Source organism: the organism of the source record quoted next, unplaced genomic scaffold, assembly GCF_019419815.1.
Source record: "Pyrus x bretschneideri cultivar Hongxiangsu unplaced genomic scaffold, Pyrus_bretschneideri_v1 Contig71, whole genome shotgun sequence".
Lineage (NCBI taxonomy): Eukaryota > Viridiplantae > Streptophyta > Magnoliopsida > Rosales > Rosaceae > Pyrus > Pyrus x bretschneideri.
Genome location: NW_025999811.1, coordinates 88,196 through 156,939, shown reverse-complemented (window position 1 = coordinate 156,939; position 68,744 = coordinate 88,196). Strand labels below are relative to the sequence as shown.

The window sequence follows — 68,744 nt, the reverse complement described above, 5'->3', positions numbered from 1 at the left end:
GCTTTCGGTGGCACTGATCTACCATTCATTTATATATATATATATATATATATATATATATATATATATATATATATATTTCAGATGGTGCCAGAAGCACCACCATTGTTTTTTCCTTTCTTTTTATTATATATATATATTTTTTTTTCACATGGTTCCAGAAACACAATCATTGTTTTTATTATACATATATATATTTTTTTCTTTTTTTATTATTCTTTTGAAAGATGCTTCCAGCATCATCATTGCTGCTTTTTTTTTTTATTATTCTTTTGAAATATGCTTCCCGGCATAATCATTGCTACTTTTTTTTTTTTTTTTTTTTTTTTTTTTTTTTTTTTTTTTTTTTTTTTTCTTTATAAGGCCATCTGCAAGGCTGAGTTCGTGGGTGAAAACCCAGGCGAGTCCGAGAGAAGACGGAGGAGATCTTTGGGTGTGAGTTGACAAACTTTGATTTTGTCAATTACATTCAAAGGCAGCAGCAGAGGCAAGCAGACGGATGAGATCTTTGGGTGTGAGTTGACAAACTTTGATTTTGTTGATCACATTCAAAGGCAGCAGCCATGGCGGAGGTGCAGAAGCAGCCAGAGGCAGAGTGTAAGGCGTCGAGTTTGAAGACCGGCTAGTCGTTTGACAGCGGTCAATGAAGCTCTTCGTTGATTTTGATCAAGGTGGCCAGAATGACGAGCTCGAGGTCCTTGCAGGCGAGGAGCTGCATGGATGGAGAGGAAGAAGCGCCTTGTCGTGTTCCGTCACTTTCTCTTAACCTCTCTTACTGACTTCATGTTCTTTTGTTGCAGAAAAAGAGGAGCAGAGCTTCTTGCAGTGTCCGCACCAAGGAGCATAAAACTCAAGCAACACATTTTTCTCAGACTTGATGTAGTCCTGGATGCTGTCAGCAACGACTACTTTGACAGGCTCATTGTTTTGCTCAGGAATAGGCTCAGACTTCTTGTATGGTGATACTTTCCCATCCTTGTACTCCTTAACCCATGATGTTATGTGATCTGGCTGCAAATTTGGTTTCAAAAACTTTTGGCCACCGGGAGTCTGGATGATGATGAGAGGCACCTGGTCTTCTTTGAGTCCAAAATACTGGAAGGCGCCCTGACTAGCCTCAAGATCTCCAATGAGAAAGCTTATGCCTTCTTTCTTATATTTCTCAGCAACTTCACGATACGTTGATTTAAAAGCATCAGAAGACTCGTCACTGAAGTTTAGAAACAACATAGCCTTCTCATTTGGACTGTTGAAGAATTTGATAACAAAAGGGTGATTGGTTGGGTCATTTTTACTCAAAATCGATGCAGCTTTTTTCATACTCGGGAGCGAGCTTCTTGCAGTGGCCACACCACGGCGCGTAGAACTCGACGACGATGAAGTCGTGCTTGCCGACAGTGTCAGCGAAGTTGGAGCTTGGTGTGGAGCGAGTTCAACTGTCCAGGGAACCGAAGACAACATGTGACACCGCTCATGGTAGCAGAGATGAGGTGATTAAGATCACCAAAAAGTAGGGTTGGATAGCTTGAGGGTGCGGAAGCAGATATCATACAGAGCCTCATTGTCCAAAACCATACACTCATCAGCATTTTTGACAAGCTAATGGACGGAAAGGGTGGCATTGTATGGCTCGGAGCTAGTGAAGGAGGGAGAGTCGCCTGGGGACATTGACAATGCTTGTTCAACGAACCCGGTCATCGAAGGGAGGGAACCCGACCCAAATACCTGCTGCTCGACCGCTTCGAATGAGTGACCCGGATCCGGGTCCACGAACTCGGCGTTGTCAGATGGAACCCCGCATGCCACCACTGCCCTTTGGATTGGAGGACGAAGACAGCGCCGGCGTTGCTTTCGCGGCGGGCTCCGAGGAGGTTGGCCTGGTGGACGCGGGCATCGCAGCGGGAGCAAAGGAAGGCGGAGGAGTCGATGGGTTGCAGAGGAATTTGATGATGGTGACCTTGGTGAGGTCAGGCGAGGGAGGAGCAGAAGGAGACTGGCGATGGCCCTGTGGTATTAACTGTCCCTGAGCTATTGGCAGGACCCGAAGAGGACACTGGCAGCTTTCTCTTTCGCCCAAGTTGATTCTTTGAAGCCTGAAAGCGGATGCTGCGAATATGGCTGCTGCTGTTGATTGTTGCTTTGCATCTGCTGTTGCTGTAACTTCATCAGCATGTCAGCATCTCCACGAGGTAAGACCGAGCAACCAACTTGCACTGGTGATCCAACATTAGGTACATCGACAGAACTTAATTGACCATCCTTCCCAATAACCAAATTTCGATTGTTGAGAAGCATTTTCATCCGTCTATTGTCCAAGTCATTGGAAGATGGGGAAGCCAAATTTTGTTGTGCTAGCATAAGTTGCTGCTGTCGCAGAAGTTGATTATAGGGTTGTGGGGACTGCATCAAAGAATTTTGCTGCTGAAGAATCCCAGATCGAAGCCGATCAAGTCCCGTTAAAGGCCATCCCTTCAGAGTCAAATTGTTATTGCCTTGATTTGATCCGTGAGCACCAATCAATGATCCTTCTGAAGCAACGGCTCTGGGGTTCATCACCTCACTTTGTCTTCTAGCGTTCGCTCCTCCACCGCCGACACACTGTTCTCCGGCACCGGCTCAATCGCCGCGGTCGGCAGCCCGTGAGATCGAAGCGAACACCGTATGATCCGATCGATTCTCGAAAGATCCAAACTCTCGATTTCATTGACGAGAAGCTGGCGTTCGTCGGGGGAGAGCTCGTCCCAGAGGGCAAAGGCTTTGGAGAGTTTGTGGGGGTTTCTGGGTAGCTTCGTGGGATGTAAAGAGAGAGACTGATGCAGAGCTAAGGTCGAGCACCTGGAGGAGCAGAGAGAGTGGCGGACGTGGCGGGCGACGAGGAAGTTGGCCTGGTGGACGCGGGCATCGCAGCGGGAGCAGAGCGAGGCCTCGTCGGCAGTGCAGAACACCGAGGCGTCGTCCTTGTTACACACATCACACTGGATGTTCATCAGTTTTGAACTTCCAAAACAGAAAGAGAAGCTAAATCTAAGGGAAATAGGTAAAGAGGAAAAGGAGGCAGTGGGGAACGGCAAGGACAAAGGAGAGGAAGGAGAAGGGAATCTTTGCCAGCGCGGAGTTTGTCGTCGGCTTGCAGCAGAGAGAGACAGAAAGCAGAGAGAAGAGAGAGAAGAGGGCACAGTGTGTTTGTGTTTATGTGAGAGAGAGGAAGTTGATTTGAGTGATGGGTGTCCTGGAGCCGATGGGCTTTGAGAGCTGGGCCCGGATTTGTAGCTGGGCTCGCTGGCTTTGGAAAGAGGAGTAGAAGGTTTTGGAGCCGGCCTCCCTTTTTTTTTTATATTTTTTTTTATTTTTTATTTTTTTTTTTTGATAGAGAATATAAATATATTTTGTTTTTTTTTTATTTTTAATACATAGTAACATATGTATATATATATATATTTTTTTTTTTTGATAGAGAATATATATATATATATATATATATTCTCTAATACATAGTAACATATGTATTTTTTTATTTTTTATTTATTTTTTTATTTTTTTTTTTTGAAACCAACAACATGTAATTTTTTTTGTACAAAGAACGTAATAATATTGACTTTCTTTAATGAAACATTTATTTATTTATTTTGATGTGACTGTACTTGAAGTCTTGAAGTTTCAAGTTGCCTACGTACTCTTCCAAAGAAGAGATCAAGTCATAACGTAGTTCAAATGAGTGATGGTTTTGATGATGATTTTGCCGTACACAGTTTATGCTCTTGCGGGCCAGGAGCGTTTGGTGCTGTTTGCAGTTTCAGCTCGTACAGGCAAGGAGCGTTTGGTGCCGTTTGCAGTTTCAACTCGTGCAGGCAAGGAGCGTTTTGTTGTCGCCTTTTATGCTCGTGCGGACAAGGAGCTTTGGTTGTCGCCTTTTAGGCTCGTGCGAACGAGGAGCTTTGGTTGTTGTTGTGGATTTGTCAAGCGATCTGGGAGAGGCGTCCCTCGCAATCTTCATAGGAAGGAGCCTTGACCGAGTAATTGAAGAAGTCTTCTGGGAAGAGGTCGCACATTGTGATGGCAACGGGCGATCTTTGTGTCATAACTTCATCATCCTCAATACTTTCATGTAGCTTTGAAGGTTGACGGTAGCTGCTTTGCCCCCTTTCCGATTGGCGAACTTGTGGAGGAGGCCTATGTTTCTTGTGCATTTTCTTTGGAGTGACATAAGTCCATCCTTCAACTTCACTTGACTTGACTGACATGGTTTTGGAGCATGCCCCCAGCGGTTGAGGTGAAGATTTTGAGTTCAAAGAGCCAGAAGTGACGGTGGTATAGTTTGACTTCACCACATCATTAAGATCTAGCTCGATGATCCCTTTCTGAGCCAACTTCATGATGAGATCTTTTAGCACAAAGCACTTTTCCGTCGGATGACTAATGAAGCGGTGGAATTTACAGTACCTTGGATTGTCAGTACGGTTCATATCTTCTGGCCGTTTGCACTCAGGGAGGTTGATCACCTTTTTGTCAAGCAAGTCTTTCAACATGGCAACCACGTCAGAGTCGGGGAATGGATAAGTTTTCTCCTCAAGCTCCTTCAAAGTGCGTCTACGTGTCTCTTGATCACGAAAAGCTTCGGTTTGAATCGCCTTGCTTCGTGTAGGGATTTTGACTGGAGTTGTGTTGACCGTCATTGCTTCCTTGGTGGGTTTCCACGTAGCTTTATCCACCTTTGGCCCCAAAACTTTGTCATTCTTGTAGTCGGCGATCTGTTCTTTCTTCCCATGACGGGTGATGCTTAACTCCATATCATGGGCGCGGGTGGCTAACTCCTCGAATGTTCGTGGTTTGATGCCTTGAAGGATGTAGTGTAGTCCCCACTGCATGCCTTGAACGCACATCTCAATGGCAGAGGTTTCAGAAAGCCGATCTTTGCAATCCAGACTTAAAGAACGCCATCTATTTATGTAGTCAACGACAGGTTCATCTTTCCACTGTTTCGTGCTGGTCAGCTCTAACATGCTTACAGTACGACGAGTGCTGTAGAAACGGTTGAGGAATTCCCTTTCTAGCTGGTCCCAACTGTTGATAGACTCAGGTTCGAGGTCAGTGTACCAGTCAAAAGCATTACTTTTCAGCGAACGCACGAACTGTTTGACGAGGTAGTCTCCCTCTGTCCCAGCATTGTTGCAAGTTTCAATGAAATGGGCGACATGTTGCTTCGGGTTGCCTTTTCCATCGAACTGCATGAATTTTGGGGGCTGATAACCCCTTGGCATCTTCAAAGCATCAATCTTCTTGGAGTAAGGCTTTGAGTACAGTATGGAGTCATGCGAGCTTCCTTCGTACTGTGTCTTGATAGTGCTTGCGATCATCTCCTGTAGCTGCTGGATAGAGAGAGATCCCATGGACGCCGTTGCTTGGTCTAGCTTCGGCTTCTCTTCGACTTTCTCCGCTGATGGCTCCTCTTCTTCGTCGCCTTCTTTCTTTAATAGGCCAACAATTGGGTCGACTTTCACGTCGAGCTGCGCATCTAGTTGGTTGACGAGTGCGGCAATCTGCAAGTCCTTCTCTTCCACAGTCCGTGTGAGCTTTGCAATTGCTTCATTCATCTGAGCTAGCTGCTCCTCGATTGAAGTTGCTCCAGTGGTCATGACTTGCATGGTTGTACTGCCGCTTGAATCAGCGTCGGAGAGTAGGGACTCTGAGTATTTCCTTGGGCTCTCCCCTTTTGATGCCCTTAGCGAGGCTAGGGTGATCACAGGCTCGTACCTCAGGTGCTCTTGTTCCTTTGACAGAGTTAATGCAGGGGCGGAAGCCGCGGCAAAAAGATCTCTTGCCTTACTTCGGGTTATGATGCCCGAAATATCACCACTTGCGGCGATGATGTTCTTGTTCTTTGCTTTGATTGCAGGAACAGCTTGATCCTTTCTTGATGCCATTTGCGTTTTTGATGATTTGAGGATAGAGATGAGAGGTAGAGATTGTCCCACCGGGCGTGCCAAATTTGTAAACACGAGAAATTCCTGAAACAAGCGACAAGAATACGTGTACAAAATAATATTTTGTATTAATGATTTTGGGGTTACAATCTCTTTGTAATTTGGTCCTCTGATTCTATCTTCGTAGGGTGTGGGTTGTTGATCCAAAGGGTCGTCGGGGCTTGATCTAAGGATGCACAGCTGATGAATGGATCTTCAAGGGGCGTTGGGCTTGATCTTGAAGGTTGATGGATGAACGGATCTTCAAGGGCTTTTGGGCTTAATCTTGAAGGATGAACGGATGTGTGGATTTGTTGAGGTTGTTGATCCAAATGGGCCGTTGGGGCTTGATCTTAGGATGAACGGATCTTCAAGGGCTTCTGGGCTTAATCTTGAAGGATGAACGGATGTGTGGATTTGTTGAGGTTGTTAATCCAAAGGGGCCGTTGGGGCTTGATCTTAGGATGAACGGATGATGAGCGATGAACACTTTCTTCAAGGGCCGTCGGGGCTTGATCTTGAGTTGGTGGAAGTTCTTCAAGGGCCGTCGGGGCTTGATCTTGAATTGAACGGATGATGAACGATGAACACTTTCCTCAAGGGCCGTCGAGGCTTGATCTTGAGTTGGTGGAAGTTCTTCAAGGGCCGTCGGGGCTTGATCTTGAAGGTGGATTTGACGAAGAACGAAGATTGCTTTCTTGATCCTTCGGGGTTTGCTTGAGAGCTTTAGAGTTTCAAGGCTTCTTTCTTTCTTCCTTCCTTCTTTTCTTCTTTCCCTTCTTCCTTCTCCTTCCTCCTAAAATGAATGCCTTGGCCTTCTATTTATAGAATTCCAAAACTTGATTTTTTGATTTAAATAATCAGATGAAATAAATCATTTCTGCCAGGTATTGACACGTGTCATATTTGATGACTTTTCCAATTTATTTTGATTTTTTGTTGAGTCACACACTACATGTAAAATTTATGTGATATGTGAGCGTTGAAATTTTAATTTTTTGGTCAACATTTATTTCACCGAAATTTTGATGTCTACAAACTTCATGACATGCTGATGAACCTCGAGACTTGATATAATGTTTTTTGTATTGGTGAATATGTTTTGCAGACAGTTGCCCTGGTTGGAGAAAGTGGGAGTGGAAAATCGACAGTAGTAGCATTGTTGCAACGATTTTATGATCCAGATTCAGCTCATATCACACTTGATGGAACTGAACTTGGAAAATTCCACTTGAAATGGTTGAGGCAGCAGATGGGGCTTGTGGGGCAAGAACCTATTTTATTTAACGACACAATCCGTGCCAACATTGCATATGGAAAGGATGGTGATGCAAGTGAGGCAGAAATCATAGCTGCGTCGGAGTTGGCCAATGCACACAAGTTCATTAGTAGCTTGAATCAGGTTAGAACATATAATAAATTCTTTTTGGGATAGTTTAAAACAAGATTGTTTCAGAACTAATCCAAATGCGTTGTGCAGGGGTATGACACCGTAGTAGGAGAACGAGGAATACAATTATCTGGCAGGCAGAAGCAACGCGTAGCCATTGCGCTTGCGATAAGCAAGAGCCCCAAGATATTACTGTTGGACGAAGCTACAAGTGCACTTGATGCTGAATCTGAGAGTGGTTCAAGACGCATTAGACAGGATGATGGTAAACAGGACCACAGTAGTGGTTGCTCATCGACTATCGACAATCAAGAATGCCGATGAGATTGCGGTGGTTAAAAACGGATTGATAGTAGAAAAAGGGAAGCATGATAGGTCGATCAAAATTACAGATGGATTTTATGCATCCTTGGTTGCTCTGCACATGAGAAATTCAATTGCATGAGCTTCTTTCTTGTTACCCTTTTCTCACCAAACACTAAAGGGAAAAATGGCATTGTCACGCCACCTATCCGAGTGGCATTGTCACGCCACCAAACACTAAGGAGATAAATGCATAATGATTATATTTTCTCGTTCTAATCCTTAATGTAGTCAATGTTACAAGAAAGTAGTTTTAGGTCATAGAAGATGGCTTTTGTTCTGTTGGTGAGCTTGTTTGAAAAGAAAAGAATACCACAACTTTCTTAGTATTGTTTCAATTCCAAGTATGTTTTTTCATTTCAAATTCTCACGATATATTTCGAGAGGAATTTCTAATTAGTTGGACGAATTCAACCCAAGTAAACGTTGTTGTCGATGCCTACCAAATAGTGGCCTTATTTTTTGCATTTGGTTTTGTAATTTTCATAAGATCGTGGTGCTTATATTATTGCATGATAATAGGCAACATACGGTTCTCAATGAGAGTTGTGGTGTAAGATTCTGTTTGTTCTAAAACAATAAAGGAATGCAAGCGATTTTTTGTAAGTTAGTATCAGGCCCATGCAATTGAGTAGTTTTCAATTAACGATGCAATGTCATATGGTGTTATTAATTCACTTGAGTGGTCTCTTTGTGAAAAAATTGAGTAAGGATTCAAGTAACGAAGCAATGTTTCTATAACTTTGTCAGAGTCTTGCGTCAAACAAAGGATTAGACATGTCCTGAGAGGCACAAAACACAATCTAGCCAAAAAACCAATGCTCACCATCTAAACCAGCTTGGCAACAAGACTTCTTCGGCAAATGCAAAGGCAAGGGAATCTGACTCAAAACACTTAATTTGTCTAAACAAGAGCGCCCCCTTTGTAGAGAGAAGATAAACCCTTAAAATTCCAGAGTCCAGTTCCCCACACAAAAGCCAAATCATATTCGTTCAAGAAACCAATCATTTCCAATGATAAAACCTAAGCCCTCCTTCCTCCAATTAACTTCAGATTCGACCTTCATGATACACATGAGAGTGGTTCACAAACACCGGTTATTTGAAACAGGCAGGCATAGAGACAGATGTGCAAATGCAGCTTGTGAATAAAAGATCGTGTTTTGATGATTTTTATAGACCATGTCAGGGAGGGATCATGTCCTACTTCAAACTTTTATATCTTCTTTTTCTCCTATGCGGCAATACATATTAATAAATTTATTACGAAACAGATTATCCTAAATCCTGCTTTGCCTTACTGAGTCTATTGGAGATCAAAAGAGATTAAAAGGAAGAAAAAAAAGTTTAATCAACATTAACTGCTCCTTAAAGACATAGAACAAAACTATCAGTCTTCTTCACTGTCATCACTATAGGAAACAAGACCTGTCTTGGCAGCAACACTGGACTTATCAATACCACCATTAAGCGTCTTAATTACCTCTAAAGTTTTTTCTGTATCTACATGTGGCCTTTTCAATGTGTTTCTAGGTTCTTCACTACCTCCCTGATCAATTTTGGCTTTCTTTGCTTGTGGCTGCACCTTAATAATCATACCTAATTGACGAGGAGGTGGATTCTTCTTCTCAGCTGATTTCTGTTCCTGCAACCAAATGATTTTATTCAGAAACGTAACTAACATTTCCAACTACTGGAGGAGGCCATCTCTCCTCTGGCACTGTCATATTCCTCATATTTATGTACCAACCTGGCCTATAGGAACCGAAGGTGCTTCCTTAAGCTCTTGCACAATGCTAGACTTTGCCGCCACCGCAGCCTGATAAGAACAACTGGTGTAAAAAATTTGTCACACAAGAATAATGAAATGGCCAGGAAATCATGTTTGGCCTATTTCTATTCATCTTTATCATAATTTTTCATACCCATCAAAAAAAAGGATCGGACAAATTTATTTTACCATACCCATCAATAACGGATAAGATGTATACAAAAAGAGAAACAATAGTGAACCTACATTCAATTGATTTTACTTCTAATCAGTCGAACTAAAAAACCATATGACCCTTTACTCTTTTTGTCAAACCAGTAGAGCAGGTGGGTAATAAAGCATCATTCAAAATTGAGCTTTGAACGTTTTTAAATTTGAAGCATACCTATTTAAGAAACTCTAAAATCCCCTGTTATATCTTTCAGTGTACCCGTTGCATATCCCATCATATCCAAACCAAAATTCAACATAAAGAAGAATTCAAACTGGTACTTCAACTTTCATATTGGATACGTATCTCACCATAAGAGAGCCATATCTTATCAGATACTAACCCTATCCTAAAAGCAGAGCACCTGTGCTCATAACATAGAGGTAAGTATATAGAGAGGTCTAACCTAGGGTTTCATTTGGCTAAACATTTCCAAAGATCTAGATAGAAAAATGTAGTATATCTTAAAAGCACTTAAAGCTAAAAATAAAATGGATTCCTTTTCATGATCAAATGCATCCATGAAATGACCTCAAACGTTAGAATTTCAAGCATTAAGAGGTCAACTGCGAGAAATTATAGATGTATGTCTATTACTAAATTCAATACAAAGGTTAAAGACAATATGAGAAGCTTTGAAACTGCCAAATTCTAGCATACAGGAAATCAAAATAAAGTAAACTCTCAAACTTTTATTTTTTGTGAAATGAAGTCAACATAGTGCCTTTCTGATGTAAGTCTTTATTTGTTTTGGGACTTGAGGCCCTGGTTGTTCACCCAAAAAAGAAGAGAAAGAAGTAAACCTCAAATACGACGCCTTGACTGTAAAAAGTAGGATTACAATTCCAATGTCATTGAAAACATACCTGGAAACTCAGAAGCTGTTGAGCTTCCTCATCTGCAATTTTTTGCTCATATTCCTTCCTTGACTGAAAAGGAATGTCAAGAAAATAACACATGTGATAATATTAGTATCTCAGCTGTGTTGATTGTTTAACTACTTCATCCAGCAGCAGTGACAAATGTCTTGAAATTAAGAAGAAAAAATTTAAGACTGCTGTGAATAAAATCCTACTTAGCTACTCTACAAACCTAAAAAAGCCCTATTAGAAATTGAAAATCCACAGATACTTGATGTGCAACAAGTAAATGCTTCAAATGAAGTGCGAGTAACACCGATAACATGAATGAATAATAAAACATAGAGTCTTGTCTTACAGTCTCTAAATTTTCAAGGAACTCAGTCTCTTCATCGTCCAAAGCTTTGGGCGGTCCTGCAAAGAGAAAATGAGTGATTGAGTGAGTGAGAGAGAGCACGAGCACCGAGCACATAGCAGTACCAACATTCTTTGACTAATTTTATTTTCATCAAACAAAATGCAATGTTGATCAAATTAAAGGTTTAAATCTCTATATTCATACAATGATTGAAAGAAACGAAAGTTTGAGGTTTGAGGAGCACTCACTGTGCTTGAAACGTTCATTGAACTCTGCATCCTTCTTGTCTTTGTTTTCTTTCAAAATCTGCAATGAATTGAATGTAAACACAAACAATTGATAAAATTCGAATGAAATTGAGAGAATGGAAGAAGGAGAAGAAGAATAAGAAGAAGGTAAACGTACCTCGAAAAGGGGTCTGTCTCTCTGGGCAGTGCCATCCTCAACTCGTTCGCCCCTTGCTCTCTTGGCTTCATCCAACTGCAAGACATCATCAAAACGCAGCGTTAATGCACCAAAATTGCATTAGGATGGTTGATTGAAAGGATAATTAGGGCTTTTAGGGTTTTCAGAGAGATAACAACACCTGTTCCTCGGAGACGAAGCTCATAAGCCGGGGTGGGCGTGTGAAATCGTCCTCCGCCATCTCTCCGACTCCGAATACTAACAGTCACAGTCCTTCCTTCTACCTATTGGCTTTTGCTCTCACACTGGTCCTTCGGGTCTGTTGCTTCCACGGGCTACGCGCCTATAATTTAACAAAGAACCAACAATTTTATTGTAGATATTATTACATTTCACACATTGAGATTTGGATGACTTTCAAAACGAGCCATGAAAGTTTTAATTTGAATTTGTATCAATTTACATTTTTGGCCGGATTAATTGTTAATCTTCATTATAGATGATTATATTGTAATTCATGGCTAAATCCAGGGCCTTGATTCTTTCTGATCATATTGTGTGAGTTTAAAGAATAAGCCTACTATTATAGACCGATGACAAACCTATGTAGCTAGACTCGCCTAATACTTTATCTTCTTGATCTTAAAAAAATAAAAAATAAAAAAAAGGTTCCTTTTCACGCATTCAGAATATATGTGTGTTGATTTTTATGACATTGTTGCAATAGTGGGTACGAGTTTAATAGTAGTACATGAACATCATATTTTTTAAGAAATCAAACTCAATTCATGTGTATATTACACTCAATTATTGAATTTAGCCCTTTTAGACTCTAATTTTTGGATTTACTGTATGAGCTTGATTCCTTTATACTGTGAAAATCTACGTGATTTGATGAAGAAACACATGGAATGTGATTGTTAATGCCTAAAAATGGATCATTAATAAGTAACAGACCGACCTCTGGAGCCCAACCAGGAGGAGGTGTATGGGCTGAGACCTTCTTCTTATTCTTTTATTTTACTTTGGAGTTACCGAAGAAGGGGTGCTAAGGCCTATCTCTGTGTTATGTAACTAGGTTTTCTTGTTGACCTTCTTTGACCAACCAAATGGTGATTTTGGCACAAATATAGTTATAGAATCACGTCGAAAAAAATCACTTATACAACCAAGTTTTAATTTTAACCATGTCACATCCAATAAATGTTGGTCACATATTAAAAAAATATACTGCCTATTGAATAAACAATTAGCTCATGTTAGATTGAGTCCATAATGTGTACATTTCCACGTAAAAGAACACTGTTGGCAATATATCTATAGGAAAACTAATGAAAAGGGTTTGAAAACTTTGAGGGGGCGTTTGTTTGCCCTCACTAAGTTGGACTGGACTGGACTGGACTAACTATTAGTCCAATACTGTGTTTGTTCCATGCTGGGACTAACATTAATGAGACTAAAGAGGACTAGCATGGACAAAACCCTTCACTAAGAGGTCTTAGCGAGACCCCCCAATAATCATGGGACTAGCTAAGACTATCCTCTCTTTCTTGTCCTCGTCATGCTCAACGACCACTCCCGACAGACTCCTCGTCATCTCCGGTCACCTAGATCAATTATTAGCTTTCCCACTCTCTTTCAGATCCATTTCACAACCAACTTTCATACAAAATATACCAAATTGAAGCTGGGAGTGACAAGATTACGATTTTACCTAAATCGAGGCCAAAATGTGGTCGAATGTGGTCGGAAAATGGCCTGGAAGTCTCGGCCTATTTGGGCTTCTTCAAATCCATGACATATTTGAGTATTCAAAGCTAAGATCTCGGTCCATGGATGGTGATGAATTTTTTGGCGATGCTAACTTCATCCAATTTAACGAGGGTTGGCCGGCAAAACACATCAGGAAACCTGCAACTCGTCGGGAAAATTGGAGTTGTGAGATTCCGTTCGAACAACGCATAGCTAGAGAGGGAGGGAGAACAGAGAAATAGAGATTGGAATCAATAAGGAGTTTGACCAGGAATGAGAAAGAGACATGAATTGAGAGGTATAAGGGGAAAAAAAGGGAAGGGGTGGGACGATGAGAGGAGGAAAAGAGTGGGACGGAAATGGTAGGAAAAGATGGAGAAAAATATAAGATCATAATAAAATATTAATAATTTATATATTAAATAATATAATATTAGAATTTGTTATTATCCAACTTCTTAGTCCAATACTGCACCAAACGCTTCACTAAGTTAGTCCAGTTTAGTCTAGTCTAAGCCAGTCCAGCTTAGTCCAGTCTAAGCCAGTCCAGCTTAGTCCAGCTTAGTCCTTGAAGCTAATCCAGTCCGAGATAATCCGGCGCAACAAACGCTCCCTAAGTTTTAATGATAAGGGCAAAATAAAGGATAAAGTAAATAGTACCAAATTTGACTTTTTAGTGTAAAAATATAATTTTTCGTTAAAATAAATAGTACTGTAAGCTTTTCGTTAAAACTCTTTGTATCACAGCACGTTTCCAATCAAAACAAGAAACAGTGCCAACCGTGCTCGGCAGTGACAAAAAGCGTACGGTGAAAATCTTTACCGCACATTTGCCCAAAGTGTACAATTTCACAGTTTTCCATTTGCCTAACCAAACGCGCCTAAAACGTAATAAAACGTAAGTTTATGAAGAAAACAAAACCGATATAATCTAGTAACTACCTACCTATTGTATAGGAAGAAAAATGCTTTATACCTACAAAGCAAATATAATCTACCTGCAAAACAAAAATAAACTACCTATTGTATAGGAAGAAAAATGTTAGGAACCTACATGGCGGAACATAGAAATATAAATATGATATAATATACCTCCATTAAAGGAACGAATTTGGAGGGAAGAACACAAAAATATCACCCATGAAAAGAAGAAACAAAAAGAGGAGGATTGATAGAGGGAATTGTTTGGAAGAAGGAAAAAAGGTGGGATGAAACGAACTAGGGTTGAGGTGATTATATGGCTATAACTAATCCTACAATTAAGGGATTAGTTAAACGACAAATAATCTCATAATTAAGAAATTTTGTGTATTTATAACAATTCGTAAGTCTAAGGGGTAAATATGGTACAAACCACAAATAAGCATATGTGGAATCTTAATTATTGGACCTATTTCAATGAAGTGGACTATAAATTATAAAAAGAACAAGGGAAAAAAAAAGAAAGAAAACACAAGGCAAAAAGGCCAAGAACGACAGAAGAGAAGAAAAACCGAGAAAGCTCCATCAAGTCAAGAGAGGGTCTTTGATTTTTCTGCTTTTCGAAATAATAAAAAAAGAAATATGACCTCAGATTCTATGTCACATAAAATCCTCCTAAATCGAGTCTTCGGCAATTCCCTCTCAGCCTCAGGTACGCAAAATTTCCAATTTTCTTTTTAATTTCTTATCGATATGATTCCAGCTGAATTCGGATTCTTAATGTAATAGAAACCCTAGATCCTTTTCTTGATCGCATTTCCGTTCATAGTACAATTGAATTAATTCAAAATTGTGAATTTCATGTTTTCCGTGTCTTAGATTAGATTGAGTTGTGTATACAAGTACAAGAGCGAATTTCGAAGCAGCGGGAAGAAGCTTCAATTGTGAAATGTTGGGGACCCAGTAGGGTTTTGCCCTTGATTCCATTCCATTCGGTTCGATTCATTTTTTTTTCTCTTAATTTTGGACTCTGGGTTTTTGGGAGGTTTTTGTTCATCAAAGGCCTCCTATTAGCTCACTCTTTCTTCGAAATCTTTTGGGTTTCAATAAGATCCATGTGTGAACCTACTTATAACACTGTTTCTTATCATCCCTCAGTTCAATTTATATGAATAACTAGTTCAATTTGCCTTCCAATTCGAAGCCCTTGCTTTCTACAACTGGGTTTCAACATAATTTATTTCTACTGTGCCATAATAAATTTTAATTCTCGATCCCGGGTTCTTGAGCTTCTTTTGTTTTCTATAGAGGGATTTTGAAACTTTCGATGTCAAATCCACCGCAGCCTCCCATTGGCTACTCTGTCAGTATCACTCCCTCACGCCCACACACACCATCTCCTGACCCTGAGAAAATTTCTATTCCTCCACCACCTTTAATTACTCCTAGATTCCCTCCACCAAAGTTTCAACACGATCAAACTCCTCCTCCGTTGATCAAAACCCCAAATGTACCATCACCAGCTAATGGGTTGAAAACTGGCAGCCCTATTCCTCACTTGAGTACACCCCCTGGACCTCCTGTTTTTACTTCCCCTGTGAGGCCTGCTGCTGTGCCTTTTCGTGCTTCACCTGCAACTCCTCAGCCAGTTGCTTTCTCCCCGGGTACATCTTTGCCAACATCTTCGCCTCCCAATTTTTCAAATGGCTCGCAGCACCAACTTTCTAATGATACAGAGGATGATGCTGTGCCTGTTGGAGAATCACCATATGTCCTATTCTCAGCACATAAGGTATCTATCTTGCTCTCTTGGTTTTCAACCATTACGGTTTTACTATTTATTTGTAAGTATATATGTAAACTTTGGGTTTTTAAACTTTTTTAGAACTTACAAGCTGCCTCTAGATTTCTCTAACCACACACTTTAAGTAAGGACATGCTAGATTTCGTTTTTTGTGGAAACATATACATATATCTGGATATCCTTTAGCTCATTATGCAATCATTTATGCTTGAAAGAAAGTATCTTTCCCTAGATAGTTAAAACTTTCACTGAACCTCTCGCCTATGCATGTTATTATATAGGTGTTGAAACAAAAGAAACAAGCAAATGTACCCAGTTTGGGTTTTGGGGCCTTGGTTTCACCTGGAAGGGAAATTTCTCCAGGTCCCCAGATAATACAACGTGATCCTCATCGCTGCCACAGTTGTGGAGCTTATGCAAATATTTATTGCAACATCTTGTTGGGCTCAGGTCAGTGGCAATGTGTAATTTGCCGAGAACTGAATGGAAGTGAGGGCGAATACATAGCTCACAGCAAGGAAGATCTTTGTAATTTTCCAGAGTTGTCATCTCCTATGGTTGATTATGTTCAAACTGGGAACAATAGACCCGGCTTTGTTCCTGTTTCTGACTCAAGAATGTCTGCACCTATAGTTCTTGTCATAGATGAGTGTTTAGACGAACCACATCTGTGGGACTTACAGAGCTCCTTGCATGCATTTGTTGATTCACTTCCCCCGACAATGAGAATTGGAATAATACTGTACGGTCGCACAGTATCAGTTTATGATTTTTCAGAGGAATCAATTGCATCTGCTGATGTGCTTCCAGGAGATAAATCGCCAAGTCAGGATGCCTTGAAGGCATTGATATATGGAAGTGGTTTATACTTGTCTCCAATGCATGCTTCATTACCGGTAGCACATGCCATATTCTCATCCTTGAGGCCATACAAACTGAAAATTCCAGAAACTTCTAGAGATCGGTGCCTGGGTACGGCTGTTGAGGTTGCTCTTGCTATAGTTCAAGGGCCATCAGGAGAAATGTCTCGTGGGGTAATTAAAAGGGCTGGAGGTAATAGCAGAATCATTGTTTGTGCTGGTGGGCCTAATACATATGGTCCTGGATCTGTTCCTCATTCTTTCAGTCACCCAAATTATCCTCATATGGAAAAGACTGCATTGAAATGGATGGAGCATCTGGGTCAAGAGGCACACCGACAAAATACAGTGGTTGACATTTTATGTGCTGGGCAATGCCCTGTAAGAGTTCCTGTTTTGCAGCCTCTTGCAAAAGCTTCTGGAGGCATTTTTGTTCTCCATGACGACTTTGGGGAAGCCTTTGGTGTGAACTTACAAAGGGCATCTACCAGGGCTGCAGGCTCCCGTGGGTTCTTGGCAATACGTTGTTCCGATGATATTCTCATAACTCAAGTTGTGGGTCCTGGTGAAGAGGCACATATTGACACTCATGAAACCTTCAAAAACGACACTTCCCTTTATATACAAATGCTTAGTGTTGAAGAGACACAGAGCTTCTCACTCTCCTTGGAAAATAAGAGGGACATTAGGACTGAGTATGTGTATTTCCAGTTTACAATTCAGTATTTAAATGTGTATCAAGCTGATATATCAAGAGTAATTACTGTTAGATTGCCAACAGTTGATAGTGTTTCAGCATATCTTACAAGTGTTCAAGATGAAGTTGCAGCAGTTCTTATTGCAAAGCGGACTCTCCTGCGAGCTAAAAAATATTCTGATGCAATTGATATGCGAGCAACAATAGATGAAAGAATTAAAGACATTGCTCTGAAATTTGGGTCTCAAGTACCAAAGTCAAAGTTTTATCGGTTTCCAAAGGAGATCTCTTTATTGCCAGAGCTCCTGTTTCAGCTAAGAAGAGGCCCACTGTTGGGAAGCATTGTTGGCCATGAAGATGAGAGGTCTGTGTTACGAAACTTGTTTCTGAATGCGTCCTTTGATCTCTCACTTCGAATGGTAGCACCTCGTTGTTTAATGCATCGGGAAGGGGGAACATTTGAGGAACTACCAGCTTATGACCTTGCTATGCAGTCAGATGCAGCAGTTGTTCTTGACCATGGCACAGATGTCTTCATTTGGTTGGTATGTGCTTTGGTTCATACAGTTTTCAATTTTTATTTATTTATTCTAAATGTTGCATGCCATTTATCTGCCCAGAAGGGCCATAACCTTGTCATTTCTGACATTGATTGGACTTAAATTGAAAAGCATTTAAGTCTTGCTATTAATGCCCCCAAAAGAAATCAGAAATACTATTCCTGTCTCTGATATATGAAGTTTTATATGTGTAAGTGCATGGAGTCACTTGAAGTGACCGTTGTAGTATCACTATTCATAGTTTTTGTAGTATCACTATCCATAGTTCTGGAATTTTCTCTCGTAAATCATTTTTTCTCTCATTAGAAAATCTTGAAGTGTAAGATGATACGGAGGCTAGGATACCTTTTAAGGTACAGAATTTTACTTGGTTTCTTCCCCCTGTAAAAGATAGTACTTGTGATATGCTCTAGGGAAGAGGACCTATGCATGTTTATCTCTAGTTCTCTATACTGTCATTCTTTATGTAAAGGTAATGATGATAATATCCACCATGTTTTCTTTGCATTGCTCTTTCACTGAGTCATTGCAATGGCTAAAAGTGATGGGGGTTTGGTCTAGAAACTGCCACTCGTTTTTGGTCAAGGATTTTTTGGGAGAGCTGATAAGAAGATGATTACCCTTGTGGTGATCTGTAATAGAGAGAAATAACATAATCTTCCAAGATTAGAGGAAGTGTCACCCTTCAAACCAGTTTCCCCACCTCCCTTTTATTAAAAAAATTAATTAAAAGTTTGTCCACATATAAAATCACTTGAAAGGGCGATTTAAACTAAAAACCTCAATATCAATGGCGATGATGTGTATGATTGTAAGATTCCATGATTTTGTAACGGTTATCCATATTGGTGAAGCGGTTATTGTGATGATTCTAGCAGATTTCATCAGTTGATGAAGTGGATGATACTCTTTAGAAGGATGCTTTGAAGAGTAATATAGTGATTTACCACGTGTTGATAAGGGTGTGACTATTGTGACAACCTTAAAACTCATTTGCCTGGGCTTAAGCATGGGTTAATGGAAGCCTATAGAAATCTAGGGAAACTCCAGATCTTTCAAGCATTTGACATTAGTTTTAGAGTTAGGCTTAATAGAGGAAGGTGGATGGAAATGATAATATAGGAATACAGAGGGGGTGGGTTGAGTGAATTAGGATGTCTCAGAAACAAAACTGACGGGGGTGAGTATTGGGGGTGGTGGTAAAAAGTTTCGACGTCGTTATAAACATCAACACCAAAGCATTTTAGGGATGTTCCTCATTTCTATTAATTATTTATTGGGTGGGAGTTAGATTTTGAAGTTCCATAGCAAATCCTATTGCACAAAAGTAATTTGTAATCCTTGCTTAAAATTAAAAGGAAGAAATAATAACTGTATAAAATAGATGTATAGGCTGGTTGTGCTGAGCACTCTTGCGCAGTCTACAAATTCATATGATAACATCCACAAGCAGGAAATGGAGTATTACTTAGAGCAGTCTTTGGTCTTAAACTCGGAGATTGGTTTCTCTTTGTTGCTCAAGTCTTTCTCTGTTCAGAAATATCATAGATTTTTTTTCATATATTATTGTTTCCATATCTTTTAGTTGAACAGCTTCCTTTTGAATGGTGTATTCAGGGTGCTGAACTCGCTGCTGATGAAGGAAAAAGTGCAGCTGCTTTAGCGGCTTGCAGAACATTAGCTGAAGAGCTCACTGAACTGCGGTTTCCAGCTCCTCGGATCCTGTCGTTCAAGGTTATTTCTTTGTATATTCTTTCTTATTTCTTTGTATATTCTTGCTCGTGGTAATCTCTAGGAATGAAGCTGAACCTAATGGTCTGGTTGTTAAACAGGAAGGAAGTTCTCAGGCTCGATATTTCGTATCGCGGCTCATACCTGCACACAAGGATCCTCCTTATGAGCAGGTGAGAGTGAAGACAATAAACAATGGCGAATGTGGCTAATTGTCTTTGTAATCTAAAGGGTTTCCTATTCACATCGGATTTACTTTGGTACGAATGACATATTGAACTGTTGCATATACTGCAGGAAGCAAGATTCCCACAGCTACGAACTTTGACAACTGAAAAGCGGACAAAGCTGAAAAGCAGTTTTATTAGTTTTGACGAGCCTACTTTTTGCGAGTGGGTACGAAGCTTGAAAGTGGTGCCTCCAGAACCAAGCTAGAGGATGTTTGCTTTCTTAAACAAACTTGTTGGCTAATGTCGCTCCAAAAAGGCAGAGAAAATTGTGTCAAAAGGGATTCTTCTTTTCTTTCTTTTTTCACTGTTAACAGGAAATTATATTTATTTTTCTTGTTTTTGGTCAACAGAGGAAATTGTAGTTAAAGACATGAGCTCCCATCCCATGATCAATATCATTCTCTTCCTCTAGGCTATAGTTGCTGCTTTTGCTTTTGTTTTAACTAGGACGATAGTGTTGCTTTATTACGCCTATATAAGTTGGCTAGGGCTTCTTCACCTATGTTTTAATCTTCTTTTTGTAATTTAGATTAGGTCGGTATACGGTTGGAATCAAATCTGCATGTTTACCTGCAAGGAATCTCCCGATTCAAAGCCGACATCAAACGTATAAACATTCTCGTGTTCTTCATTAAAGTCGTCGTGAGTCACCAAAGCATGCCACGCATGTGCCTATTTTTTCACATCCAAAGCTAAAAGACCATCTCACGCTACTTGCGGTTCCAAATTGAAGAAGATCAAGCCTTGACAATTTTGACCAAATCACATTCCGGTCCAAAATCAAGTGTTCGTCACCTTTAGTTCAATCTTGTATCAATACAAATATTATTTTGTACATGTATTTTGTTTTATAGGTTACAAATACAATTGTGTTTATTGTCCAATTTTCTGTCTATTTTTTTATGAAGCAATCACATGACTTAGTAAAAAGTGACATATTGAGACGTAAAGATGAGATCGACGTAACTTATAAGGGCTTAAATATCCCTCCACAAGAGAGTTATGTGAATGCTTCGTCAAGAAAATGAACAAAGAGTGTAAGAATGTAAGTTGTCTATGAATTGCAACATTTGATAAATTACAAAATTAGAAGAATTCAAATATAAAGAGTAATAACTTAGTTCTTTAATTTCGTGGTAAATCTTAGTTCTATAATTTCGTGGTAAATCAGTGCAAAAAAGAGAAGAGAAAATTGAAGTAGGAGTAAATTACAAGGAACACAAGTGAAACTCTTTTAGTCTTAAGGAGTGTATTTCTGTAAACAAATAATAAGAAAGCCACAGATACACCCTTTGTTTCCATTCTCATGGTCATTTTCTGTTATTTCTTGGGGGTAATTATACAGTTACGCTCACCTTATCCAACTGGTTTCAGACTCGAGAGCAAGCCAACCTCTGGATCCGGGGCTTTTGTAAATAACATACAAACCGTTTGAATCCCTCCTTGAATTCACAACCTCAAGGAATAATGGCGGTGGCGCCTCTTCCTCTGGTGAAACATCATCAACTGTCACCTCTGTGCTCCAAGTTTTCCCACCCCCTCAACCTCAAAAACCGGCAGCTGTGTTCCTCCTTTTTCGGCGGAAGAACCTTCCAAATGCCCGAAACATCGAGAATGGTGTGCCGAAGAAGACGAAGAATGCAAGCAGTGGCTTCGTTGGGAGGTTTATTAGGTGGGATTTTCAAAGGAAGCGACACTGGTGAGTCCACCAGGCAGCAGTATGCTCCCACCGTTTCTGTCATCAATGGCTTGGAAGCTCAGATGTCTGCGCTCTCCGATTCGGAGCTGAGGGAGAAGACGCGCCTCTTTCAAGAACGCGCCAAGCAGGGAGAGTCTTTGGATTCCCTTTTACCTGTCAGTATTATTTTCTTCATTAAATTCTAATTTAGGTTTTCTCTAACGTAGGAATTAAAACATGGGTTTTGTATTCTGGATTGTTCTTATTGCTCAGGCCGAGGATGCTACTCAGTTCTTGGTTTCCATTTTATAGTTTCTGTTGTATATTTACTTTGCTTATATTTATAACCAAAGAAGCATTCCCATTCCAGGAAGCATTTGCCGTCGTAAGGGAGGCTTCGAAGAGGGTTTTAGGCCTTCGTCCCTTTGATGTCCAACTCATAGGTAGTTATCCTCCACTCCCTCACATACTATCCATCTGAATCTTGCTCAAATCGTCCTGTCAAAATAAATGAACGAACATTTAATTTGGCTTCTGGTACATATGCATGACATTTCATTTGTTATACTATTGTTATGTTGGTATTGTCTGAACTGGAAGGACGCCTTTGTTTACTTCTGCTGGGTGCTTAAATATGCATATTATGCCTTTACTTATCGGATGTTACTTTTTGATCATGTAGGTGGCATGGTTCTTCATAAGGGGGAAATAGCTGAAATGAGAACTGGAGAAGGAAAAACCCTTGTTGCTATCTTACCAGCATATTTAAATGCATTAATTGGCAAAGGAGTTCATGTTGTTACTGTCAACGATTATCTGGCACGGCGGGATTGTGAGTGGGTTGGCCAGGTTCCTCGTTTCCTTGGATTGAAGGTTGGCCTAATCCAACGTATGTCTCCTTCTTATATGTACCCTGTGTTACACTTCCTTCAATCTCCATTTCTGTTGGTTTGTATTTTGGATCAAGACTAACTCCTAGGAACTCGGGAGATTGGTAGATTGAGTGCTTCTGCTTCTGCAAGTACTAAGTGCTTCATGCCTCACTTTTCCCGCAATTTGAAAGTCTATTTACTACCAGTCTTCATTTTAATGTTGTTGCACTTAAAATTAAAATTAGATAATGGAAAATCTTTTTAGAGCTTAGTTCATGGCCATTTATTGTTTATTTGCAAGTCTACTGAAACGTTTATTAGTGAGGAAGTTAATTTAAAGTGTTGCTGGATATTTTTTCTACATATTGCTTGCTTGCTAATTAAGATTGGACAGTTACCTAACAACTGGATGTTTCCTTGAGCAGAGAATATGACAAGTGAGCAAAGAAGGGAGAATTACTTATGCGACATCACATATGTTACCAACAGTGAGCTTGGTTTTGATTACTTGAGAGATAATCTGGCCACGGAAAGTAATTCTTGCCTTATTTTCTATTTCCATAGTATTTCATTTAGCTGAGTACATTTTCCATCCATTCAAGAGATTGTTTAACTATATTATTCAAACTGAATGTATTTCTTGGCATGTGCAGAGTGTTGAGGAGCTTGTCTTGAGGAATTTCAATTACTGTGTAATTGACGAGGTTGATTCCATCCTTATAGATGAAGCAAGGACACCTCTCATTATTTCTGGACCTGCAGAAAAACCTAGCGATCGGTATTATAAAGCTGCAAAGATAGCTGCAGTATTTGAGCGTGAAATACATTACACTGTAAGACTTCTGTGTATTTTAATGCAGAAGTTTCTCTATCTGGAGGGTTTAATAAATTCCAGGAGCCATGAATGATGAATTAGATCTTGTAGTATTCTTACTGAGGTTTTTGTTGCAGGTGGATGAAAAGATGAAAACAGTTCTGCTCACAGAACAGGGTTATGAAGATTCGGAAGAGATTCTGGGTGTAAAAGATCTATATGATCCCCGAGAACAGTGGGCATCTTATGTTCTGAATGCAATAAAAGCGAAAGAACTCTTTCTTAGAGATGTAAACTATATCATCCGTGGAAAAGAGGTTCTTATTGTTGATGAGTTTACAGGTCGAGTTATGCAGGTGATTATATTTGTTAATAGTTATATAATTTACGAGTGTGTTAGTTCTAGAATTAGTTGAGGGCCTTATTGTTTGTGTTGTGCAGTGTAGTTTGTTTTCTCATGTATTTTGTGGTCATGGAATAATTAGGTACCTAGGTGGTATCATACATTTACTAATGCAATAGTTTGTAATATTTATGTTAAATCAATCCCATCGAACACAACATTTTCATGTAGAGTTATCTCACCAACCTTGCAATATTAACCATCTAGCGGTGATGCCATAGCCTATAACTGATTGATTTCCAATCTTGTGTAAGAAATGTAGTCATGTTGGTAATCTGTTGAAAGTGTTCTCCTATCACAGAATTAGATATATGAGAAATATGGGTGCAAAAGTCAGGGTTATATTTCTTAATCTCTCAAGGTACAGGTTATAGTGGCTGATTATTTGTCATTTAGGGGAGGCGCTGGAGTGATGGACTTCACCAAGCAGTTGAAGCAAAAGAAGGTCTGCCCATTCAAAATGAAACAGTGACACTTGCTTCAATTAGCTACCAAAATTTCTTTCTCCAGGTTGGAGCATTCTCTCTCTCATCTCAATATCTGTCAAATTTATGGGAATTTATCTTCTTAAACTTATTTATTTATTTACCTATTACAGTTCCCAAAACTTTGTGGGATGACTGGCACTGCAGCAACTGAAAGCACAGAATTTGAAAGTATATACAAGCTTAAAGTTACAATTGTTCCAACAAACAAGCCTATGATTAGAAAGGTATTCTATACTATTTTATCTTGCCATTATAAAATACTACTAAACCATACAAATTGTACTGCTAATAATTACTCTTATTTCTATCTTTTATAGATGCTTTTATAAGTGGTTCAGTAAATAGATTTGGATGTCCTGTATACAAAATATAGGTAGTTTGCACAAGAGTGTGATGGTTTTATTTTACTATAATTAGTACAATCAAGTTTCTTATCATCTCTTTAATCTCTTTCACAGGATGAATCTGATGTAGTTTTCAGGGCAACTAAAGGAAAATGGCGGGCTGTTGTAGTAGAGATTTCTAGGATGAACAAGACAGGTCGTCCTGTACTTGTTGGTACAACCAGTGTTGAGCAGAGTGACTCATTGTCTGAGCAATTGCAAGAAGTTGGAATTCCCCATGAGGTACGGTCTCCTCTGTCAATATTTAAGATCATTACTTGGGGATTTTGTACTATTACATTATTTGAAGACCAACTGGGTGCGAAATTAATCTTCACTTTATTTTGTTAATTTTAAATTTGGATGATGTTATTTAGAAACTGTAGAATACTATGTGCTTTTTGAGAGGAAATTTATTATCTTTATCTTTTCTGGAAGGTTCTCAATGCAAAGCCAGAGAATGTGGAGAGGGAAGCAGAAATTGTAGCACAAAGTGGTCGTCTGGGGGCAGTAACTATTGCGACCAATATGGCAGGTCGAGGAACTGACATTATCCTTGGTGGGAATGCTGAATTTATGGCAAGGCTGAAGCTACGTGAGATGCTAATGCCAAGGTATAGTCTGAGCTTCGAGCTTGTTTTCCTAGTCGTTAACATTTTCGAAACTTGGACTTAATGTTTATCAGACACCAATACCATATAGAAGATTGTTAGGAATTATGGTCTACTACGATACTACATAGGGAACCTTAAGATGGATCGAATATTCTATAGGGTTTGAATATGTTATCTCAGAATCTTATTGCTCATACTTACCTAGAACAAATCACAATTCTCCCTACTACTTCTACCTTAGCACTACCTCATTTACAATGGTTTATTTATTTATTTAATTAATTTGAAATATGTATTTACATCGATTTAGTTGTATTTGTATCATTTTTATTTACTTTTAAGCTTACAATGTGAATGATAAAATAACCTCCCATTTTTGTTCAACAAAAATACCTAGAAAATCAAATCGAATGTCTTGAAATTTGATTGCCGGGTTCAATTCATAAAGTTGTTTTACAGTAACCAAGCAAAGCTTACTTTTTGAAGTCAAATGAGTTGAGTTGAGCTCTTAGTAAGTAACAGCAAACAATTACTAGGATTTCACCTCTTAATAATTCAATAAACAAACATTATCTTGATATTGATCATTTTTCCCCTTACTGGAGTTGGACGGATTTTTTACTACACTGATAATGACTAAAACATGAACTTATGCAATCCGAGATTTAACTAACTAGAATGATACATATGAGTTTTTAAATCAACTTTCCATTCCTAGATGCAAGTCTTGAGTTGTCTTCAATGTGAATGGAATGTGTTAGACCATGATCAGTCTTAATGGTAGTCATCAACGTAACTGTTGACACTGCAAAGCATTACTCAACTCAACACCAAAATTATAACTCAGTGTTTGTTTTGGAAAACAGTCTAATTAACAAAATTATGACTTACAAGTTCTTAATCCTCGCATGCAGATTGCAGAGTTATATAATACTAAGAAGTTCATATTATGTGTTTGACGTTTGTAGTTAGCATATTTCCACTTCCATTCACTTTAGAGTATTCAGATTTTATTTATTTTTATTTTTATAAAAAAATATACTTACATTAAATGAAATTTATATAGGACATGACAGAGCACAAGTACCCACCGACTAATGCCTAGGAAACAATTAGTATTAGAGTAACTTGTTTCAAAGGAAGAACGATTTCCATTGATTTTATATGGGAATGTTTCATGGGGCCTTGTATTGTGACAATTACAATAATTGATTTTCAAAGACTCTGCAGGATGTTGCGTTATTTCTTCTAAAAGTTATCTAAGGTTAAGGCACACAGTTCATTCTGCCTTTCGTTTTGTTGCAGAGTTGTTAAACTAACAGAAGGTGGTTATGTGTCAGTGAAAAAACTTCCCCCAAAGAAATCATGGAAGGTGTGTTTTTCTTTATGGTTGTCCGTAATTGGTTTTCACTTGAGGTACACTAGTTTAGAAATGACAGGGCATTGTTCAATGAACTTATTATCTTGAAACTTAGAATGATTTTTTCAGGTCAATGAAAATCTATTTCCATGCAAACTATCCAACGAAAAGGCCAAGTTGGCTGAGGAAGCTGTAAAGTTAGCATGTTGAAACGTGGGGTCAGAGGTCATTAAATGAGCTTGAAGCAGAGGAGCGTTTATCTTATTCTTGTGAAAAGGTGAATCTTTGATTCTTAGCTGGAACTTCCTATCCTTATAATAGATTATTGAATCTTCACATTTGTTAGGGCCCTGCTGAGGACCAAGTCATAGCCAAACTGCGGAGTGCATTTCTAGAAATTGTTAAAGAATACAAGGTCTACACAGAGGAAGAAAGAAAGAAGGTTAGCTTCGTTCCACAAAATACAATTTCCTCAACTTTCTGTATTAGTGTTGATATCTTATATTTCTAATCTCTGGCAGGTTGTGTCATCTGGTGGGCTTCATGTCGTGGGGACAGAACGCCATGAATCTCGTCGAATCGATAATCAGGTTTAGGTCTTGGAAAGATTAGTTATATTGTCTTCAATTAACTAAAACTCTTTTTAGTTGAATTTCCTTATTTTCTCAACATTGGCCATGAGAGATTTCCTGCCAGAGAGTACGTCTCCAAATTGATTTCAGTAGTTTGTATCTGTATAGCTTCGTGGTCGAACTGGAAGGCAGGGGGATCCTGGAAGTTCTCGGTTCTTCTTAAGTCTTGAAGACAACATCTTTCGTATATTTGGTGGAGACCGTATTCAGGTTTAAGCTTTGATCCTGGGTCTTTAATTGCTAATGCTGCTGTAGGCCTTCTAAAGAATGATTGGCATTGCAACTTGTAGGGTTTAATGAGAGCTTTCAGAGTTGAGGACCTGCCAATTGAGTCCAAGATGCTAACCAAAGCACTAGATGAAGCTCAACGGAAAGTGGAAAATTATTTCTTTGATATCCGAAAGCAATTATTTGAGTTTGATGAAGTGTTAAACAGCCAAAGAGACCGTGTCTATACAGAAAGAAGACGAGCCCTTGAATCTGACAATCTCCAATCACTTATTATTGAATATGCTGAACTAACAATGGATGATATCTTGGAGGTACGCATGCTAAACAATATTCTTTTTGATAATGTTTTCCCTTAGATCTCTTGCATAGTGGATCTGTATCTGATTCTTGGGTCTGAGAAATCAAACTTTGTATGGTGAATAGGCAAATATTGGGTCAGATGCTTCAAAAGAAAGTTGGGATCTTGAGAAGCTCATCAAGAAACTTCAACAGTAAGTTGTGTCTTCCATTCTCTGTGCTTGTGCAAAAGCTGTGTAAAAAAAGTGTCAGATGAATGATGGCACATCATTTCTTTCTAATCCTACCATTTAGTTACCGTAAGCTGAGTTTTAAACTCTATTGGAAAACCCAATACTTATACTAACTATTGATTGCTGCAACTGCAAGCTTCTTGTTAAGAATATCTGCAGAAAAGGTTGCTCTATGCTTGTAAATTTAGCTGTTTATGTCAATTCTATGGTGTGATCTAGTGTTTGATTTTGGCACTTAAGACTTTTAATGGCAATATTTCCTTGGCTTTAGATATTGCTACCTATTGAATGATTTGACACCAGACTTGCTGAGGAGCAATTGTTCAAGTTATGAGGATTTGCAAGAGTACCTTCGTCTCCGTGGCGTGAAGCATATTTGCAGAAAAGGGTCAGTATAAGAAGTTTTCGTAAGAAGAATTTCATGATTATTGAGAATATTAACATCTCGCCGATTTAAAGGGATGCTTAGTTATAATTAGAGGGGCAAACTTCTGCTTATTTTGATTACAAATTCTGCTAAAATGTGGCAACCATGAATGAATACTCAGACAAATATTTGTGCATGTTCTTTGTGTAATACTCACTAAGGTAATCACGACTTACTACTGACAAATGCTACTGCTGTGACCTTTTCTGAATATAAAGTTAAATCCGTATATTGACAGACCAAGTCTTGCAAGTGATCTTTTGTTATGAATAACTTGGGTTTGCAAACTAGGCTTGCTATCAATTTTCTGAAAGGCATGTAATTCTGATTATCAATGTTGTTGAACTATGCGTGTCAGGATATTATTGAGAGCAAAGCACCAGGCTTGATGAAGGATGCTGAAAGGTTCTTAGTTTTGAGTAATATTGATCGCCTGTGGAAGGAGCACTTGCAAGCACTCAAGTTTGTTCAACAGGCTGTTGGTTTACGTGGATACGCACAACGGGATCCACTTATTGAATACAAGCTTGAAGGCTATAATCTTTTCTTAGAGATGATGGCACAGATAAGAAGAAATGTTATATATTCCATATACCAGGTGTGTATCAAATTAAAACTTAAAGACTTTTTCATCAGAAGCATGTTGGTCAAATATATCAAGCTTTCCATTATATCAAGCTTTGCAATTCTAATTTTGTTTATTTTATTTTATTATATGGCAGTTTCAACCGGTGATGGTAAGAAGGATGGAGACCAAAGAGAGAGTAACAATTCAGTTGTCACAAATGGTAGGAGTAATAATAACCCTGATCCATTGAGCTCTGTCGATCCTTCAGCAGCTGCGACCCCCCAATCTAGTGCTTAACATCTACATGGACCTACACAGTTATCCCTGGAGAAGATGAAGGGAAGGTGCCGAGAAAATGGAAGCTTCATTCCATTGTATTGATTGGTATATATTACTGGACAATTGGTTGTAATGTAAAATTTTGGACGAAGAGGTGTTAAATCTCCAAACGTGTTTCTTAAGAATAGGAAAAGGCGGAGGGTGTTCAATCTACCGCATTACAGAAAATAGGACGGAAAATTTGGGAAATTTGTTGTAACACTACGATGATCATAATGATTGAAATTGCAAGATTACTGTATCTCTGTTCCATTCATTGGCTTGATCATAAGAAGTTAGCTGCATAGTCAGGCAGGCATAGTACATGCAATCTCTGAAACTGAGACTGAAACTGAAACAGAAACAGCACCTACAACCGTTGTCTCCAACATCTACATGCATAGGAGGCTCCTCTCTGAACTTCTCCTTGTGTTGTGGTAAGCATTTGAGAAGAGTTGAGGCCTTCAGTTCCGACACCGAGTTGCATTATATTGCCACTAAGAATCTCCTCAAAAAGTAGATTGATGGCATTTCCTTTAGCCGGAAAAACAGAAGAACGAACGACTCAAAGGAAATGGCTAAAGTTGGAGCACTCAATGCTTTTCAACAGTTAGTTACCTTAACACCAATGGCAATGGCTGTTTTGAGTTTGAGAAGTTGGCCCAATCTTAAAAAAGCTCCCTTGTTATCTTTGAGAAAGATGACTGGGACCTTCCCTGAAAGAGCCAAGCTTGGCAGGTGCTTTGACAGCCATCGTGGGTTGCAATCGGATGCGATCACAACAGCCTGAAGCTGAATGCATGCTGCTGCTGCTTTACCTGCTAAGCTGCTTGCTCTTGCTGTTGATGCCATGCGTTCAAGCACGCGCGTCACGTCATTCACCCTTATTGCAACTTGTTGCTACAAACACAATGCAGTTATTCATCACACTTGTTGCAGTGTGTCTGAAGAGGTCCCAACTTCAAATCCCCTTTCCCGTTGGATTAAAAAACAAATATGTTATCAAGCAAAATACATGATGATCAATTGGATCCAAATGCACAAGCCTTGAACCATATCTTTTCTGGTAAGGACTTGCCATCCACAAGTCTTGCTGACTCTATTTTCTGTGTTATAAAATAAAAAGCATTAGACTAATACTGTTGTTGTTGTTGTTGGATAATAAGTCTCGCTCAAGTTAAAATGTATTGACCTCCCAATTTGTTGGAGAAGACGATCGAGAAGTTCTCCTTCATAGAAACTAGATATTTAACAGAGATTAAGCAACTTCTTAACACAATGTATTTGTCGACAAAGACAATTAATTAGAACTCAGAAAGTATTAAATACCCATAGGAGAAAGGACGCACGTACTCTTGGTCTTTATGACTCGAACAAGAGTGTGGAATGATATTTTTCAAGTGCACGGAACGGAACGATACAAATGAAAATTTGTGCATCAAGTCTGATTTATTTATATATTTTGTTACAATTTAATATTTGTTATGACTTACGAGAGAGTTGGAAAAAATAAATGAATGGAAGATATGGTATCGGTTGGTTGGCAACTTTTTGAGGGTCAAAGGCTCTTAGAAGAAAGGGAGAAACCCAAAACTAATGCAATTAAGTAGATAGGAAAAAGGGAGGAGTGACATGAAATTTGAAATTTGGAGGAAGTAAGAGTGTGAGAAAGGCTAAGTGGGAAAGAAAAGGGAAGGAAGGGAAGGGGGAATCATGTTTTTGGGTTTGTAGATAATTAGTATTCGTTGTTGTCAATAAATATTGACAAAATAAATGGAGAACAAAAGAAAAAGCAGCAGCTACAATCATGGTGTGGTATGGTATCCAAGGACCAACGTCATGTGCACGTTTGTTCAGGTGGTGAATATGCTTCTGCTACTTGGATTGCTCGGCAATGCTGCTCCGTGGTCTGTCAAGGGCAGCCCATACTGCAGCAATCAGACCAACTCAGGAGCAATTCGACCTCACAGTGTCGCCATCGCTGAATTTGGCGCCGTAGGAGATGGGGTCACCCTCAACACAAAGGCCATTCACAATCCTATAGGCCACTAGTGTCAATATTAAGCTTATTGCCAGAATTCTGAAATGTTGTTTGTGAGAAATTGCCAAGTTTATTGTGCATTCAAGATAGCTTAATTATTTTGATGATTATTGGTGCTAGTCCCAAAAGTATAAGTTATGTTCAATCTCCAGTCCAGATGAGAGTTGGAACTCCAAGTTCAATAGGGCACTGCTATGCTATCTGTTTTGACCTTTGTGGACACATTTATAATATTTTAGCTCATAATACTGAGTAACTTCTTCTGTAATGTTCCAGAACTCCGATGATTGGCCAATTGTTGAACCATTACCATCATACGGTCGAGGAAGGGAGTTGACAGGAGGAAGACATCGAAGTCTAATCTATGGACGCAATTTGACGGACATTATCATAACTGGTTGGTAATATTTGATGCCGAATCAGCTCTGTTATATATATATATATACTTTGTTTGATTTGTAGATGTTGCTGCTTTCATCATGCAGGTGATAATAGATCCAGTGGTGACCAAGGTAGCATCTGGTGGGATTGGTTCCATCATAAAACCTTGAATTATACAAGGCCCCATTTGTTGGAGTTGATAAACTCAACTGGGGTTGTCATTTCAAACCTAACCTTCCTAAGTTCACCATTTTGGACCCTTCACCTGTATATTGCAGGTTAGTTTTATGATTCATCCACAAGGATTGACTAGCACCTTTTGTCCTTGCTTAGTCAACTGCAAGTGCATTGAGTATTATTTGAAAACTATGGAAAGTGGTAAGATTTTATGAATTATGGTGGGACTGAACAGCCATGTTACCATCCATAATCGGACAATCCTTGCTCCTCTCAAGTCTCCAAACACGACGGCATTGATCCAGGTGAATCACCAAAATCTCCTTTAAAGATGATTATACAAATATAAATAATTACAAACACCAATCACTCATGGTTGTCTTGTCATTCAAATATGTTAAAACCAACTGCACTTACGGTATTTGTAAAAAGCCCGTGGGGTGCTCAGCTTAACTTCTTACTATAGAACAAAAATAACGGAAACATCATAGTTTTGCTGCATGTGCGGATCAAATGTTAATCCTTTACCACACAAATGCGCCTGATTATCCACCGTCGTTGTTGTGGATCATCACTCTCCCCTTGAAAATTGCTGAGCTCAAATAAGCACATGATTAACTTTCATTTTTTACCAGCTGCATCAACTTTAAACTATGTTCTACGCCCTTCATTCTGCAGGTTGAACTATGAGCGCACAAATTTTTTCTTACCCATCCATTTTGTTGCATCCAGACTCTTCAGATAATCTCTGCATTGAAGACTGTCATATTAGTACTGGTGATGATCTGGTTTCCATAAAAAATGGGTGGGATGAGTATGGCACTTCATATGGTCATCCCAGTAGAAACATCATCCTTGTAAGAATTACTGGTAAAACTGAAACAAGCGCAGGAATTGCAATTGGAAGTGAGATGTTGGGAGGTGTGTCAGAAGTTCATGCAGAAGACCTCCACTTTTTCGGTTCCAAAACATGTATTAGAATAAAGACCTCCCCAGGAAAGGGTGGTTATGTGAGAAATATATATGTATCAAAATTCAAACATAACCTTGGATGGTATAGGAATAGCTATAAGGTTCACCAGTCAGTATGAGGAGCGCCCAGATGAGTTTTACGACCCAAATGCCCTCATTGTAGAGCGAATTACTTTAAAAGATATCATAGTAGAGTGTAGAGAATATCAAAACTGCTGGCCTGCTAGAGGGTTTAGAAGGTGAAAATTTTCTCATCATTTGCTTATCCAATATAACCTGTAGTGTGACCTCAAAATCTCCATGGAACTTCTATTCAAGGATATTCTGACTCAGTTTCTCCGGAAACTTGTACGCCTCTCAAGCAGAGAATCTCCCCAGAGCATTACTCGGTTTGTTACTCTCTATCTGATCATTCTGATGACATTTGGATTTCTTCAAGTAATCGAAACAGAGGTGCTTGGCGGCTTTCTTGGTAGATTAAGGAAAGTCACCTTCTTGAATGTCCGTGAATGTTGCAAATTTGATTCTTTCCATGGAAACAAACAATAATTGAGTGATTATTATTTCTTGTTTGTGCCTTGGGAGATGGTAATAAGAGATTATTATTTCTTGTAAATATGTGTACGGTAACAAATAATAATTGAGTGATTATTATTTCTCCTCTTTGCTTTTCAAGTAATACACTGTAGAAATTCGGAGAAAACAAGTCTCCTGTTGCTGGGTCGAGGGTGCATATCGTCTTCAAGTGTGGTATTGCGTTACTATCTAAACCGTCAGAAAACTCACATCATATGAGTCTTCCAGCAATGATTTATGAAGGAGCATTCTAAGTTGTAGTTAGTTTTCTATTTACTCCAATGAAAACTTAGCATAAAAAGTAAAATAACGTCATTGACAGTTGCTCCAGACAAATTGTTTTGCGTGCACACAAAACAAGAGCGCGGCAATGAAGCCAAATTTTAGTGAAGTTCATTTCAACGAAAGTAAAAGTACATTGAATGGCGAGTAAAGTTTAAAAGAATTACATCCAATGGGTGGTATAATAATTTTAAGAGTGCATATACATTAGTCTCCAAGAAAAACCGCATAAGATATCAAGAGTACACACACAGGTGGTCAATGAACCTTTCTCAAAGGTTGAGAATCAACTTTCTATTAAGCACAATCCTCCCTACCTCGGAGATGCCTCATTCCCATCCTTCTTTATAACGGAACACAAAACCTGCCTTGATATGTAGGTCTCCAGCTCCCTCGACACCTCCGTCAATTTCAAGTCAAAATTGTTTCGGTACTTTTGTTTTGGTGAGGGCGCAATGCCAGATGACGTTGTTGGCGAGCCAGAAAACCGCCTTCTTGGGCTTGAAAACTTTCTGCCGGGTGACCCAGGCATCCACCCTTTGGATATAAGAGGTGTTAAGCCTGATCCTACAGCAGTGGCCGTGCTTTTATCTGTGCTTGTCATCAGTGGTCCACGCTTGGTCTCTGACGGTAGGGGTTTCAATGAGTCCTCTTCTGTAAGCGGCTTCTGTTTCACAATCCGTTCTCTGGCTTTCTCTGCTGCTATCAATGCTTTCTCTTTGCTCAACTTGATCAGTCTCCAGGGGTCAATGCTGACACGGAAGCCTTGTTTCTTAGTTGAGGTAAAGGGCTGAGGATCGCTATCAATTCTTATGGACAACCTTCGGTTGTTCTGAAACTTTAAATGGCAATTTATTCCATAAGTTATGTGGCAAATAGACTTGTACGCCTTCTGAAATCCTGAAGATGCAAAACTAGGGAAGACTGTATGTATGCCGTATAAGATATGGACTTTACCTGAGTTGCACCGCTCCCTCTGCATATAAACCGTGATATGAATGAGGGTTTTTCAGGCGAATCAAAATCACTACTCACATCCGAGGAGAAATCTGAATCGTCATCGAATGGATCCATTTCTATGGGTTGGCTCTCCTCTTTCATTGCCAGAATATAGTCATATGTTCTCATTCCCTGCAGCAGGAATTTGTTGTGCCAAAATTTTCAGTGAGATAGAACATTGGATATACTGTTACTGTGAGACTGGAATTTGGCAAATAATGAGGAATGTTGGGTCAATAGCATACGAGAAATTGAGAATTGACAAGTACCTTCCGTATGAGAACCACATGAAAGAAAAAAAGCTGTCCCATTGCTGCTGAACCATAAGCTATCATTAAAGTCAGCAAAACCTGCAAGATTTGTATGGAGTTGGAACAAGTAACTGAGTGATGATTGTGATGGAGATTTGAGACAACATTAATTACCGATATTGTAGCAAGAACGCTTCTTGGGAATTCCACGTAGAGCTTCCTCTTCAGTTCCTGCTCCATTCCATTTTTATCTGAGAAGCACCTGACGAATATGGCAATTGCAGTTGCTCCTTCTATGATTAGCTGTGTCACCGGAAGCAGTAAGTTTGTTACCATGAGACAGAAAACAGGTGTAGCAAAGTCACTGAAATCTCAACTTGAAACTTACCAATAACAAAACGAAAATCATAAGGAGAATGAATGTGGTGTAGTTCTTTTTCCCGATGCAGTTGTTTAACCACTGGAAGATAGAAACAATTCAGTTTCAAATTGAAATAACATATCTTAAATAAAATACTTGCTATTTGTTCTTCCAAATTGAACGAGAAGAAAACAAGGACAGGATTCAACATCTCTCACCCTGCAGTGATGGTCGAATCCATCAACGCAACGGTTGCAGGTCCTGCAGTGCTTACTGTGTTTTTTCACCTGCAAACAGAATTACAATTACTTGTGTAAATACAAATTATGTGATGAGAGTGAGATATCTAATTGTTTACCTCAAAGTCGCAGAGTGCGCAGAAAGAGATGTCGTCTTCCCTTAAATCAGGAGAGACAGCGTCTTCCTTCATGAGGACAAAGGGAAACGGGAGCAAGGGATCCAACTGAGCGGCGGTCTTCCATGGATCGAGATACCTCCTCCTAATAAAAGTCCTAAGGATCTTCCTCTCCACCCTCCTAAAGAAGGTGACTACAATCTGCCCGAGAAGGAAGCTGTAGTTGAGCTTCGGAAGGCCTTTGCCACCTTTAGGTTTCTTCTTGTTCTTCTTAAGGCTGGTTCTGTCAGATGGGTCAGTGGCTGTGCACCTTATGAAGAGAAACATGACCGAAACAGCCTGAAATTCATATTTCAAATTTCGAGATCAAAATTAATTCACTCAGATATGAGATGTCATGCTGATAGCTATTGATAGAGTAGAGTAGAGTACCACAAAGGAAAAGACGGTGGTAACCGTGATTTCGGCGATTCTATTTCCGAGAAAAAGTCCGAGGAATGTGTAGAAGACCACCACAAGAAAACTGTAAACTGCGATTCCAACAATCTGCAACTCCCACATTTACATCTGGTTTCGTAAAGTTACCAAATGAATCCAAAATATGAAATAAAACCAAGTGAGTCGGAGTTACCTGGAGAGGATGGAAAGGGCGCTGCCAACCATGGCGTCTCCTGTTCATTTCCAACAACACTAGGCCAGACTAGTTGCTAATCGTCTTGCCGGTTGCTACTTCTCCGAACACAGAACCAGTACTACTGACTAACTTGTGCCTTTTGTCTTTCCTTGTAAATTCTGAGCAGATCCAGTCCAATCCTCTTCTTGTTTACTTAACTCCCTCTCTCTCTCTCTCTCTCTCTCTCTCAACGGTCGACTCTCAATGTGCCTTTGAAATTTGAAATTTGCTGGAATGAAATCGTCTACTTATTAGGCCCACCCAGCACACATGTTCTACACATTGAGCCCACTACACATCTTAATACTCATTAGGCCTGGCCCACTACATATCTAATTTAATCAAATTTATTTTTCTCTCTTTAGGAGCCTTATATATAGAAACAAAAACATACAATATATTTCATGGAATTCTACTAGTTTTAAATATTTTAATGAGAGACAAAAACATTTATATTTCAAATAAAATTTTGAAAAATTATATTTTATTGAGATACAAAAACACGTAATAAAATTTTAACCTATATATTCATCTTTTTTTAGATGCTCTAACCGAGTTATTTCCATCAACTTTTCCCCCAGCCCCATTTGTTCCTCTCCCACAACTGCTCTCGGCCTCCAAAAATATGAGATCCCTACACTATTTTTTTCACGATGTTCTCCTCCATTTCCATTAAGTTCTTAACTTATAAGACAACGTCCCTAAATCTAGTAAAGAATTGAGAAAATATCTGCGGATTCCACTATTTTTGTTCAAAATCACCGACCCACTCAAACTTCACCACTTATTTTAATTCAAGCTTGTTTTTGCAATATCAGTTTGTGAAAAAGTAAGCCCGCTAAACCCCACCATTTTTACAAAACTATTGTATGGATAAGTTTCATGTGTGCCACCTTATCAAACAAACAAAATAAACAAAATAGTTTAACGAATTTAGACAGCATATACAAAATTGATGTGTGCAGAGAGGTCAGTCCTTATCAAACAGGTTTATAGCTAATAGCTTGTACTTTGTTAGTTGATCGAGCATTTTTTATGGGGGCTTTATCCTCTTTGAGGTTATCATATTTGTAGATTTAATGAAAAAAATTATTTCTAATAGGTCAAGAAATAGGATTACATCCATCACATGGGTTAACAACTTCAATTTTTGGATAGCAAAAAATTAGGCTTCATCTAGCCCAAAAAAGTAGGGGACCCATACCAAATTGAGGGAGTTTTTTTTTTTTTTTTCTTTTGTATTTTAAAAATGAGTGAGCTCCATTTTTAATTCCATAACATGATTTTAAGGGTTTATTTTTCAAAGGATTTTAAGAGTTTATTTTCAGCCATTTGTTTGATTAACAAAACATACAAACAACAACCAGAAAACAATTTTGTGCTTTGTGTGTTATTGATTAGAAAAAAAATGTTGTGCTTTGTGTTTATTTTTCTAGATTGAAAAATTCATAACAAAATAGTGATGAAATTTAACATTCGTAGTTTAGAGACCTAAACCGAAACAAATAACATAACTAAATTGTGATCAGATAATCCAATGGTTGTTATGAAATGAAAATCTTCTTTGATTCTGGAGAATGTGTTAATCAGATAAATAAACCAACTAATGAGATTGAGATAAAATAATTAAAACCAATGGTTGTTATGAAATGAAATCTTATATTATCTGATTTCATGGAAACAAACCAACATATGAGGTTAAGATAAGAGAACCTACAACGGTGCATAAGTGATGAAATCTAACTTTGTCATAATTTGAAATTTTTAGAGTAAAAAGTTCATAAATTAAAATATAACACGTTCAAAAATCAAGTTCAGAAAAGTTACGACAAAAATAAATTTACCATGTAATCGAATTACTACATAAATAGTATATATAATCCCATGTAGAGCCCGAAAGATGTACAGGCCCTTATTAGGAGAGATTCTTTGTTAGAGCCCTAAAGATTCATCGGAGTTCTAAATTAGGATATATCCATCACTTTTCTAGCCTCATATACGGCTCCTTACTAAGAATGCTCTTACCACGTTGATAAACCTTTCCATTTATTTCAACCTCATATAAACCCATGACTACCTTGTAATGCAGGCTTTGCAGCATCAACATGCGAAACACGCACATTGAACGACAAGAAAACCATCTACAGAGAAAACAAGGTGATAAAATACATATTCAATACCTTGATGCCTGCCCGTATTTGTTTGTTGCGTCACGTGAAGCTTCTTCAAGGACTCCGTGGACCAAACATTGGAGGATATACTGATACTGTAAAACCGCATTCAACAATAACTCATGCACCGTAAAACTGGCCGAAGCATTACAGGCCTTAGATGCCTTTAATGCATGTATTTCCAAACCCAAAATTACAAATAAACAAAGCCGCAAGCTGTTTTGCTCCGAGCACTGTTCTCTCTCTCTCTCTCTCTCTCTCTCTCTCTCTCTCTCTCTCTCTCTCCCCCACTGACTGGAAGCGGAAGGTACGGAACTTTACTTCACTTGAGGCGGTTGCCATGAAAAAGTATATAAAGGTGTAGTAAATAATATCAGAGAAAGGTAAAAATATGATTTTCCATTAATAATGAACAGTACTAGGAGTATTTCGTTAAAACTCTCATTTTGTATTGCTGATTTCGGGCTTTTTTTTGTCAAATGACAGATTTATTAGATAGATATAAGATTAAAGAGCCAATGGAATTTGAATCGATGCCATGGTGCAAAGCAATTCTCTCCACCACTGTAATAGAGGATCACTTACCTGATTTCGAGCTTCTTGAGACTGACCACGTTATCGGGATCAGAAATAATGGTTTCGGAGGAATATGCTACAGTAACAAACGGAATTCTTTTCATGTGTTGTGGATTCAGTCAATTGAATAATCTGGAGCAATATCATACCATGTGAAAACCAAATGGACAAAAATAAAAATAAAAAGGTTTTGCCGCCCAGAAAAAGTTTCCAAACTTATTACTTACGGTGCCGTCAAAGTGATGGCAAATCCCTAGTTACGTGCAAAAGGAAGGTTATAAAAGCAGCCATTGATATTCAGATGAGTGTTATTATTTTCGTCCCATTGTCTTATCTCATTACTCACATTTTAATAAAAAAAAATTTAATTACAAGTTTGTTATTTTGTAATATAAACGATAAGGACAAAAGGTATAATAATAAATTTGACGCGAAAATATAACAAAAGCACTAGACTTACATTAAATTGCAAAATGAACGGACAACATATAAACCTAATTCACAAAAGAGACATAACAGACGACGATAGAAGGAATTTTTAGACAACTAAGTGTGGATGCCATTTTCAATTAAAAGGTAAGAAGCTTGCAGTTGATAATGATTGGATAAGATGGTAGTTTTTATTGAAGTGCATAATCACACAACAGCAAAACATTTAAAAGGTCATTCATGTTTGCAATCTTGTTTCTGGGAATTTAATTCTGAATATTTGATTAAAAACAATTAAAAACAAAACTGGTGTAAAGAAAGTTGTAGATAATTGAGTTGGTTTTTCATAAGTGAGGATACATAGGGGTGCGACGGAATCCATGGAATTCAGGCAAAGTGAAAGAAAAAAAATAGAATTTCAACAAGTCACAAACGCAGACCATAAATGATGACAGAGCCTCACCGAGAGTTAAAGAGATTGCGAGACAAAGCTAAATGCGGAAAACTGAAATAAACGCACTCCTGTTTGTAATCTAGGAAAAACATGGTATAACCACAATGCAGGTTTTCATGGAAAAGTTATTGGCACCGATATCAGTAGTCGTCACCTCTGGATATGACCTCTTTGCAGGTTGGCCGGAGTAAAATGGTATGCTCAAACTGAGAAACATAGCTGCCCTTAACATCACAGAGAGGAGGATAGGGCTGCCAGAAAAAGAAAATAAAAATCAACAAGGTTCTTCATCAGAACCAATTGCAAGAAGCCTTATGGCCAAACACAACATATAATAAAAGCTGCATTGAAATGTTGAGACGTTCCCTGGAAATTGCAAACTGTCAAATCTACATAAATTACTCATTAAAAAATCATGCAAATGTCAGACTGATTTTGGCGGTGGTTGGATGGTTAGCAAATTTAATTTACAGAGCAAGGAAGAGCAACCCAGATACACAAGAATCACATATTTCAAGTAGGTTTTTTTTTTTTTTTTTAACCCTAGATTCTTTATTTTCATCCTAAAATGACTTGAAGATATTTCCAGAGACACTCAATTAGGTAAACTACAAAATAAAATCCTTTCCTCAAGCATGTTAGAACATCAATTTAAAGACTTGCAACCATCTGAAATTGGACCCATTCACCTGATTCTAGACCAGCAAGTTCAGCTTCGGTCTAGAATCAGTCTGGAACCATAACATATGCAAGTAGTATACAATAAACTCTATTTATGTGACAGCAACTAAGGCCACTGCGACCAGAGAGCAAATCAGTTTACGGGAAAACTATTTCACAGCATAATAAAATCCAACTAAGCCATGCTTCACAATATCAGATAGTGATGAAAAATTAGTGTAGAAGCACAGCTATAAAGACTATTAATATACCTACATTTGGATGAGCAAGTTGATTGATGAAAATTACCTGCACAATGCCGGCATCACACAGATTCTTTAGTGCCATAAGATACTTAGTCTCTCCAAGGCGGTCTAAGTAACGCCTGCAGAAGGCCAATGTGGAGAAGTTCTTGTTAATTGTTGCTAGCAATTGCTTTGCCCTGGGCAACCTCAGTGGGATGTGGCCAGCTTCAAAATTTTTCATGTAATGGCTGCACTCTAGATCTTCTCTGACATACCCTTTCCCTAGATATAAGTTGTAGAAAATGGAATAATTAGCACAGTAAATAGCATGTGGACTACTACCTATTTCACATCAAATTGCTGCCAAGTACAAAACCTTTGTTTTACCAGTTGATGCAAAAGTTTCAATTGCGAAAAATTCACCCTCTTCCATTTTTGTCTGCTCCCCGCCTTTCACAATAGGGACAGATTTTCCAGCATGGATTTGATAACGTCCAATGCTATGTCCATTCAAGTTTCGAATACTTTTAACTGTCAACATCAGACAAAGTCCACCTCACATGTACAGAATTATCATACAAACGTCATAAAAAGTATAAGAGTTATTTGTATTACAATTGGCAAACCCATTACTCGTTGCTTGTCAAGCAAATACAACAATGAACAGAAAAGAAAAAAAAGTGAGAAATTGTGCGTTTGTTTTAAGAAAAAAAAGTGAGAAATTGTGCGTTTGTTTTACTCCCCTGGTTATTAAGGCCTTCCTCTTCAACCCACTACATCCCGGGTTCAAACCCTCCTTCCTCCACTTAGGCAAGAGAGTATTTTCATACACCAGTGGTTGATTTGGCTCAAGTATGTGTTGTACCATCTACTCTCATAGTGAAGAACAAATTTCTGTTCCATGCGCATAGGTAGGATATTTCTCAAAAAGTTGGGTATTTCCATGTGCCCCTTAAGAGTAGTAATCTACCACAAGTTTCCTAACCATGTAAATATTGTGTGCACTGCGCACACCTTTCCTCCTAAACTATTTATTCACTTCCATTGTGGCTTGTTATTTACGAATCTCTTATGTAGTATGTACCAATAAATCCCAACACCAAAGGTGTGCCTTAGTGTAACGGTATGGTCTACCCCAAGAAACCTGCCGGTGATAGGGCTAAGCATGCCCAACCAACTTTTCTTGAAATTAATAGTAGAAAGTAGCTTCGTAAAATAATTTTACACTGAGCATTTCAGATATTGATCTTGAGAAAGAAAGAATGTTCACTAGTTAGAGACAACCATACTTCCCTCACCACAAAACATAAGTTTTACTTGTTTAGAATTAGTATGACTCAAGTAAATGTTGCCAATAATTTTATTCACAAAATGTGTTGCTGATGAAGGCTGCACCTTTTCAAACAACTGCGTACCTTGTACTTTGTTACGAGTGTAAAAGATAATCACATAACATGGAAAAATACCTTGATAAACCTTTCCATTTATTTCAACCTCATATGATTCCATGACTTCTTGTATTGCAGCACCAACATCACAAAGACGCACATCAATTCCACACTCCTAAACAATTATAAAGCCAACATATTACAGAGTAATTAACCTTTGATTGAAGCACTAAATTCAAGTTTCAGAGAAAAAATATCCAGTCAGCTTGTAATGATAAACAACTACAAGTTATACATCCCAGAAGAGTACCAGAATTATTTGAAATCAGTTGAAACTAGTTTGATATGCATTGAATGACAGGAAACTTTCTACAGAGAAACGAAAGTGATCAAACACAATCAACGCTTTTAGTTTTAGGGTATGCTTGGGTGAGGAACTTCGAAATTCCAAGGCATTTAGGCAAAATGAAGAAGAAAAAATGAAGAAGAAAACGGATAACAAAAAGTTAGACAGGAGGAATTAGAAAGTGTACCTCATGAGTATTACAAGGTAAGTCAGGGATTTTCAAATGACTAGTACACACCTTTGTAATGTTCATGTGGTGCATTTTCTACTTCCTTCTAACTTTTTGTGATTCATTTCTTCTTCATTTTGTCTAAATGCCGTGGAATTTGAAAGTCCCTCAACCCAAATATAACCTTTAAAGTTGGAAGTACTCGAAGTAGACAAGGGCATCAAATGCTACAAGTTCATTTCACTGTCTTACCCCCATAATATCAGGCCTTTGTTGAATTGTATAATTAGCTCATTTGTAAGGTGTACGATTAGGAGCTAACTTTTATGGTCAGTGTAGTTACTTCTTTCTTCTCATATGCATTGTACACTTTACATAGCTTCCTTTGAGACAAGCATAAACAAAGTTTAATTTCACCTCTAGTGATATTCACCTCTTGTGATGAATGATTCCTTAATTGTCTTTCATGTAAAGATATTATCAGTCTTACTTTATACCACTCTAGTCGCAACAAAACAATTGCTAGCAATAATGACTTCAACCCACAATTGTAAAGATTTAGGGTCTTATTGAATTGTTAAGTAGATGGGTTCCATTGACACTTGCCTAAACTATTAAGGAAAAAAAAAAGTGTATTCAATGCATTAATTCTTACCTTGATACCAGTATTTGTTGCTTCACGCGAGGCTTCAAGGAGTGGATCAAACATAGGATTGAATGCTACTGTAAAAGCGCAGTCAACTATGTTTCCTGTAAAGTCAGCAATAACTCATGCACTATAAAACTGGCCAAGCATACTAGAGTTCATCAAAAACTGACTTCCCAACAGGCTTTAAAACACAAGAAGGATGAATTACCGTCAACATGAGTTCCAAAATCCAGCTTCATTACATCATCATACTGAAGCACAGTCTTGTCCCCTGTATTTGGGGTCCAATGAGCAGCAACCCTAACAGTAAGAACAGGAATGAACACAAACAGAATTATGTGGTAAACAATAGAAGAAATTAAATTCTAAGCTGACGAATTTTAAAATGTCTACCAATTCAAAGAGCATCCTGTCGGGAAAGCAATGCCTGCATCCAGACCATTCTCGGATATTAACTTCCTGACTGTGTTCTCCAGAGTCTCACACAAATCAGTCATCAACATTCCAGGCCTTAATATGCCTTTGATGTATTTCCGAACCTAATTACAAATAAACAAAGCCACAGGATGATTTCCTCTCATTCCTTCTATGCTAATTTAAGCAGAATACATTCGCATGATAAAACTGCACCTGGCGATGAACTTCTGCTGCTCGACGAACAGAATTATACATTGGTTTTTCAAGGCGCTCCAGCTCCCTCTTCTCTTCAGAGCTAGTCCTCCAAAGGTTACTGAAAAACACAAAACCAAATTTAACTCCTATCTTGAAGAAATATACACACAAATGATATACAAATAGCCGCACAGATCCAGTATCATGCAAATCAAACTCGGGCTGACTTTAACCAATAAGACGGTTACACTGAGAGCGTATTACATTGATGGTTGTTTTCCATTACCAAGGGTAAAATGCTTTTGGTCATGCATTCTAAGCATATTACTCAGTTTCAATGCACGTACATTAACCCAAAATTCCTGATCTATAAATTGAAAAGCTTCATAAGCAATTGTATTTCAATTGGCATGTAATATTATAACTTTTACTTATGTTCTAAGAAAACTAAGATTATTTCAGCTGGCAGTTATACATGAAAACTCTATGAAATATTTTTCATGAGAAACAGAAGTTCAGTAAATATTTCAGCCCCCTGATACTAAAGTACAGCTACTGTGGACTAGAACACTGCAGAAGCACGACAAAATAAATAAACAAATAAATAAAACCTATCCAACAAAACCCTTTTCAATTTTTCCAGGGAAGCTGCATTCTAACTCCCCAAAGTTGCAGAACAAAATATCCCGGAGACATTGAACAGAATTTTATTTTATCCCATAACACCTCCTCCAAGACTATGATTCACAAAATTCCTCTCCATCCAGGTTAACCAGAACATAGTGAGCACACAACACAACAATCAAAAGATTTGGCTTCTTAGTGCTGCCAATGCCTAATACATCTCACAGAAAAGAGAGCAATATGCAGCTGCAATCACCCAACTCAAATCAACTTCTCTAAGAGCGGTCTGAATTACAATCTTAAAACTATAGAGCATTGAAGAAACAGATAATCCCCACTGTCACTTCCTCTTTCACACGTTATGCACTGTTGGAGAATCACAGGTCTTAAACTTTCAATATTTATAGATTTGAAACAAATTTAATTGAGAAGCAATTAATCTACATTATACATAGAAATACTGGACAAGACATCTGCCTTCCCCCTGATACAAATAACATCCCAGAAACATTATCCAGCAATAAAAAACATGATTACACTTCTAGAAACACTTGTAAATAGATCATCCCAATCATGCCTAAAAGCAGTTTTCCAATCTTGTAAAGTAACATGAAACGATAAATCTCCGAGAAGTGGTTTCACTGAAACCTCATAACTAACACTTCTTTACCCTTCACTTCCCAAGTACATTCCATACTACTTATCCTAATTATTGAATTTTTCTACCCCTGCTCTGCCAACACCCGTCCTCTCACAATTGACATCAGACTTCAATTATTCTTCAATTCTTCTATTTCCTTTACAACTCTTGGCTCCTATCCCCCCCCCCCCACCTTTTTCCCCTCCTCTTTCTTCTCTTCTTTCTTTCCTCCATTATCTTCAGCTGGGATCAAATGTTGCCATAAAAATTCCTAGTTTTCCCCAAAATTCCACCTCAAACAACAGGCCCTTTTCAATTCTGGTACTAGAGAAATATGGGTTACACTTTGCTCCATGAGTAGAATTGCCTCTTGAACTAGTGGAGACTTACAAAGTTCCAAACACCATTAAAAGAAGTGCTGTAAATTACAAGAATAATCAAATACACTCACTCGTCTTTGTACTGTTGAATTTCACCCTCGGGAAACTCCCCAGATGGGAACAGGTCAACAAGAGGAATAGATGGTGGATCAGTCTGCCCTTGCATAGATTGTGGATTAGTCTGCTCATGTTGTGCTTTCTTTTTCCTGCAGATAAGGAAAGAAATGCAACAAAAATTCAATTTTAATGTTCAAACAAAAAACCTTTGTTTGTAACACCACAAAAATTTTCCTTACTTGCTCTTACTTTTCTTCTTTTTTTTCTTTGAAATGTCTGCTAAAGGAGAAAGGCAGAGAGAGAGAGAGAGAGAGAGAGAGAGGTGAGATGCAAAACTTGATACATTAGAAGAAATTAAAAACACACGAACAAATTGGAAGTATAAGACATTAAAATGCCCCACTATATCTGTACTTATAATAAAAAAAACTTAAAATGCCCCCACATTATTTCATTGTCCGACTCAGAGCCCTAGATTTTTGCTCATCCCTCACTGTAATAAAATCTCGGGGTTTACAGCGATAACTTGGTATATCTACTATTGGACCATCAACTAAAATATGTCTATGGTTGACTAAATGGCGGGCTCTAATACAATAGTCACACCACAACGGATTGCTTAACCTGCATGGAGGATTATAGCACCACCAGACTCTTAGATACAGAAGTTCTGAAGAAATAGTAGAAGTGATGATTAATTGAGAATTATAATTTTTTGTTTCTCTTTGAAAAAAGATAAGTATTATGATTGAGTAGAAGCATAAAGGCATTCCCTTTCATGATAAATTCCAAACATTAACGTGATTAAATAAATTTAAGGATTTTCTTTTGAGTGGGTGAATGCATATAAACACGATTAAGCATGAAGGCATTCATGTTTGTAGCTTGATTCATTCCTTAACATAGTCATGATGATGTTTACCTCAGAGATGAAGAAGCTAATTAATGCTAATAAAAGTTTTGAATGATTAAATGTTAAGGAGAAGATTTATAAACCTTTGTCGTCATCTTCATCTACAAGATGCAAAGTTGGAGATTGTTGAGCGGCCTCCTTGTTTGTAGGCTCCAAAGTCTCGTTTTCTTCTTCACAAGAAGGGATGTTTTCATTCAAAATTACCTCAGCCATCTCCAATCACCTGTAAACGTAAACAGAAAACAAATATAAAATTCAATTTCGAAACATCACGATTATTCTTCTTCTTCTTCTTCTTAATCAAATTGCACGGTTAATAAGCAGATGAATGACAAGGAGGGAAGGGCAGAATTCACCTGTACCGACAAGCCTACCGCAAAATTGATCTGTTGAATATACAGTTAGAGCCCTAGATGCTGATGCTGATGCTGGTGATGCTGATGGTACGATTCAGACGTACGAGATTTTAGGGAGGAGCACAAGGAAGGAACCGGGAGTCGGGGTTAGAATTAAACAAGATAAACAACTATCGGGGAGTTGAAGTGACGGAGGAGAGGGGAAAATTCCCAAACCCTATTTGCGGACTGAGACTATCAACTTAACTAGAGATTTTGACCGCAACTACGCCATGTTATTATGGAGAGGGAAATAAACATGAAATTTTGGTAAAAGTCAGAATTTATAAATTAACATACATTAATTCTCTTATTTGGATTCATAAGTATAGAAATTTAGAATTTCCACATAGAAAAAAATTTAGAATTTAGAACCTCCAAATCCTAAGTTCAAATTCCATGTAAATAGGTGTCATTTCTCAATTTTTATGATTGAGAGTTTAAAAATAACAAATTCTGTATTCAATTCCATTGTTCTTTTAGGTTAACCAAACAAGAAAATTTACAAATTCTAGAAAATAAAATCTCGTCATTTCAATTTCCATCATTTTCAAATTCCTTAGTAATCTTAAATTTCTTCATCCAAATATAGTATAAGAGTTACGAACTTTTTCTTTTCAAATATTTTTTACTTGTATAACGAGTTTGTGAGACAACCCATCAAAAGAAATAAAATTAGACTTATTTTTTAGTATGCACCATTTAAAACTCTAACTTAATCTTACCTTACTTCTTAAATGTCATATTTCTCAACCTTGCACCTTAAAACTCGTACTTCTCCGCTTTGCACCTTCAAATTCAATTTTCATTTCACTTTGTCATTTTCAGTCGAGTCTATCAATAAGTCTATTTAAAATTTGGCAGGGCATGAGTAAGGACCACTTAACTGTTGATATGGTTGTCACATCATTGCTATGTCACTTAATTGTAGAGCCTGAAAAATGTATCACTTTTAGTCTCCTTCTACCTCAATTTTCTTCATGGCGTTGGATCGCCTAGTCGACATTCAAGATGGAGAGAAGGAGAGACCTCAACCATCATAAGGAGAAGGAGAGAAAGGCAAACGTCATATTTAGGTCGAGACTCACTTAAATATTCTAAGTGATGGATTGGATAACATTTGTCACAACTGTAGGTTTAAGGCATGTGGTGTTGAGGGCTGGGAGCCAGATTCACGCTTCTATCATCACCAATCTGCCGTTTTGATCCTTCGACAAATGTTTTTCTTTCGTGCAATGGACTTGTTTATAGCAAAGAAGGCATGTAACCTATAGATGTTGTAAGTTAATCACCATGTGGTAAATACTTGCCTTTCAACACTTTAACCCAAAAAGCACTTGGGAGTATCTAAAGTTTCTAGCATTATTTTGCGAGAAGGGCATCATAAATCTTCAAGTTCCCGGAAGCCCATACGTATTGGCACATTACTTTAAATCAACAGAGAATCCTCAAATAAAAATTAGCACACATCTATAAAAATCATATCTCTTTCACAATATCACTTGAAATGAACAACGGAACTATGATCTCCATAACCTAACTCTAAAAATGTTTATTTTGATTCACACAAATTACATTTATCACAAAATAGATTAGATCGGGAGGAGAAAGCTTTAAAAAAAAAAAAAAAAAAAAAACTAAGTAAGATTCAAAGCTATAAATGTTATTCTAAGTGAGATTCAGTTTTAATTTGTCGAATTAGAAATTTCTCATTTGGTTTTGTTTTTGTCCAACTTCTCATTTGGTTTTGTAGTACTACCAACTTTCAATGAACCATTTGGTGGTTCTCACATGAACACTTGATTGGCCAAATCAGCACCTGCCAAAGAGGCATTCACAATTTTTGCCCGAACACTTATAGAAGCTTCCTAACAGTTGTTGTTGAATGTCGTTTTGAAATCTCATACCCCATTTTCACATGTTTTTTCTTAATGTTTTAAAAGATGACGTAGATAGTAGCTAGCTGGTCATTACTACGATTAGTTTCTAGATATTTAAAAAATTGGATAGAGCCCAAATGGGCCTAGGCAGGCTACATATGACTTTTCTTTTGTTGTTTTGTTAAAAAAAAAAAATTAGAATTACGACTTTCTCTCTCAGACAAAAAAAAGAAACCTAGACTCTCTCTCTCTACGACTGTTTGCGTCTTTACTTGCCATAGTCTTTTTTATGTCCTTGCTTTCAATAAATTCTAGTACTTTATAATTTATATAGTCTGACATTTTGTATTTTATGTTTCCAAATTAAAGTATTATGTTTTTTTTTTTTAAATATAAGTGAACACTTACTATATTATATAATAGATTTAATTAAAATAAAAAACGGCATAGGCCTAGACCTTTACTATGCCCGACTACCGACTAGAGATTTGTAGAACATTGCTTTGGATTTTTGGTTGGTCAAAAGCTTGTTGTAGCATTGGGTGAAAAAGAAGAGAGGAATAAAGTTGGGCATGTGTGGGACCGAATAGTGAAAGAGAAGTTTGCGCGTGAAGCGACGTTATGACTTATGAGTTACATTATGTTTTCTTTCTTTTTTTCTTGTTTTTTTTTTTTTTTTTTTATCATTCAATGGGTTAAGATTATTTTAAGAGTATCGTCAGTGAAGGGTTTTATATAATACTGAAAAAGTGGTGGATATAACTTATTTTAGAGCTCTGATAATCTTTGGGACTTTATAAAAGAATCTCGCCCAATGAGGGACTATATCTTTCAGGCTATATATATTTATTTATGTAGTAAACTGATTAAGCTACGATTTTTTTTTTGTGTTAGCTTTTCTTAAGTTGATTTTTGAACGTGGTATCTTAAATTTTTTTTTTTTTTTAATGAACCCTTCAACCTAAAAATTTCAAATTGTGACAAAGTTAGATTTCATCACTTATGAATCGTTCGTTGGATTAAATTCATTTATCTCAATCTCATTCGTTGAAAGAAACAAACCTTCACTTCGCCCTTTGAAATAATTTGATTTTCACGTATAACACAACAATTTACCTAGCATCATTTGGTAAATTAGTATCATACAATTTTGAAAAAAAATTATTTGAAAATTTCATCCATCAATGCCCATGAACGTTAAATCAATTTGAAATTTTAATTCTTATGGAATTTTAAACAATTATTAATTAGCCAAATTGCAAGAAAAATAAGTAAGAAAAAAGAATTAAAAATAATAAAAGGAAAGTATAAGTGTATTCACATGGGTTGCTACTTTTTTTTGTAGGATCCACTATTTTTTTGGGCTAGATGTAACCCGATTTTATACTACCTAAGAAAGGAAGTTATTAGCCCCAATAGTGGATCTAGCCCCATTTTCCGGCTCATTGGGATGAAATTTCTTGCTAAGGCTAGAAATGTGGTAGCCTCATGGAGGATAAAGCTCATATTGAGGATGCTCTAAGAGAAGCCATTTGTGGTGCATCAGACTATCGCAAACTAAACTAATTTCAGAGACTCAATTAGACATGCTTAGAATAGACTAAGTTATATGACTTAGTGAAATTGTGGGTACAATATCAGACTAAGAAGTAAAATAATTAACAAACTATAATATTATATAAAATGTTTAATCCATAAATTAATATTTTATTATTGATATTATATTTTCTTTTTTCTAAAGAACTCTTCCACTCTCTCGGAGCACCTCTCTTCCACCTTCTTTATCTCATATCGAGTAATGCTAGAGAGACTAAATTTATAGACAAAATTAGCAAACCAAATGATATGTTACCAATAAGAAATGAGCATGTTTATCAACACTTGAGTAATAATTAAATCATAAACTTTTTAATCATTTAGTTTATAAAATTTTGTCTACAAATTTAGCCGCATTACTCATTTCAAAAGGGTAGCAGATTGTTTATTCCTTTGTTTCTCCGTCCGACTCTCTCCATCCCATCTCCCTCTTTTTCTTCGATTTTTTGCTAGATCTTTCCTGCAAAACGCTGATTTGAGAATCCTCAATTCCGTTGATTCCAACATAATTTTGAATATTTAAATATTGTTCTGATCATAGTGCTTTTGATGTTACGACCTCCCTTCAACCATTGCATCACTGCAGCGGTGCTCATTCAACAGTTCGATTGATGAAGAAATGATCTAATGTGAAATCTCCAGTGTTCTTGACCTCTAGTATTCCTTCAAGGCGAAGACATGCAAACTGGTCCTAGACAAAGCAAAACGAAAAGGAGTACCAGTTCGATGTTTTTTGAGAGGTCTTGCTAAGACGTCCTAGTGATGGATTTAGTTGAGGCAAGTTCTCCCTTGTCCCATTAAACTTAGTCATGTTTGTAACAAACACCTTGTCCCATTAAACTTAGTCATGTTTGTAACAAACACTAATCTACGCTAATATAAAATTCAATGCAATCCGGTTAAAGTTAATGATAACAAACAAATGCACCATTTGGAGGATAAATGGTGGCTGACGTCAGATCTACAACGAAGATGTGGTGAAGGCGGGGGGGGGGGGGGTGGTGGTTGTGAGGGTTAGAGAAGCCCCCAAATAAATTCATCATCCTTATTTGACAATATTAGGGAGCGTCATACTTAAATTTTTAGACATTTCAAAAAATAGTTAGAAATAAATTTACCCACAATTGAAGACCAATCTAGCTGAGATCTAGTTCCCGATCAGCAAGAAACGGGTAAACCTAAATATTTTGGATAAATGGTTTTAGTTGAGCGAACTTAAAAGTGAGGGGCAAATTGTAAAGTTCAACAAAAACTAAAATGTGGGGAACTTAAAAGGGAGGGGCAAAAAGTAAAGTTAAATGATAAATGCATTTAAGGGTAATTGTAAAGTTTAACTAAAATGTGTGTGTACTTGTCCTCAAAAAAAAAAAAAAAAACTAAAATGTGGGTGTAAATAAATATTCCCTTAAATTAAAAGAAAATCGAAGGCAAGGCCCAAAGGATTTAAAAGCATGCAGGGCAAGGCCCAAGGTCGGTTCGGTGGCAATACTATGGCAGTAGGGGTTTTGGAAACGAGGGGAGGAGAGAATTCAGAGACAGATGATAATGGCAGTGGTACAGACAGGGTGGAAATTATGGTATTCATATTCATGGGGGTTAAGAGTAGTAGGGGGAGTAGGTGGTGTTTCAAGAAGAAGCAGTGGCAGAGCAGCTGCTGCTGCTGTAACACTAAGAAGAAAGGAAAGCTTCAGTAACTGGGCGTGGTCCCAAAAACATCCACCACCGCCACAATCTTTCTTCTTCGTACGGTGCTGTAAGTATGGAAGTAACAGCAGCAGCAGTAGCAGCGTCAGTGCTAGTAATAGTAATGGGCCTAATGGCTCCAATGTCGGAAAGGGATATCTGCAATCTACGGACCAAGAGCTGATGAGCCAGTGCCAAATGGACACTTTCAAGACGTCGGGTCCGGGGGGTCAGCACCGTAACAAGCGAGAGTCTGCCGTACGCCTCAAGCACCTCCCCACCGGTATTACTGCGCAGGTGATCCATTGCTCCTCTCTCTCTCTCTCTCTCTCTCTCTCTCTTCGTAGTCAATTCAATTAATTGGAATTCCATTTCTTATTTCTCAGGCTGCGGAGGACCGATCCCAGCATATGAATCGTGCCTCAGCCTTGGCTCGCCTTCGCACTCTTTTAGCTCTCAAAGGTGAACAACTTCATTCCATGTCAATATTCTTCTTCTTCTTATTATTATTTTTAATTATCAAATTGTTATTTTATGGAGTTATTCTATTCTAGTCTAGTCAGGAACACCGTCGATCTCGATGCTTATTCCCCTCCTCGAGAGCTTCTTCAAATTCTTCCCCCAAAGTCTACCATCAGAGGCTCAGATTGTGGTCCCCAAATTGGTCCCAACAATCCTAAGTTCATTTTGGTATGTTAATTCTCTTACATTAAGTCATTCTTTCTACACTATCGTCTACCGCTGTGATCGATCTTATACTAGTCATTCTCCTTTTGCAGGGAATGCAAGCTCTGCTGGATCTCATTTTCACAGTTGACGGTTCTGTCTCGGAGACAGCAAAGTTCCTGGGGTATACCCTTCCCAATATTCTCTACACTTTCTCTATAATTAATAATTATGCACATTATCCATATTCTCTTCTTACAATCCTTTTCCAGTTGGCTCCATCTTAGATTGACTAGCCTGTTTGTATGTAGACACCATGTACATGCACCAAGGCAACAGTAGTGGTTTCAAAGTACAGCCTAAATATGTTATCATTAACAGCAAAAATTCCCACTCTTCTTTTACAATAATAATAATAAATAAAAAAACTACCATTTTCCAGTTCGAATTAACTTCCACTGGTGACAGGAACGACCTGCAACAATAAGGGATAAAATAGGATAGACGGGAAAATGATTCTGTCTGATGATTCACTTACTTACAAATGGAAAGTTTTTGTTTATTTTGTGCAAACATCAGGGCCCGGAAAAAAGTTCATTATGTCTAAACATAATTCTTCTGTTTGATAGCTTACTTGCTAAATAATGCAGGTTGAGCACTGGTGCTCTGTCGCGGTTAATACTCTCGAATGATTCTCTCCGACTAGCAGTCAATGAACTAAGGTTTTCCAAGGTAATACTACTAATTTTCACTAAAGGAAATATCACTTCATCTTCATATTTTAGCTTTTGACTTCTGGATAACAACTTATTCCTGCTATTATTTGGTAACTAGATGCTTTCTGTAATGCCATTTGGGTTTTGAAGGGTCAGACACATATATCCTTAACCCTGCTTTCAGCTAGGCTATGTCCTGTGGCAAACCCACAACCTTTAGGTCACAATGAATCAGCCGAAGCTTGCAATGGAGCAGTGGGCTACAAGAAGTTAATGAAACTTTGATGTTACGTTCCACGCATGATATTGTTTAGGGCCAAGATTAATAGTAAAATTAATTTAACAATGAAAAGTCATAAGAAACTACAAACACCCATAACGCACCAGAAAATTCAGAGTAGGAAACTAGAGTAATACAAGCAGAATTTTGTACCCACAGTATGTCCCTTCGCAAATTTTAGAAACTAGGTAGTTTTAAATTGCTTCGACTCGTGTAGTTTAGGGTTGGTTCAACTCCAATGCGAGTAATAATTCCTGTAGAGTGTTGTGCAAATGGTTGGTACGAGATTAGAGGGGTAAGGAAATATAGAACCTGTTTTTAGAAGAAGAAATGAACTGGATTCACTCCAGGGGCTTAACACCCAAGCTTGGCTTCACACCAAATTCCTTTCGCAGGAAAGAGATCAGAGTATTTCTGAAACTGAATCGTATTTATAAGCTTAATTGCTTTGCCTAAAGGGACTTACATATATTTATAGTCCAGATAACTCTTAATGGCAAAAGGATTTTCGACTCCTATAAAACTCTAGATGCATTAACTTATTAATTTCTAGAAAGCTGCCTAACAAAGGCTTGGAGAGTAACTCCAAGGTCCATTGAAACTGAAATGAATGCACCCTCTATTTTTCTGGAACATTTAGAACCATAAAAGATAATAGTTTGACTCCTGGAATAGTCCAAAAGAAACAACTGTAGGAAACATTGATCCAGCCACAAAGCGAAGGCAGAGCTTTGTGGCCTCTTCCTCCATCTCTCTCAGTGAAAAACCTTAAATGATTTAGCACTGATGTCCTCATCAATTTTATTTCGGTGCCGTTTCTGTTGACCAAGAATCTTTTCCATATCAGGTTAGTGGGCTATTTTTCCTACTTCTAACTTTCTAAGCAATCTAAAAGGTAAGATAACAATACGAAGCCATTTGGCCCGTTTCTCCTTCTCCTTTGCGGGGACCAAGATTCTTCAGGGACTAAGAGTGGTCAGTTGCATAGCATCCTTGTATAACTTTCTAGCCAAAAGTCAGAGGTTATGATCGTTGGCATTCTCAGTTGAGGGGCACCATTTTTTTTTCCTGTACGCCAGGCAACCATTGTTCCAGGATTTTCTTTCCGGCTTTGTTCCTTTCCTTGCTTGTACTTGCATCAGCCATAACGCATGGTACTTGCACCAACAAATTATGTTTGCTTCTACAGTTGAAATCAGTATGGTTTGGATTCTAGGAAAGTGAAATAACAGAAATGAGATTTATACATTAAGAGATGAAAAAACAAAAGTTTTGAAGGGTAAAAATTGTGGAAGATAGAAAATTATGCTTGCCAGAGATTCAGATTGGCAGTAATAGTAGGAATTTTGGGGCTGTTTGAAGGGCTAAAGGTTCTAGAGAAGACCTGGGTTCTAGTTGCTTTATTTTTGTAAGAAAGAAGTGTATTTTCAGGCTTTGCCACTCCACAGAGATAAGAGAAGTAGGGGCTCTTTTAGTCTAGAATAGAGTGGCGTGGTAATAATTACCCCCACAAACACCTTCCTCACCCCAAACACACACACACACACAGACAATACAGAGGTATCCTAGGCACACGTTCCTTTGGTAAACAAATGCTCATATTTTTCTTTTCTGAGCCTGCATTCTTTATGTAATGTATCTTATGTGTACTTTATAGAACATTTGCTTTCCTGTTAGGGCAAGAACACTGAATATGGTGGCCACCTAGTAAACGCAGAAGTTAAAAACTAAGTACTCGGTTTATAGTTTAGGCGACTAATATAACCATGGATTCCATACGAAAATCATATTTGTGTGATCTTGCGTGTGGGCCAAAGATGAAAGTTGCATAAACTATACTTTATGTTGCATGTGACATAAAATTCATTTCTTTTATCCTAAGATTCGCTTTCCTGACTCAAGTTTGTAATAGTACAAATGAGTGCTGACACCCAAAATAGTCGAACATGTTCATAAAAGCAGAAATTGGGGATTCAAATAGGCCTGTGTGAATAAAATTGCTCTGGAAATTCTGATAAGAGGTGAGAACCAATTTTTAGTTGACAAGGTGTTATATGTAGTCTGCCTGAAACCTTATTTTTTATATATAAAATAGAAAAACCCAGGAACACAATATATTTAAAATAACAGATGAGTACAAACTGAAACTACAAAAAAGGAAATGCAGAGTACTAGGAATTCACTTACAATTGAAGCTAATTTAACCATAAACATTAAAAGATATTTTGTATTCAAACAACCTAGCACACCCCTAAATGATGGATGAAAATCTTAGAGCTGCAAAGCGGTGAAAAAGGTTGAGGGAAAACTTGAAATCTGGGATTAACTATGAACAAGGAGGTGGCACCACGCAGGAAGAGCTGGGGGAGTGATAATTGTAAACGAAGTTAGTTAGCTGAATTTTAAGAGGGTCGGGTAGTAGAATGAAAAGACTATATTATTTGGTTTGAGGTTGGAGCTGATCTAATTGTTTTGAAAGAGACGGAAAACTGTAGATTCATAGGAAGTTAATAAGCAGTATTTGGGGTAGAAGATACAAAGATTGGGTGTCAATACAGCATGTGGGAGTACCATTGAACACCTGAACTACCAATGTTTAAGAATCAATTGGAGGAGTTATTTTTCTCTTTTTACAAATCGAGGGGAGAAATAAGTCTGATTGGTGGCTGTCTGGAATCTATGCCTCTTACAAAGCTAGGGAGAGGGTACAATTAAAATATTATTGACTAACTAATTAAAAATTAACTGGATGGTTAGTTATATCCATTCAATTAGATAGGGCTATCAATTAAATGTTAAACTAGTAGTACTTTAATTTATAGATTGCCCTTTTCGTTTTTTCAGTTTTGATTCAGAGGTTGCCTGCCGTAAGCGCATATCATGATAATGAAATATGAATAAAAGCTTATATTTTGTAATATTGAGTTGAGCACATGTTAAACTGGGTTCATGCGTAGGAATACCCAATGATTAGTTAGAGCATGTGATGGTAATGGCTTTTTTTTATTTTTTATTTTTTTGGAAGAGACAGTAGTGGCTTAATAGACCCAAGATATTATCATTTGTGAAGTAAGGGTTAGAATACCCTATAGAACGATAAAACTTCCTTTGCAAGATTGTATTTTACTCAATGAATTACAATTACACTGAAAAGAATATATATAGCCTTTTGGCTCTTTACAAATCTACCCTTGACTATTATAACTAAACTTATAACCATCCTAACTAATTACAGTTAATAACAACCTAACCACATTTAGCTTTTACTTAACTATTTAACATCAACAGAAATGGAAGATTTGTTATCTTCCTTAATACACCCCCTCAAGCGAGAGGAGGAATCAGAGGGGATTCCAATGGGAAGCTTGGAACACAAGTATCGGAACTGAGGTTTAGACAAAGATTTGGTATGAAGATCAGCCAGTTGATCAGCACTACAAACAAACTGGACTTTGAGGAGATTAGCTAGAACTAGTTCACGAATATAATGATAATCAATCTCAACATGCTTCGTGCGAGCATGAAAAACAGGATTAGAGGCTAAGGAGATGGCTGAAATATTATCACACCATAATGTAGGCAGTTTGGGAAGAGGACAGTGAAGGTCACGAAGGATTTTACAAACCCAAGTGAGTTCAGCAGCCGTATGAGCCAGAGACCTATATTCAGCTTCTGTAGAAGAACGGGCAACAATATGTTGTTTCTTGGCACTCTAGCTGATGAGGTTGGGACCAAGAAAAACACAGTAGCCACTGGTGGAACATTGATCAAACGTGCTGTCAGCCCAATCAGCATCGGAGTAGGCTGAGAGATCAATAGTACCCTTGGTAAACCATATGCCTGGAGATACAGAACCTTTTAGAAATCGAAGAACACGTTTGGCAGCCTGTAAATGTTGGTCACGATGAGAATGCATGAACTGGCAGAGTTGATTGACAGCAAAGGCAAGCTCTGGGCGAGTCCATGTGTGGTATTAAAGACCTCCAACAATTGAGCGATACTCAGTGGGATGGGGTAGAAGAGAACCAGTATGATCCAGTTTGTGGGAGCCAAGGGGTGTGCAACAAGGTTTGGCACCCTGCATATTGGTCCGCTGAAGAAGATCAAGTAAATATTTAGTTTGATGAAGAAAAATCCCCTGAGAAGAACGCTGGACTTCCAGCCCCAAGAAATAGTGTAAAGGACTAAGATCCTTCACTGGAAATCGATCACCGAGCTGGTGAATGAATTTATGACAAAGATGAGGATTAGGGCCAGTGACAAGGATATCATCAACATAAACGAGGACGATAACCAATTGAGGACCAGGAAGTACAAACAGAGATGCATTAGATGAAAGCCAAAATCTTGCAGAGCTTGAAACAGTTTTTCAAACCAAGCACGAGGGGCTTGCTTAAGACCATACAACGATTTTTGAAGTTTGCACACGACTGGGAAAGAGAGGATCAATAAAGCCCGGAGGTTGAAGCATGTAGACATCCTCTTTTAAATCCCCATGAAGAAAAGCATTGCTGATGTCTAACTGGTTTAGAAACCAATTATGTTGAACAGCAAGACTAAGGAGTATGCGAATGGTAACCAGTTTAGCAACCGGACTAAAGGTCTCTTGGAAATCAATACCAGCTTGTTGATGAAAGCCCTTGGCAACAAGCCGGGCCTTGTAACGATCCACAGTACCATCAGGTTTCTTCTTGACACGAAACACCCACTTGCACCCAACAATGTTTTGAGAAGAATGAGAAGGAACTAAGGACCAAGTTCCTGTAGACAGTAAGGCATTGTACTCATCCTGCATCGCAGCTCGCCAGTGAGCAAACTTAGATGCTTGTAAATACGTACTGGGAACAAAATCCAATGGAAGAGGCAGAGGATGCTTAGTTGCTGCATAAGCCTTAGGTTTATAGATGCCTGCTTTGGATCGAGTAACCATAGGATGAGTATTAATCAGAGAGGTAGAAGCAGAGTGAGAAGCATCCGGAGGTGGAGAATCAGCTGGAGTGGGAGAAGCACTGGGAGGGGGTAGAAGCATCAGGAGGTGGGGAAGAATCAGGAGGAGAAGAAGCAGGATGAGTATACCTGCTAAAATGGAGATCCATTGAAGGAGAAGAAACTGGGGTAACACTGCCAGAGGGAGGAGGAGAAAGGGGCAAATACTGAAAAGGATAGTAGGCTTCATTAAAGATTACATGGCGGGAGATATAGACTCGGTTACCAATCGGATCAAAACACCGATAACCTTTGTGCTGAAGGCTATAGCCTAAGAACACACAACACTTGCTTTTAGAATCCAATTTATTGTGAGTATAAGGTCTAAGCCATGGAAAGCATTGGTAACCAAAAACTTTGAGTTTGGAATAATCCGGGTGTTGATGAAACAAAATCTCCCAAGGAGATTGTGAGAGACCAGAAAGTGGAAGACGATTAATGAGATAAAGGGCAATAGAGAAAGCCTCGACCCAAAACACATGAGGGACATGAGAAGCAACAAGTAGAGTCCGAGCGGTCTCAACAAGATGGCGGTGTTTCCTCTCAGCACAACCGTTTTGTTCAGGCGTGTGTGGACAGCTGAATTGATGAAAAATACCATGTGCACTAAGAAAAGAGGCAAACGAATGACCAGTAAATTCACCCCCTGAATCTGAACGCAACACTTTGATTTTATTACCAAGCAGATTTTCTACATAGTTCTTGAACACAACAAAGGTAGAAAGTACATCTGACTTGGCTTTCAAAGGAAAAAACCAACTGTATTTACCGAAATCATCAACAAGAAGTAAGTAATAGCGGAAACCACTGCTAGATGTAACAGGAGCAGGTCCCCACAAATCACAGTGTACAAGTTGAAGACTGTGAGTAGTTGCTGAAGAAGACAAACCAAAAGGAAGCTTGTGGTTCTTTGCCAATGCACAATCTGAACAGAAAAAATCAACTGTAGATTTGCCGTGCACTGCAAGATTATTTGTAGAGATTACCCGACGGAAAATAGCAGAAGAGGGATGACCCAAGCACCTATGCCAGATTTTTATTGGAGCTTTAATATTGACAAAGGCTGAGGCAGCAAGTGAAGAATAAGCATTACCAGATACGAGACTAGGAGATGTGGTAGACTGCAAAGGATAGAAGCCGTCTTTAACTGAACCCCGCAAAAGCGTCTTCCCTGTGGAACGATCCTTAACAACGGATCCATCAGAATCAAGAGTCAATGAACAGTAATTGTCCCGGAGAAATTGAATGGCAGACAACAAATTGTGTTGTATGTGAGGAACATGCAGAACATTTGACAAGTTAAACGAAGAAGTAGGTGTTCGTAATGTAGATGAACCAACATGAGAAATGGACAGACCTTTACCATCACCTATATAACCCTTGTCTTCACCAGTGTAGGGAGTAGGAGAGTTGATGTGGGATGTGTCATTAGTAATGTGCGAAGTAGCTCCGGAGTCAATTAACCAAGTAGGAGAGGACTTGGCATTAGAACGAGCACACATGGCTTGGAGTTTGGCAGGAGGGATGCGACCATAGATTTCAGGATTCATACGGTCAAAGCAATCAAGTGCTTCATGACTTGAGTTACCACAAATTTGGCAAGGAGCCCGAGGACCAGAAGAAGAACCACGAGATTGAGCAGATGCATTGGAGCGATGGAAGTTATTAGTGGAAGAATTACCATGATAAGAACCTCGATTGCCACGATAAGTGCCACGATTGATCTTCCCACGGTTCGAATTATAACGAAAAGAGTGCTGAAGTGGTGGATTCTAAGCAATATACACCTGAGGTGGGTTGGGAAGCAGTAGAGGTTGAGCTTGAATGGATAAGGCATGAAACGGTTCAGACATACTAGAAGAGACATTTCTTGAGACGATTCAGAGAGCTTTTTGGTAAGGAGTAAGCCATGTAATTCATCCAAAGAGGTAGAAGTTAACCGAAGCATGATGGAGTCGGTGAATGATTCAAACTCATCAGGAAGGCCAGCCAGAGTAGCAGCGATGAGATCGCGATCCGAAATTGAGGATCCAGCAGCAGTTAGAGAGTCGAAGATCTCTTTGAGCTCTTGCAAATAATCAGACATGGATCGAGAACCTTTCTGAACACTTTGAAGGCGAGAACGAAGCTGATGAACACGTGCATCAGAAACACCCCCAAATCGTTGTTCGAGCTTAAGCCATAGATCACGAGAAGACGACACGCCAACTGTGAAAGGAATTACCTCTTCAGATAACGTGGAATTAAACTAGATCAGGAGATTCTGATCTTTCTCATACCAAACTTCAAAATCCGGATTAAGAGTACGATCAGGCAGAAGAGGGGCGGGACGGGGTTCTGTGCCATCAACGATACCAAGAAGACGATATCGCTGAAGAATCGGAGCAAACAGAGCACACCATGGCAGATAATTGGTCCGCTTGAGCTTGATTGGCACCATGCTGCCAATGTTTTGGATTGTGATAGAGGAATATGAAGAGGAATTAGGGTTAGAAGAAGGAGGGATACCAGGCACCGACTCAGATGAAGTTGCCATTAGAGAGCAAGAAACAGATCAAGATCAACAGGAGTAGAACAAAGTTGCCACAAAGAACAATCGAATCAAGGTACAGATCAGAAGATCAGAAGACCGGAGCGGAAGAGAAGAGGATCGAGAAAAGCCGTGAGGCGACTGGCGATGAAACCATATAGAACGATAAAACTTCCTTTGCAAGATTGTATTTTACTCAATGAATTACAATTACACCGAAAAGAATATATATAGCCTTTTGGCTCTTTACAAATCTACCCTTGACTATTATAACTAAACTTATAACCATCCTAACTAATTACAGTTAATAACAACCTAACCACATTTAGCTTTTACTTAACTGTTTAACATCAACAGAAATGGAAGATTTGTTATCTTCCTTAATATACCCTTCTCAGCAACTTTTTCTTGAAATAATTTAAGGGGGTCTATTTTAAATGCATCTAGCAAATTATCTGGATTTTAAAAAATTTGGTGCCAGTAATATAGATGTTGAAATTTTCTCTGACGTGTGCAGGGTATGAAGCCTCTCAAGTAGAATTTGTCTGCCTGGGAATTACTTGTTTCAACTTTCAAGTGCTAATGTTTGCTTTCTCTTTTCCTTTTTTGAGGTAATTGTTCAAGTACTAATGACTTTGCATGTCACTTTTCTTTTAAAACCTACTCTCCTCTTGACTTTTATCAACCTGCCTTCCAATAGCTTACCTTGCGTGACAATTCTTATTTGTCAGATACTGGTATATGCAGTTTATGCACAGACATTGTTTCGAGGCTAAAAGGATGAATGCGCTCTCAGCTTGTATTCTTCGACACAGCAAAGCTAGAAGAAAAGGCTTAGATTCTTCGACACAGCAAAACTAGAAAAGGCTTGTTGGTTCATTTGGTTGGACGGTTGGACCATTGCCTCTAATTGCCATCGTTCAATGTGTCTTTCAAAAGAATAAAGTAATCATAGGGTTGGGCTTACCGTTGCTCTTCAAATTAAGTTTTGGAGTTCTTAATATTTTCGATGAACTTTGTGTGTTTGAGATTGTACACTCACTTTAGACTATGTTTGGACGAGAGATTTTTTCAAATCTTAAGGGATTGAGGCCAAGTTAGTAAAGAATGGACTACAAAATGTTAGACGTAAGCGATTGAAAATGCTCTGCAGATGCTTGTACTGGGACTTGGAATTGTGTTTCGTTTATCAAAGTCTATTAGGAATTCTCTACCCATTTTCGTCAGAATCGAAACACGTCATGCGTCGTGCACATGGGCCTTGTAGGATATGGTCGATTACAACTTGTGGGATAGGGCTTTTTGGAACTAAAAGATATGCTTTTGGGTCATTGGTCCATTAAATGTTTGTTAGGTTTATAGTTTATCTCTTTTGGAATCAATGCACACAGTTTTAGTAGTGTCATTGATCTGTTAATGTTACATGTTTAAAACTACCACAACTATCTAATTGACGTTTGCCATATGCCGTCATCGGTTCCATGAGAACACGTCTCTTTAAATGTGACATTTCATTAATATCATCTAAATACCATATTTAGAAAATTCATTCGATTTGAAACTGTTTTACATCCATGTCTATTGAACAAACCAATGATTATAGTAATTCATAGATGACTAAATAATCTTGAGATCGAATGAATTTTTCTAAGATGATGGTTAGATGATGATAAGGGGAATGAATAACTATGATTATAATATTTCCAAACCTTTAAGGAAAGGGAACTTCACTTTTTTTTTTTCAAGACAGTGGGATTAGTTGTGGATTTACACCACATCGAACTTCATAATTATCTTTGCAAAAATTTAATTCAATTCAAAACTATATATCCATTTAATTATCATGACAAAATTTTAATATCATAAATATTTTTAATTTGACTTGTATTTTGTAATGATGATTTATGAGGAGGATGAGGAGAGTAATTATCCTTACAAACTGGCGGATGAGAAAGTGTTGGAAAGACCAATGCTGGATGGGCAATCAAAGGCAGTAGCCAGCCGGCCCATAATGCTTTACACAAATATCAAGGCTAAGTCGTTGTCGACGTGTCGTGCAACAATCTCTTTCATCCCACCAATAACATTTCCATATGTTTTTTTCTGACAAGTGACCAACACCATAAATAAATAGGTAAATAGATAAATAGATAAATAGCAAAAGGAGGAGGATACAGGGAGAAGACGGGAAGCGAAAGAAGAATTATCTTTGCTGGAGTCGAGTCCTTGTTAACAAAGAAAGACTTGATAGAAAGATAGAAAGGGGAGTGGAGGGAGGAAGATGGCTACTATAAGAATTCCGCAGCTGTATTTTGGTGCTGCGACTTGCCTGTTACTTTTAGGGGCCATCTCCAGCTTTCAACCCCAGGTGAGTTGGTCTTGTCAATTAATCTCCCTTGATCTTATCCGTGTTTGTTTTGTTTCCTTTCTTTGACTCATAATCAATTATATGAATATGGTGGGAATTGGAGTTTCAATTCAAGTAAGAATTGACAGATGTTATTAATTTACTAGCTTAGCTATACTCTAATCAATTGTTGAAGGCTTGAAGCTAACGCCAATCGTTGGTTGCTGGCCAAAAATCAAACTAACGTTTAATACTCTCCACAGTTGATTGCGGCCAAACCACTTTCCAAGACTAAGCTTCAGTCTCCTATTCTTCAGGTTTTTCTCTTTTGCTTCCTCATCTATCAATGCTATGGATAAATACAGTACCTGTTTTTTTGGGGGTTGGGGGTGTTAGGTTAATAACTGAGACTTCCATTCCATTATTAATTTGTGATTCACCCCCAAACAGGACTCGATCATTAAACAGATAAATGAAAACCCCAAGGCTGGATGGGAAGCTGCCATGAATCCTCGATTCTCCAATTACACTGTGAGTCTTTCAACCCAAGGATCTTCTTATGCTCACATTTTAACGAATTTCCTGCCCTCCTATTGCCTCACAGATGCATATATTGCATATTTTTGTATTACTACTAGGTCCCAAGATTTTTCCTTTTCTTTCCACAGGTTAGCCAGTTTATGCACCTCCTGGGAGTCAAACCAACACCCCAAAAGGATTTGCAGAGTTTTCCTATTAAAACTTATCCAAAATCTCTCAAGTTGCCAAATAATTTTGATGCCAGAACCGCTTGGCCTCAGTGTAACACCATTGGAAGAATATTAGGTCAGTTGGTGATTTCGTTTTATACGTTGTTATCCCACTTTTTCTTTGATATAAAAATTAAAAGACAAAAGGTGCTGATGAATTCCCCTTTTTATGTCAAATGCTGGATCAATTTCTTTAATGAAGATCAGGTAATAATTTGTCCTACATCTCATGATATATTGTCCAATAAATTGATGCCGAAAATTCAAAGGGAAAATTTACTTTTCCTGGAAATATAGGGTCACTGTGGCTCTTGTTGGGCTTTTGCTGCTGTTGAAGCACTATCAGATCGTTTTTGCGTCCGTTATGGCATGGTAAAAGCTGCCCCTCTTTCTTTTTTCCATTTCTAATGTACATTGATTTCTTTTGTATATTTTGTTCTCTTTTTTAATTTGCTTTATGCTTTATTGCAGAATATCTCTCTGTCTGTTAATGATCTCCTAGCATGTTGTGGTTTCATGTGTGGAGCTGGTTGTAATGGGGGATATCCAATTTATGCTTGGCGGTACTTTATCCACCATGGTGTTGTCACTGAAGAGGTAGCAAATTCATATACCAATCCTACCTCTCCAGTGGAATCTCAAAACGATAGTAGATAAACCTTACATAATGTTTTCAAGATCATAATCAGTTCCAACCCTAACCCTCACATCATTGCAAGTTTACCTTTGACATTGAAATGATATCTTAGTGCTCTCTTACCTTAGAACTCGAAGCCTTCTTGCAACATAAGAACCATTCCCAAACCTTGCTCCCAAGCTCAGTCTTCCTCCACTGTTAGAATGACTGTCACTGCTTACTTTAGAATCACAAGTTTTTCTTGTGATGTAGGTATAATTCTTAGCTCATCCTAATTCCTAAACAAGGAGGTCAGCGTAACTGCAGAAAATAAGGGAGGTCATTGTTTTACCTAAAGACAATGGGTTCCTTTGTATTTCCAACCAATTCTCACCCAAAAGGGAAGTCCAACTCTTGCAACATAGGGACCATTCCTAACCCTTGCATTAAAAGCATACTCTTCTTCCATTGTTAGAATGATTGTCTGTGCACCCGAATTGCAAGTCTTTCTTCTAACTTGGGAAAAATTCCGTAGTTCATCCTAAACAGGGAAGTCAATATAACAAAAAAAAAAAAAAAAAAGAGGTCCCTGTGTTAATCTCTCCATTGAATCTGCGCCAGTATTGTCTGATATAAAATTTAAGGGTTCTTTCTTTCATTAGGTTCATAAACGTCTTTTAAATACTGCATGAAGTCCTGATTAGTGTTCCATCTGGCAGTGTGACCCATACTTTGATTCAACTGGCTGCTCGCACCCTGGTTGTGATCCTGCGTATCCTACTCCAAAGTGCGTTAAAAAATGTGTAGATGGGAACCAGATCTGGAAGAATTCAAAGCATTATAGTATCAGTGCGTATAGAATCAACTCTGATCCTCACAGTATCATGGCAGAGGTTTATAGGAATGGACCAGTTGAGGTTGCATTCACTGTTTACGAGGTAAGTTCTTGTTCCATAATTGAAAACAGCAATTTAGGTGTACAATGTTCTTAACACTTTCTGTCCCTTTCTCTTTTTTTTTTCGTCCCCATTTGTGATATTGGAAAAGAACTAAATATGATTATTTGCCTCCTTCATATGATTATCGGTCTTCACTGAGATTTCAACTCCTAATGCATTGATGGCCTGGCACTCCAAACTTGATATCATCTTATAACATTTTCAAGAACATTTTACGTCTCTTCACAATTATCATTCATATTAAAAGTGAAGGGGTTTTGGGGAGAAACTAGGGGGGGGGGGGGGGGGGGGAGAGGGTGGCGCAGGGGGCGATAATACCTACAGAGTTGCAGCTTTTTTTCATTGAACCTCAAATTCCTCTCCTTTTACTAGTAGTATGCATGAGCTGAGTGTGACACTGTAATGAACACAACTGAACTCATAGTCAGCTTAAAGTCAAGAAGATTAGAGAAAAAAAAAATGGCATCATCACTTTGCACATTCGAGCAGTCTTATCTTTGCTGTCAATTTGGTCATCAGACTCTATCCTAAACTTAATTCAGGATTAACCCTCATATACTATCTTGGATATGTGATCCTTGATTCTCCGGTGTCCTCGGTATTGTGGTTGCAGTTGGTTAAGGAAATGGGATTGTGTTGGATAATTCCAAAGGATTCTTTCTCTTTTCAGTGAATCTTTTGCTATCTCTTGGAAGGGTAAGAAATCAAAGGTGATGTGGAGTTGTATGATTGCTCTGGTTTCATTATTTGGATGGAAAGAACAGAAAGATTTTTGAAGATTATGTTGGCACTATGGAGTATAGTTAAGTTTTGTTGGCTCTTTGAGCTTCAGTTTCCCCCAATTCAAAAGGAATCGCATCTCCTTAATCTGCCTATTGGAAAGCTGCCATGTCCTAGTTCTGATTAGGCCTTTTGTTCTTTTCAGAGTTGGATGTTTTTGTCTCAATCCTGCACTTCTGCTTCATCTTTTTAGGGGTGGTCCGGCCACCGCCTTTTGTTCTTTTCGAAGAAAACAACAAGTGCGTGTTGGTTTTTCTGTTAAATGTCATGACATGTGAAATGCCAAGTATATAAACTAGGAACTTTGATGACCAGTTGCAAGAAATTGACATTTAAAGAATAAACAATGGGAATTGTTATTGGCACTCCAAACTTTGTATGTTGAGAAAGAAAAATACTCTTATGCGGAGTGCACATTTCGATTTTTGGAATGCCAATAATAGTTCGCTAAACTCAACGCAATTTTTGTTTTGTTTCAACTGTTTTACAGGACTTTGCACACTATAAATCAGGAGTTTACAAACATGTTAAAGGTGATGTATTGGGAGGTCATGCTGTTAAGCTAATTGGATGGGGGACAACCAATGATGGAGAGGACTATTGGGTATGTCTATGCACCGGTATTTTCTGCAACCAGAATTTTTCTTCTAACACTAGTTGTTGACCGTGCACTCTTGTGTTTCAGCTTCTGGCGAATCAGTGGAATATAAGCTGGGGTGATGTATGTCTCAATTAAATTGTTTATTTGTTTTGAAACAACTATGGATAACAGTTATACGTGGCCTCTCAGATCCTCAAGCACAAATTAATTGTGTAAGCGTAATTGCATATGGTGTGCAGGATGGCTACTTCATGATCAGAAGGGGAACAAACGAGTGTGGAATTGAAGAAGACGTGGTTGCCGGTTTGCCTTCATCCAAAAATTTTATAAGCCAAGTTGCCAGTGTGGATGCTGTTGCGGCGGGTGTTTCAGTTTGACAGACATCATTCGGTATCTGGTGTAAACCAATTACAAATTGGTTTGCCACTTCCACTGTGTTATGCCACCGCTTTTCACGTTATAAATAAATAAAGTAAAAACATAAAGAGGGAGCGATAACACTTCTTAAGGGCTAGTTTGGTATTGCAGTGCTTTGAAAAAAAAATTGCTTCTGTGAGAATAAGCAACTGTGAAATAAAGTAGCGGAGTGTTTGGTAAATTTTTTTGTAAAAGTGCTTTTGAAAAAAAAAAAGCAGTATTATAGTGTTTGATAAACTTTTATGTAAAACAGATATGAAAAAAAGTTGATTTTTCAAAGTTGGGTTTTGCAGCTTTGTGTTTTTAGCTTTTTTTTTTATCTAAAACTGTGAAAAAAAGCTAAAACTGAATGTTTACCAAACATAGAAAAATTCACAGCTTTTTTTAATAGTGATTTTTTTTTTTTTCAGAATCATACCAAACTAGGGCTCAATCTCACTCCCATGCTTACCCTTACATGATTTGTTGCATTCAAAATATTTGTACACTTGTGCTCCCTATTAGAAAGGGCGAATAAAAACTGAATGTAATTTACTCCCCCTGTTTTCTGGAGTAACCAATTGGTACTTGGTCTTAATTAACTTATTTCTAAGTAAATATTAGTTAACAAATTAGGTTATTTCTAAGCAAAGATAAATCTTTAAGTTCCTAAAACCAGTTCAATACAAATCATAATACCAAATTAAATTGGAAAATTTAGTGCTGAAATTTCGAAGAGGTGGGTTTTTGGAACCGATATCAACCTGCCACCATCAACTGAAAATTTGGATCGGTTGCGCCGCGGTCACCGCTGTTGTGGCCACCACCTACAACTACTACAACCACCCTTACACTATTGCCAACATCACCACCGTCATCGCTGCCACCGTCAAGTATGCACCACTCTCGGCCAGCATTAATGCCCCTACACTGCCAATTACCCCATCAATGTCTATGCCACAGCCGCCAGTGCTGCCATCACCGTGGTTGTT

General features: G+C 38.2%; 8 protein-coding genes, 1 long non-coding RNA gene and 1 pseudogene across 14 annotated transcripts; 7 read left to right on the top strand and 3 right to left on the bottom strand.

Moving 5' to 3' along the window:
* The window catches only part of LOC103933573, a 14,163-nt pseudogene extending 6,045 nt beyond the window's left edge, over positions 1-8,118 (top strand).
* Positions 8,119-9,046: 928 nt separating this feature from the next.
* On the bottom strand, positions 9,047-11,671 carry LOC103933554 (PSME3-interacting protein). Its single transcript, XM_009343246.3, has 7 exons — positions 11,500-11,671; positions 11,319-11,393; positions 11,162-11,219; positions 10,914-10,969; positions 10,562-10,624; positions 9,464-9,532; positions 9,047-9,358 (listed from the first exon to the last, which is right to left on the bottom strand). Exons 1-7 carry the CDS (start codon positions 11,557-11,559, stop codon positions 9,104-9,106), a joined length of 636 nt encoding a protein of 211 aa, XP_009341521.2. The 5' UTR covers positions 11,560-11,671; the 3' UTR covers positions 9,047-9,103.
* Positions 11,672-14,510: 2,839 nt separating this feature from the next.
* On the top strand, positions 14,511-20,284 carry LOC103933555 (protein transport protein SEC23-2). 2 transcript variants are annotated; one of them, XM_009343247.3, is made up of 6 exons: positions 14,511-14,703; positions 14,876-15,783; positions 16,077-17,897; positions 19,530-19,646; positions 19,745-19,816; positions 19,941-20,284. In XM_009343247.3, exons 2-6 carry the CDS (start codon positions 15,319-15,321, stop codon positions 20,076-20,078), a joined length of 2,613 nt encoding a protein of 870 aa, XP_009341522.2. In that variant the 5' UTR covers positions 14,511-14,703; positions 14,876-15,318; the 3' UTR covers positions 20,079-20,284. The 2 variants fall into 2 exon arrangements, with proteins under 2 accessions (XP_009341522.2, XP_009341523.2); XM_009343248.3 differs by having other exon boundaries at positions 14,871-15,783.
* An 885-nt stretch (positions 20,285-21,169) lies between these two features.
* Positions 21,170-29,453, top strand: LOC103933556 (protein translocase subunit SECA1, chloroplastic). The gene is given in 22 exon segments (XM_009343249.3): positions 21,170-21,727; positions 21,922-21,994; positions 22,234-22,440; positions 22,849-22,952; positions 23,077-23,256; positions 23,375-23,593; positions 24,037-24,150; positions 24,239-24,352; positions 24,587-24,754; positions 24,950-25,125; positions 26,431-26,497; positions 26,615-26,689; positions 26,691-26,762; positions 26,832-26,927; positions 27,007-27,075; positions 27,226-27,327; positions 27,408-27,659; positions 27,772-27,839; positions 28,150-28,241; positions 28,244-28,266; positions 28,664-28,903; positions 29,028-29,453. Coding segments are annotated over 22 exon segments (2,994 nt in total). The 5' UTR covers positions 21,170-21,340; the 3' UTR covers positions 29,124-29,453.
* Positions 29,454-32,467: 3,014 nt separating this feature from the next.
* Positions 32,468-33,305, top strand: LOC103933557 (probable polygalacturonase). Its single transcript, XM_009343250.3, is given in 4 exon segments — positions 32,468-32,824; positions 32,826-32,957; positions 32,959-33,068; positions 33,070-33,305. Coding segments are annotated over 4 exon segments (759 nt in total). The 5' UTR covers positions 32,468-32,476; the 3' UTR covers positions 33,239-33,305.
* Positions 33,306-33,709: 404 nt separating this feature from the next.
* On the bottom strand, positions 33,710-36,449 carry LOC103933559 (protein S-acyltransferase 18). 2 transcript variants are annotated; one of them, XM_009343252.3, is made up of 9 exons: positions 36,218-36,449; positions 36,019-36,132; positions 35,590-35,925; positions 35,450-35,518; positions 35,259-35,330; positions 35,045-35,173; positions 34,889-34,969; positions 34,578-34,751; positions 33,710-34,452 (listed from the first exon to the last, which is right to left on the bottom strand). In XM_009343252.3, the coding sequence occupies exons 1-9, from the start codon at positions 36,263-36,265 to the stop codon at positions 33,934-33,936; spliced, it is 1,542 nt and encodes a 513-aa protein (XP_009341527.1). In that variant the 5' UTR covers positions 36,266-36,449; the 3' UTR covers positions 33,710-33,933. The 2 variants fall into 2 exon arrangements, with proteins under 2 accessions (XP_009341527.1, XP_009341526.1); XM_009343251.3 differs by having other exon boundaries at positions 33,710-34,458; positions 36,218-36,448.
* Positions 36,450-39,742: 3,293 nt separating this feature from the next.
* LOC103933560 (methionine aminopeptidase 2B) lies at positions 39,743-47,180 on the bottom strand. Of its 3 annotated transcripts, none has more exons than XM_009343253.3 (12): positions 46,929-47,180; positions 46,656-46,795; positions 45,899-45,938; positions 45,674-45,808; positions 43,977-44,076; positions 43,740-43,885; positions 43,555-43,646; positions 43,353-43,447; positions 42,261-42,357; positions 41,182-41,325; positions 40,859-41,076; positions 39,743-40,140 (listed from the first exon to the last, which is right to left on the bottom strand). In XM_009343253.3, exons 2-12 carry the CDS (start codon positions 46,783-46,785, stop codon positions 40,030-40,032), a joined length of 1,308 nt encoding a protein of 435 aa, XP_009341528.2. In that variant the 5' UTR covers positions 46,786-46,795; positions 46,929-47,180; the 3' UTR covers positions 39,743-40,029. The 3 variants fall into 3 exon arrangements, with proteins under 3 accessions (XP_009341528.2, XP_009341530.2, XP_048430419.1); XM_009343255.3 differs by having other exon boundaries at positions 45,899-45,935; positions 46,929-47,179; XM_048574462.1 differs by lacking the exons at positions 45,899-45,938; positions 46,929-47,180 and having other exon boundaries at positions 46,656-46,675.
* On the top strand, positions 41,332-42,251 carry LOC125472704. Its single transcript, XR_007254625.1, has 2 exons — positions 41,332-41,474; positions 41,510-42,251. It is a non-coding gene; the product is annotated as an uncharacterized LOC125472704 (long non-coding RNA).
* A 4,895-nt stretch (positions 47,181-52,075) lies between the features above and the next one.
* Positions 52,076-62,517, top strand: LOC103933561 (peptide chain release factor 1). Of its 2 annotated transcripts, none has more exons than XM_009343256.3 (7): positions 52,076-52,423; positions 52,513-52,588; positions 52,686-52,816; positions 52,906-52,976; positions 53,443-53,524; positions 61,822-61,915; positions 62,036-62,517. In XM_009343256.3, the coding sequence occupies exons 1-6, from the start codon at positions 52,310-52,312 to the stop codon at positions 61,840-61,842; spliced, it is 495 nt and encodes a 164-aa protein (XP_009341531.2). In that variant the 5' UTR covers positions 52,076-52,309; the 3' UTR covers positions 61,843-61,915; positions 62,036-62,517. The 2 variants fall into 2 exon arrangements, with proteins under 2 accessions (XP_009341531.2, XP_009341532.2); XM_009343257.3 differs by having other exon boundaries at positions 52,166-52,423; positions 62,052-62,517.
* A 997-nt stretch (positions 62,518-63,514) lies between these two features.
* LOC103933562 (cathepsin B-like protease 2) lies at positions 63,515-67,870 on the top strand. Its single transcript, XM_009343258.3, has 11 exons — positions 63,515-63,672; positions 63,915-63,968; positions 64,102-64,182; positions 64,320-64,476; positions 64,603-64,607; positions 64,698-64,772; positions 64,872-64,997; positions 65,736-65,954; positions 67,246-67,359; positions 67,441-67,476; positions 67,596-67,870. The coding sequence occupies exons 1-11, from the start codon at positions 63,586-63,588 to the stop codon at positions 67,731-67,733; spliced, it is 1,092 nt and encodes a 363-aa protein (XP_009341533.2). The 5' UTR covers positions 63,515-63,585; the 3' UTR covers positions 67,734-67,870.
* Positions 67,871-68,744: the final 874 nt, after the last annotated feature.

Coding starts and splice junctions, on each gene's coding strand:
- LOC103933554 (XM_009343246.3), bottom strand. CDS start 11,559: ATGGCGGAGGACGATTTCACACGCCCACCCCGGCTTATGAGCTTCGTC. Junction 11,220..11,318: donor GAGACAGACCCCTTTTCGAG/GTACGTTTACCT, acceptor AATTCATTGCAG/ATTTTGAAAGAAAACAAAGA. Junction 9,533..10,561: donor AACAGCTTCTGAGTTTCCAG/GTATGTTTTCAA, acceptor TGTTCTTATCAG/GCTGCGGTGGCGGCAAAGTC.
- LOC103933555 (XM_009343247.3), top strand. CDS start 15,319: ATGTCAAATCCACCGCAGCCTCCCATTGGCTACTCTGTCAGTATCACT. Junction 15,784..16,076: donor TCCTATTCTCAGCACATAAG/GTATCTATCTTG, acceptor GTTATTATATAG/GTGTTGAAACAAAAGAAACA. Junction 17,898..19,529: donor CAGATGTCTTCATTTGGTTG/GTATGTGCTTTG, acceptor TGGTGTATTCAG/GGTGCTGAACTCGCTGCTGA.
- LOC103933559 (XM_009343251.3), bottom strand. CDS start 36,265: ATGAACAGGAGACGCCATGGTTGGCAGCGCCCTTTCCATCCTCTCCAG. Junction 34,970..35,044: donor GCGTTCTTGCTACAATATCG/GTAATTAATGTT, acceptor CAAATCTTGCAG/GTTTTGCTGACTTTAATGAT. Junction 34,459..34,577: donor GAGGGAGCGGTGCAACTCAG/GTAAAGTCCATA, acceptor TGCCATTTAAAG/TTTCAGAACAACCGAAGGTT.
- LOC103933560 (XM_009343253.3), bottom strand. CDS start 46,785: ATGGCTGAGGTAATTTTGAATGAAAACATCCCTTCTTGTGAAGAAGAA. Junction 43,886..43,976: donor CAGCAGAAGTTCATCGCCAG/GTGCAGTTTTAT, acceptor ATTTGTAATTAG/GTTCGGAAATACATCAAAGG. Junction 43,448..43,554: donor TTTTGGAACTCATGTTGACG/GTAATTCATCCT, acceptor CTGACTTTACAG/GAAACATAGTTGACTGCGCT.
- LOC103933561 (XM_009343256.3), top strand. CDS start 52,310: ATGAGCCAGTGCCAAATGGACACTTTCAAGACGTCGGGTCCGGGGGGT. Junction 52,817..52,905: donor ACAATCCTAAGTTCATTTTG/GTATGTTAATTC, acceptor CTCCTTTTGCAG/GGAATGCAAGCTCTGCTGGA. Junction 52,977..53,442: donor GAGACAGCAAAGTTCCTGGG/GTATACCCTTCC, acceptor TAAATAATGCAG/GTTGAGCACTGGTGCTCTGT.
- LOC103933562 (XM_009343258.3), top strand. CDS start 63,586: ATGGCTACTATAAGAATTCCGCAGCTGTATTTTGGTGCTGCGACTTGC. Junction 65,955..67,245: donor TTGCATTCACTGTTTACGAG/GTAAGTTCTTGT, acceptor ACTGTTTTACAG/GACTTTGCACACTATAAATC. Junction 67,477..67,595: donor GGAATATAAGCTGGGGTGAT/GTATGTCTCAAT, acceptor TATGGTGTGCAG/GATGGCTACTTCATGATCAG.